Source organism: Chanodichthys erythropterus, chromosome 11 (assembly GCF_024489055.1).
Source record: "Chanodichthys erythropterus isolate Z2021 chromosome 11, ASM2448905v1, whole genome shotgun sequence".
NCBI lineage: Eukaryota > Metazoa > Chordata > Actinopteri > Cypriniformes > Xenocyprididae > Chanodichthys > Chanodichthys erythropterus.
In genome coordinates, this window is record NC_090231.1 from 1,221,570 (window position 1) to 1,288,879 (window position 67,310).

General features: G+C 38.5%; 4 protein-coding genes across 5 annotated transcripts in view; 2 read left to right on the forward strand and 2 right to left on the reverse strand.

Moving 5' to 3' along the window:
- The window catches only part of rela (v-rel avian reticuloendotheliosis viral oncogene homolog A), a 14,889-nt gene extending 1,940 nt beyond the window's left edge, over positions 1-12,949 (reverse strand). The window contains exons 1-12 of the mRNA XM_067400856.1: positions 12,810-12,949; positions 7,371-7,409; positions 7,124-7,260; positions 6,794-6,939; positions 4,908-4,999; positions 4,489-4,623; positions 4,289-4,393; positions 3,871-4,086; positions 3,344-3,421; positions 3,167-3,259; positions 2,212-2,678; positions 1-903 (exon numbers count right to left, since the gene is read on the reverse strand). The exon at positions 1-903 is cut by the window's left edge and continues 1,940 nt beyond it. Coding sequence (XP_067256957.1) covers positions 604-903; positions 2,212-2,678; positions 3,167-3,259; positions 3,344-3,421; positions 3,871-4,086; positions 4,289-4,393; positions 4,489-4,623; positions 4,908-4,999; positions 6,794-6,939; positions 7,124-7,260; positions 7,371-7,409; positions 12,810-12,816 — 1,815 coding nt within the window. The 5' untranslated portion in view covers positions 12,817-12,949 and the 3' untranslated portion in view covers positions 1-603. The remainder of the gene's footprint in view (positions 904-2,211; positions 2,679-3,166; positions 3,260-3,343; positions 3,422-3,870; positions 4,087-4,288; positions 4,394-4,488; positions 4,624-4,907; positions 5,000-6,793; positions 6,940-7,123; positions 7,261-7,370; positions 7,410-12,809) is intronic.
- A 1,672-nt stretch (positions 12,950-14,621) lies between these two features.
- si:cabz01076231.1 (calcium-binding protein 2) lies at positions 14,622-21,775 on the reverse strand. 2 transcript variants are annotated; one of them, XM_067400588.1, is made up of 8 exons: positions 21,723-21,775; positions 20,269-20,313; positions 19,899-20,043; positions 17,585-17,615; positions 17,372-17,515; positions 17,183-17,292; positions 16,562-16,709; positions 14,622-15,524 (listed from the first exon to the last, which is right to left on the reverse strand). In XM_067400588.1, the coding sequence occupies exons 2-8, from the start codon at positions 20,304-20,306 to the stop codon at positions 15,415-15,417; spliced, it is 726 nt and encodes a 241-aa protein (XP_067256689.1). In that variant the 5' UTR covers positions 20,307-20,313; positions 21,723-21,775; the 3' UTR covers positions 14,622-15,414. The 2 variants fall into 2 exon arrangements, with proteins under 2 accessions (XP_067256689.1, XP_067256691.1); XM_067400590.1 differs by lacking the exon at positions 14,622-15,524 and adding an exon at positions 16,088-16,483.
- A 9,353-nt stretch (positions 21,776-31,128) lies between these two features.
- On the forward strand, positions 31,129-37,004 carry LOC137030174 (butyrophilin-like protein 8). The gene is made up of 9 exons (XM_067400355.1): positions 31,129-31,352; positions 31,471-31,524; positions 32,920-33,282; positions 33,326-33,489; positions 34,388-34,619; positions 34,740-34,850; positions 34,946-34,966; positions 35,527-35,568; positions 35,674-37,004. Exons 2-9 carry the CDS (start codon positions 31,473-31,475, stop codon positions 36,297-36,299), a joined length of 1,611 nt encoding a protein of 536 aa, XP_067256456.1. The 5' UTR covers positions 31,129-31,352; positions 31,471-31,472; the 3' UTR covers positions 36,300-37,004.
- Positions 37,005-38,251: 1,247 nt separating this feature from the next.
- LOC137030517 (butyrophilin subfamily 2 member A2-like) lies at positions 38,252-58,839 on the forward strand. The gene is made up of 14 exons (XM_067400877.1): positions 38,252-38,414; positions 38,540-38,593; positions 43,008-43,370; positions 48,306-48,599; positions 50,781-50,879; positions 50,968-50,988; positions 51,136-51,168; positions 51,473-51,514; positions 52,483-52,521; positions 53,242-53,283; positions 53,410-55,387; positions 55,527-55,566; positions 55,684-55,737; positions 56,976-58,839. The coding sequence occupies exons 2-11, from the start codon at positions 38,542-38,544 to the stop codon at positions 54,078-54,080; spliced, it is 1,656 nt and encodes a 551-aa protein (XP_067256978.1). The 5' UTR covers positions 38,252-38,414; positions 38,540-38,541; the 3' UTR covers positions 54,081-55,387; positions 55,527-55,566; positions 55,684-55,737; positions 56,976-58,839.
- The last annotated feature ends 8,471 nt before the right edge of the window (positions 58,840-67,310 follow it).

Sequence of the window (67,310 nt, forward strand, 5' to 3'; positions counted from 1 at the left end):
AGGCCCTATGAAAACAAAGTTTTATTTTTTTAGAAAATCAGTTGTTATAATTTTTCCGGATTTATGATCCAATACAAATTTATCATAAAAAATTATGGTTTTACAATTAATTAACAAATGAATCTGGAAGTGTAACAAAGCTGCACAACAGGTTTACTGTTAAAACTAAAATGAAGATAATGTGTTTTTAAGCTATTATTACATTTCAGGAGTACATTCTACTGTACAATAGTAATATAATCATAGATTCTGTAAGGACTTGGTGACTAAAGCTCAGTGTTTCTAAGGGTGTAATTCTGCGCAGTGATTGGCTGAGCTGCTTGATAAGGCACTGTGTTTATAGAGACGAGGTTGATTCTCCTGAACCTGCTTCTACCTCAGAAAATATTTGACACATTGTACACAAGATGCACATCCGATTCAAAACCGCCACCCATTATAATCTCGTGTGTCTGAAAAGGTTCAGAGACGGCGAGTTTACATGTGTTTCAGCACCATATCAGGATTGACCGTTCATCTTCAAACCGATAATAAATCCTTCACCTCTGCATGAATAAGAGTTTTCGATCGACAGTCTTCCATCGTGTGGAAGAGAAGAAGCGTTTAGGTCGGGTTTCCTGACAGGAATCCGATCTGGTTGTTGCTGGTGAAGATGGACATGAAGCGGTCGTCGTCGATGGAGTTCAGCACGTCCAGGTCATCGAGAACAGCGGACGGCGGAGCCGGGGTCGACGAGCTTTCCATCATGTTCTCGTTCTGTAAGAGGTTGGCGATGCTGGGCGGGAAAGACATCCAGGTGGAGTTGCTGGCCGCGTGATCGGCGGGCTGCTCCTGGACGTCGCCGGCGTTTGTTGTAGTCATGTGACATACAGGCTTTCCCATCGATTCACCGCCTAACATGGCCTGGAACAGAGTTATTATCATTAACTGTTAAAAACAATTATGGTCATTGAAATAAATCTGAAAGAAAATATATTAGTTTGAAAAAAAAATAAATGAACAATTATTTCTGCCAGTGAACTAGAGCGATTCGTCTCTGTACATTAAAGCTTTGACAAGTACGATCACAGCGAACAATCAGATCTGTGTTCTGATCCAGAGAGAGCTGCTGTCATGATTCGATATGAAACAGATCCACAAAAACAGTGTCTATATTTCTGTGAAAATGGGACAAAAGTTCACAGTTCAGATATAAACACTGATGTCTACAGTAGCGATCAAAATAGAGCAAATCACCATTTAAAATTGATTTAAAGCTTTAAATAAAGATTGTAATAATTACATCATTACACCAGTAGGTGGCGACAAGTTACTGTTAAAAAAATGTGTCACTGAATCATTCATTCAAGAGATTCGTTAAAAAATTCTGATTCGTTCAGTAATGAAACAAGTGAAGTCTTTGAGTGAGTCATTGAATCAGTTGTACAAGAGATTTGTTCAAAAATGCTGATTCGTCCAGTAATGAAACAACTGAAGTCTTTATGAGTGAGTTATTGAATAATTCATTGAAGAGATTTGTTAAAAAATGCTGATTCATCTGGTAATGAAACAAGTGGAGTCCTTGAAAGAGTCATTGAATCATTCATCAAGAGATTTGTTCAAAAATGCTAATGTGTTCAGTAATTAAACAATTTAGTCCTTTTTGTGTGAGTCATTGAATCATCTGTACGAGAGATTTGTTGAAAAACGATGATTCATCCAGGAATGAAACAAGTCTTTATGAGTGAGTCATTGAATCATTCATTGAAAAGATTTGTTCAAAAATGCAGATTCATGCCGATTCATAATGAAACAAGTGACGTCTTTGTGAATGAGTCTTTGAATCAATTATTCAAACCGATTTTTAAAAAAACAATTCATTCAAATTAATTAAATATTTAAAATTACACTTTTTTTTTGTTGCCTGTTCAAAATCATTGGAGAATCGTGATCTTTTATTTTAATTAAAAATAATGTGATTCTCAATTTATCCAGAATCATTTAGCTCTACAACAAACTGAAAGTAAGTTCAAGTTGAAGGACTGAAATTATTAACTAGAAATAAATCAATACTTAAATAAAAATAAACAAAAATAGCAATATTTCTAAAAAAAAATAAAAACCTAAAATCTCAAAAGCACATAACAGAATGACTAAAAATGACTCTAAAATTGGAACATGGAGCTAAAAATATAAAAATAAAAGCTAATTCAGAATAATAATAAAACTGACCTGGAAGTCCTCGATGTTTATGTTGTCGACGTCAGAGTTTTGCACTTCGGAGAAGCTTGGGAACTCTGGAAGCTCGTCGTCGACTCTGAAGGCACCGCCGAGGGCGTTCTGCATGTCTTGGGAAACTCCTCCGGCGTTCCCGACGGCACCCGCCGTGTTGATCTGCTCCGGAGCGATGAAGTTGTTTAAGGTGAAGTCGTGCAGGTCCGACAGGTTGACGGTGGGGAAGTCCTGCGTGAGGCAGGCGGGAGCGACGCTTTGACTCGTGAAGCTGCTCACCGCCACCGCTTTGGGCTGACTGTCTACGGTCAAACTCTGCAGGAACTTCCACGTGTCGGCCACGGAGGTCGCTGGCTCCATTTTGAGCGAACTCTGAGCGGGTTGACTGAACAGCTGCCCCGGAGCAGAGCCGTAGAACGAGGACGTCTGGGGCTTCATGGAGGGACCTGCAGACGCCGCCGCCGCCGCTGGAAGACAACATTAAAACACTGAGATTACACAAAGATGAAGAAAGGGTTGCTTGCTTTCTCCCAAGGGTTTTCTCAGTTTCTGTCACCTGATGGTGTTTGGGTTTCTTGCCATTGACACTTCTGGGTTTAAAAGACACTTAATATTGAGCAATATTATCAGTTTGACTGCACTGACACTATCAGATAAGAGCAAAACACTGATCTGAACAATGACACTATAGAGCTGCTTCACAGCTGAATTTAAATATGTCTCTATTTGTTGAAGTTTTCATCTGTTATTTTCCTTCTCTGAAACAATCTGTTGTATAAAGTGCTGTAGAAATACAGCTGACTTGACGGCATGAGACATGACAGAATCTCTGATGAAAAAAAACAACAACAACAACAACAAAAAAATCAATAACAACTATAAAAATCCAGTATTTGTTATGAACGTAACGTCAGTTAATGTATGTTCAATGTGCAGCTGGTCGATCTCTAGTTACCTGGAGGGAGGCTGGTGGCGGCCAGCGGTTTGGAGACGGCTAGAGTTCGTTTCGCCGTAGTAAACGGCCGTCTGTCTGTCGGCACGGAGGATCCTGCGCATAAAACACATGCATTCACTACAGAACTGACCTCTGGCACCTTACAATGACATCATCTGACATCGTACAAACACACACCTGAAATGATGTTGCCGAGTTTGAGATTCTGCAGCATCCCTTCTGTCCTCTTGCGCTTCTCCATCAGTCTGTGCTCGTCTGCTCATTAAACCAAGCATAACCAAACAGCATGAGGGCGAGTCGACAATGAGAGGATTTTCATTTTGAGTGAACTATGCTTTTGAGAACGTAAATGCATAACGTAAAACAATGGAAGCTTGTTTCCGCCACAGAATAAAATATGAAAAAAAAAGGTATTTTATTTCTCGCAATTCTGACCTTTTTCCACAACTGCGAGTTTATATCTCAATTCTGACTTGTTTCCCAAGAACTGTGAGATCTAAACTCGGAAAAATAAAAAATTTTGTGAAAGGGTAATTGCAACTTTTTATCTCGCAATTCTGACCTTTTTTCTGGTGCAAAAAAAAGTCAGAACTGTAAGATAAGTAGCAATTACTTTTTATATTTTATACTGTGGCGGAAACAAGCTTCCACATGAAACACAACATGCAGAATGAAGCGCTAATGGCACAAACAAATCCTCTCACCCGGGTCAGCCGGCAGGTACTGGAAGTCCATGGGCTCGCTGACCTCACGGTCGGACGGCCGGCGGAGCTGCATTTTCACCCGCACCGGCTCCGTCAGGTTGGTGTCGCGGTACGGCGGCGTGCGAAACACGATAGCCACCTGCCGGTGAACATCAGCCTGCGAGAACGAGCCCTTACTTTCCCACGAGTCCCAGAAAAAACGCACCTCGATGTCCTCTGAAGGGAAGAACATGGAAAAAGCATTAGCATGATAAACTAACACCTGGACAGGGCCGTTTATGAGTAATAATCTGACTGAAGAACACATTATTATCATTAACTAAAACTATTACAAACATTTCTGTTAACCGAAACAAAGTGGAAATAAAATAAAAACTCAATATTAGTTGAATTAGCAGACACAGTTGCATACACGCACCCTTCTGCACTTTGTCACACAGCAAGAAGATCTCGTCTCCTCCGCGGCAGCTGCCCGAGTTTCTGTTGACGCGACAGATCTTGAGCTCGGCGGTGTTTGGAGCTCCTGAGGATGATGAGAGACAGAGGAACAGAACGCTCATGCTTACACAGCGCTTAACTCCATCACATTCACATGTGCGTTCAGCGGCGTCGACTCACTGTTGTCGTAGATGGGCTGAGACACGGCGGGCTCCAGCGGGAACAGCTCTCCGCTCGGCAGAGTGATGGACACCTGGAAACACAGACGCACTGCGTTCAGGTCGTACTCCTCCTCCCAGATCTTCGCTTCAGGAACTGGAAAAAAACATTCAACGGTTTTCAACACTGATTTCAGCGGATCATCATATCAGAATGATTTCTGAAGGATCATGTGACACTGAAGACTGGAGTAATGATGCTGAAAATTCACAGGAATAAATTACACTTTACTATATATTCACATAGAAAACAGCTGATTTACACTGGAATAATATTTCACTGTTTTACTGTATTTTTGATCAAATAAACGCAGCCGTGGTGAGCAGAAGAGACTTCTTTGGAACGAAGCTGTTGTGTGTGAGTGTTTATCAGTCACTTACTATTAAAGGGGTTGTTTTGTGTTTGCAGTCGACAGGAAACTGCATCTCCCACATCCTTCTTCTTTACGCACTGAATACCCAGATTCTGGAAACTGAAAGAGAGAAATGAGTCGGCAGAGCGTTATGACAAACGGATGAAAGACGCGGCAACAGACGCTTGGAAAACCTGCCGGAAACCTTTCAGCCACGAGATGGAGCTTCCTATGAAAAGCATCTCTGAACTGAAACAGGAAGCACAAACTGTGCCAGACTCTAAATTTAGAGCTGACCAAAAATAAAACACACTGGTCATGGCATCTGCAGGGTTCAGAACATCACATCTGAGGCCTGTTGAGACTTTAAGGTCAAAATAACATGAATACAAATAAAATAAACACGGTATGAGTGAGGGCGATGATGACATACTGAACCATAAAACGATTCGAGCTACTTCACAGGTCAAATAATACAGGTTTGACAAAAACTAAACGATTTATAAAATGATAAACCTCACACACTTTTACACACACACTTTCAAACAGATGCACAAACACTAACACACACTTACTCACACACACATACACACACTCTTGCACACTCGCACACACTCTCACTCTGTTTGGGTAAGTAACTTGAGTAATGTAATCAGATTAATTTTTCAAGTAACTAGTAAAGTAATGCATTACTTTTCAATTTACAACAAAATAATGAAGTTACTTTTCCACATGTATTGACTGACAGCTCTCCTGTCCTCATGTTGAGAGGAATAAAGGTCAGAGCAGTGTGTCGCTGTGTGAACATAAGCTTATTGTAGTTCTAGACTAAATATGAACGCATTTACTCATCTCACTTGCACAAAAACATTCAATATTCCTAAAAATGAATAAAACCATATGTCAGATTTATATGCAAACCTGTAATAATTAACTATGTTAAATTGCACAAATACACTTTATGTATTTAATCTCACTTTATCAAACAGTGTCTTTGCTGCCGACCCTCAATGATCTAATTCAACCATACTAATAAACAAACATTGACTGTGTCTGAAGTCGCCCCCATACCCTTAAATGGGGCACTATTTGAGGAAACAGCCATTTGTAGTAGTGGTGTCCGAAACCATAGTGGACGTTGTCGAGTGCACTCATTTAATCCCACAATGCACCGCAGTAACAAGTGTACAACCAGTACACGCTCAACGGCTGGAGAATACCCATGATGCACCGTGGTTTCACACCGCACAAGTCAGCAGAGCGTAAAAGCAGCACATATTTTTTTAGGGCTGCACAATGATTAATCGTTTGCAAAATAAAAGTCTGTGTCTATGTAATATACGTGTGTGTTCTGTGTATAATAATCATGCATATATAAATATATATTCATTACTAGTACTGGAGCTGCTAGTTTGCAAATTTTTAAATGATTATTAAACAACCAGCCCTCCCGAGTGTCCGAATTCACCCACTCGTTTTCATTCACTTCTTCAAGTGACTATATTAATGAGGGTATAGGGGCGATTTCGGACACTGACTTTAGATAGGATTTAGAAATAAGAGTGTTGAACTTTCTTCTCCTGTATCTATTCTTCTTTAATCCAGAACGGCAGCACAGCTGAAAGGTTTGAGCGGCGCCATCTACTGTACAGGAGTAAATATGAATTTCCTTCAGAATGAAGATTATTCATTTCACTTTTGGTGTGAAAGAGTCTTAACATTTGCCAAAAACAGACTTTTTTTGTTGCTATTAAAAAACAAGCAAGCCCAGCCCAGGGGAGAAAAAGTAACGCAAAAGTAATGTAATTAAAAGTAATGTAAAGTAATGCAATTAGTAACTTTTTTAGGGAGTAATACAATATTGTAATGCATTACTTTTAAAAGTAACTTTCCCCGTCACACTCACACACTCACCTGTGTATCCGCCGCTCCTGTAGATCGGCCTCGTAATATCCGTGTTTGCAGTCTTTGCCCACCAGCTCGTGTGGGTGTGGCTTGTACGGCTGGTTCTTGGTTACCAAGGAGATCCGCACTCTCAGGGGTCCGCTGTAGTTGTGAACCTATGAAAAGAGCCGCACAGAGTCATGTGACCCGTATCCATGCGGTGTCACATATCAGGAACTGCACACACTCACAAAGTGCAACATTTAATTTGTATATGACAGTACAACTACAGACGCTGTCTCAGGAGTCAGGTGACCCGTTTCAGGAGCAGATCTCCTCTGTGAAGGCAGTGTGTCTCACCTTGATGGCCGGGTGTGTTTTTGTGGTGTCGTTGCTCTTCTCTCCGGGGATGCTGCCGGCGGATCGGCCCTCGCATTTGTAGCGGAAGCGCATTCCTCGTGCTTTGGGCTGCTCCATTATCTCCACGTACGGAGGGCCTTCAGAGAAACACAGCTATGATTACAACTGATGAATGTGTGAGAGACTGAGGTTAAATCACAAGCTCAGGCTCAGCGTGCGTGACGTGACATAAAAACACTTTTCCTACCTTGGGACACCGGGGACGGTCCCCACTGGTGAAACAGTCCTGAAGGAACAAACGAAAGACACAAAGCAGTTTATACAACAGAAAGACAAACTCTCTCTTGAGAGAGAGAGATATCAAACCCGGCAAAAACACGCCTAAACGAGACAATGAATCTGAGAGAATAGTGCTGAAGAGCATCAAACAGCTGTGCTTCTGTCTTCTGATTGGTCAATCCGGGTTTGCAGTGGTGATACAGAAACAGCTACTTTGTATCGCCAGCTATAAACCTTCGCTTACATTAGGGTTTTAATGAAAATGTAACAATAGAGCTATATGATTCTTGATAAATTCAGAATCACAATTTTTGTTGTTTCAAATAGAGATCACGATTGTCCCACAATTCTGAAAGTGCAAAAGTGAAAGATAAATAATAATAATATTAAAAAACAATAATAAGCTAAAGCTAAATAATAATGTTATAATAACATAACACAATGTTAATTGCTGCAGTAAATTTAAGAATGTTTAATTAATCTAAATTAATTATTTTAAAAAACAGTTTGAGTGAATGATTCAACGACTCACTCATAAAGACTTCACTTATTTCAGTACTGGATGAATCAGTGTTTTTGAACAAATCTTTTGAATGAATGATTCAATGACAAATACATTTAACAATCACCTGTCGCCACCTACTGGCATAACGATGTAATTGATTACAATGTTATCGTTGGATTGGCGGCAGTGCAATCGCAGATCTGAATGTTCTAGTGTGATTTTGTTTAGGTTTAATAGACAGGTGAATCTTTATCGTTTAGGAATAATATTGCATGGATGTTTGAAACGAGATTGTGATTTTTTTTTAACAATTAATCATGCAGCTCAACTATTAAGCTTGTCATAATTTTGAATTGTGTACTGACGATTAATTTTCATACAAATTATAGCGATTTTATTCTGTCTTGTTCATGCCATTTACAATTTAAGCCTTTTTTTATCTGGAATCACAATATACAAAAATAAAATTTATAATAAAAACAGGCCCATATGATTTACTTTCATGCTGTGAAAATTAATAAAATTTAGATTATTTATAATATAATATTATAAAATTCAAATGTAATTTCCTTTATTTGAATGGCGAAACGTAATTTAAACATTACAATTGACCCTTCGCAAAGACCCGCCCCCCCTTAGTTACTGTTGCTTTGTCCGACAAGCCGTGGCGTGACAGCGAAAACACAGTGAAAAATACATCGCGGCGCAAAGAGGACACTGACAACAGACAGAGCAGGTTACTTATGATATTAAACAAAGTCCCAGCTTTCAAACTGTGTAATTTTTAAAGAAATTTGGACAATAAAAGCGTTTTGTGGCTCTTTAATGTGTCGTGACAGATCGCTGTAGCGCCTCAGCTCAAGCGGCTCGTGAACCGATCATCTCTTCCTACTAGTTCATTTATAGCATCAAATAAACATAATTGAACATCAGAAGGAATGTTGTTTCAAATGCGGAAAGTTTTTCAAGTTCAAGTCCACCGAGGTCAATCTTCTAAATCCTGACTACTTTGTCGGACAAAATGGCGGATTCGGCGTTATGGCTGGTTAGATCGCTTGTCAAGCGAAGGGTCAATTATTGAGGCTATGTCAAATAATTGTGATTAGATTGAATAACCACAATCAGATGATTAATAAATAATTGCGACAAGCCTAAAATACTATGACTGATATGATCTGGTCTCAATAAACAGTCTAATGGCAAATCTGGCATAACATTTTGTCCTTGCTTTAATTGAGGTTGTTATTTTGATGATCGTTTAATTGAGGATTATTTTGCTTTCTAAAAAGAAGAATTGTTTCTCTCCTAGTTAGTGGGAAAACATTAAATATGAAGGAATATTGCTCTCTAGTAAGGCATGTTCATGTTTGTACTTGTGTCTGACCGATGGACTGAACAGAAGAAATGAACCGGAGAAGAAACAATCTCCAAATGAATGTCATCTTGGTCTGATTTTGTTTGAAATTACGTCACACCAGTTCATTCTTCGATTTCACTTTAATGGAAAATGTCCTCTGCAGAAAATTACTAGTACAGTGTCCTGATTTTTTCTTACAGTGTGCTATTATACCGTATGAGACAATAGGAGAGAATACTGAAAGTAAGACAAAGGGAGGGATGAAGAGGAAAATCCAGAAAGGGAGGGATCCAGTGAGCACACTCTGACCTACTTAACCCTGGAGCGGACAGGGATGATGACTAACCCGTCTGCGCTCCAGATCTCTGACTCCGCATGTAAACAGTCTGCCATGACAATGCATTTCAAAACAACACAAAGTGTGTTCATAACAAACTTCACTTCAGTAACGTCACGTTTTTACAAGAGAAACAAACATCAGGAACTGACGTGATGAAAACGGTGCGATGACATCAGCTGAAATCACTTTGAATCTGAAGTGAGAATCATTTACTGATTCAGACTGATAAAGTGTGGGTCACACCTGACACACTGAATACACCATAAATCATAAATCTGACCGCGTGATTCAGGCCAGACTTCAGGACAGCAATGCATGCACACATTAGAACTAATTAACCCATAAAAACATTTGCAGGAAAGCGAATGTCGCCCTGCTTCATCACTCTTATTGCCAGCGGGTCAAGGTTAGGCCGGTAAGCGTCACTGCTGGCAGAACCACATGATTATTATGGTGGGAAAGGAAAAAGCATCATTCGGCAGTTCAAATGTTTCTGTTAAAACACATTTTGTTAAGCAACATATGAATCTCAACAGGTTTTGGATCCGTGTTCAGCACTGTCACGTTTCAAATGGATTATTAAAACAGCTGTTAATATAGTGAATAAACGGGCCCAAACTTTTGTCTAAAGCTTTAATAATTTGTTCCATTTTCTTTTATTATTTGATATGAAAGACAGCTTAAGTCGAGTGTGTTGAAGAGGTGAGGATGAGGACAGGAGAAACACACACATGGATAAGATAAGACTATACCGAACAGAAGGTCAGAATTGCTACAGATTTTGAGAGAATTGATTTGTGTCTTGGACTGTGATGGGTCATGTGACAGACGGGTACTCTCAGATACAGTGAAAACAGATTAAACCTTGTTAGTGTACTTCCACATGTAGTGTTTGTGGGGCAGAACAGGGCCCAGTGATATAATAACCATAATGACATCTACATTACTAATATATCACAGCCTGTACACACACAGTCACACTTATTTAAAGCGGTGGTTGATTAAGATTTGACTTTTTTAACTTCAGTTAGTGTGTAATGTTGCTGTTCGATCATAAACAACATCTGCAAAGACACTCAAAGTTCAATGCAAAGGAGATATTTTCTTTTACAGAAATCACTCTTTAAGTGGCTGGTAGGGACTACAACGAGCTTCTTCCTGGGTTAGTGACATCACAAACCCTAAAATTTGCATAAACATAGCCATGTTGTGCTGCTTTAGAGAAGAGGAAGAGTTGTTTTTGTAAATGCCGTCATTTTACGCCGGACTGCTTCACAAACGAGGGTCAATTCAACACAAAAGATGAACATGACGGCACATGCTAGTGGATGAGTTGAATCAACTCCACAGCAACTACATCAATTTATCCACTAACCATTCAGAAACGTCTAAAAGTTGTAACTTCTTCCTGAGTCTCTCCATCAGTGTCGACTCCGGTTTGAACAATGTAAGGATGAACACTTTCCTCATTTTGGCTGCGTGAGATTCTCCAGCTTTGTTGTTGTTGAGCTGTTAAAGCTCCGCCCTCTTCTGGAGCAGCAGCTCATTTGCATTTAAAGGGACACACACAAAAACGCCGTGTTTTTGCTCACACCCAAATAGGGGCAAATTTGACAAGCTCTAATAAATGATCTGTGGGGGATTTTGAGCTGAAACTTCACACACACATTCTGGAGACACCAGAGACTGATATTACATCTTGAGAAAGGGGCATAATTGGTTTAAATTTAAATATGTAAATGATAAATGTATGGTAAATACCATAGACCAGGGGCTTTTGAACTTGAAAATCAATAAACAAATAAACGTTTCTCTGATGGCATGTTTTCAGCGTGTATTTTGTGACACACCATGGATAAAGTACAACAGTTCAACATGTCAGCTGTGTGACACTAGCTCTTGATCAACTATATTCATTTCTCGATTGTAATCAGCAATGATATGGTTCCTTTAATCTAAAATCTCTTAGTCACTGCTGTTCTCTGTTGATGCGTGAACAAAACTGCACTATACATTATCTGTAGCTCGCCTGTCATCCAATAATTCTCACTTTTAATATGGAGCAAAGTCTCAACTTTAAAATTCTGTCAATTTTATAATGAAATTCAAACAAATGTGGTTTCGGCGCTCTTTAATACAGCGTGAGAGCGACTCAGGTCATCTATTCCTCTTTACTATCAGTAACAGCAGCAGATAAACATGAATGAACATCAGAAGGTACAGAACAACCACTGAAATGAATCATGCCTCATGTAATCCATCAATCAGTGTTTCCACCGCAGAAACATGTCAATAAATCAGCTTAACATCACATTTACCTCAGAATAACCATTCAATCACCATAAACTAGTCCGAAAAATAAGCATATTGCTAAATATACAGATTGCATTACATATTCATTCTATTTTTATGATGTCTTCATACATGTCAGTTATGAAAACAATTTATTACAGTTTATTGTCATTTAAATGATTGTATTTCACCAACAAAATGGAGTAGAAACAATTGTGTTATTAAAATTTGATATAAAAACTATTAAATACATGTGATGAATTGGTTTTCAGCCCAGAATTTTCATGTGTGTGTGTGTGTGTGTGTGTGTGATTGAAAAAATATTGGGAATCCTTGCTTGTTATAAAATAAAATAAAAATACAAAATAAATACATATTTACACTAAACAAATAGCCTAAAAGAAAACTTTTATATTGATGACCCACTGAGGGCGTCTCAGGTTTAGTTTCACTATTAATTTTGAAGCAATGTTTTTAATTAGGTGATGATGTTTACTGGTCCAAACCCCCCTTCACCTGCACTGACCAGATCAAACATCAGAACCATGAGTTACCAAAGCACGATTTTATTCTGATGTGGCGGAAATGATGTTTCATGTATGTGACGACAAAACATCTGTCCTAACTTTGTGTGTGTGTGTGTGTGTGTGTGTATAAACACACACACCTGTAGGCCATAATGCGTCAAAACTACAGTCGTGTGGACGCGCGTTGCCGCGTCGCGATTATTTGTGTGTCGGATCCTCTCAAGCGTCCCGAAGCACCGGAGACTCGCGGAGGAACCGATCGCCCGTTTCTCTCAGGCGAAACCGAGAGCAAAACTTTACATTCGGGACTTTCCCTTCCGCGCGACACCACAACACCCCGTTCCCGCCGTTCAGATGAACAAACACGACATTATAACACGACTTACCGTCCATGTCGCGCGTCACTGCCGCTCGGGTCACACTCTGTCGTTTTTTGACGTTTCCGGGCTGTAGTGAAGAGTGAACGACACACACCAACAACACTTTCTCTTCCGCGCGCCGCCGCGGCTCTACAGTCACAGAGTGCGCGCGCGCTTGTGCGTGGAAAAACCCGGATGACGCGTTTACGTCGCCAACACAACACAGACGAAACTACTCAAAACACACACTTAACACTTTACAAGCATAAAAAACATTAAAGCGCAGAATAATTTTACTAAAACATCTTAACGCGATCTTCAATTTCTCTCATGTTTAATAATAAAATCTCTCAGCAGATGTTTGATAATAAAATCGAGTGTAATTCTTCAGAGGATCATCAGGCTTCACGAGCAGAGGCCGCAGAAACTACACTAAATACACACGGCACAAGATCTGATTTAATGTTGGAGATTCAAATCTATATCAAATATAAGATTGATGTAACAAATGCATAAGCATAAAGCTAAAATCTATCTATCTATCTATCTATCTATCTATCTATCTATCTATCTATCTATCTATCTATCTATCTATCTATCTATCTATCTATCTATCTATCTATCATTCATCATCTAATGTGTCTGTCTGTATTTAATGTTGTGGGATGGAGAATAAAGTGAAAATCTGTAAATCTTTTCAGATATGACTGCACTTCTGTTGATGTTAAAGCAATAATAATATAATATAGCTGCGAGCAACAATTATCGGGGTTCAATCTCTTTAAGGCCTTTAAGCAAATGCGTAAAAAGGTATTATGTTTTAATTAGCAAGCCTGTAACCATCGTGATTATAGATGGAAAAGACCATTTACAGCAAATACAGGCAATTTACAATAGGAAATATATGGTTTATAAAGCTTTATAACAGTCCAAAAATCTAGGACTAGTTCGCCAGAGTTGGTTTTTGAAATACTCTCCAATATTTAGCGAATGGTTCGATGGACAGCAGCGGTCCTAGAGGCAAAGCTGCTCAGAATGAGGAGTTCTGCCATGTGGGACGAATGTCGTGGGCGTGTGCGAAAAATCATGTGATACACGATCCTTTACACACTTTAAAAAACGCAAAGGCGCCCTCTGGTGATCGATTTTCTTTTGAATTTCAGTCAAAGTTTCGTTCTGATCGGCCTCCGTTAACCTTGTCTGATAGCTGCTCAAAATTCATTGGTTTTTGAGATACACCATAAGTCCTCATAGACAGTCGTTGCACCTCGGACAATGACACTGGATGCCAATTTTCAAGTCAGTCGGAATAACTGTGAAGTGGTTATAGCCATTTTCAGTTTTTTTTTCCTATTATAGCGCCACCAAGTGGCCAGTTGCCGCGTCCCACAGTAGGAGCTCTTACACTGGTGTGCTGAGTGTAATGAAAATATCTCATTCCGTTCACGAGTTATACAGTGTGTCCCAATTCGCGTACTTGTGCACTATTCTATGATGTTTTTAAGTATAAACAGTGCAAGTAGTGGCTCCGCCCACTTCAAACGTTTTGGCAGCCATTTTGGGGTGAAGCCATTTTTGGGGCAGCAGTCCACAACTTTCCATGGCAAAATCAGCTACTTTGTTTAAAAATGATTTTTGTTTAAAGCTGAAATCCAACACATCACTAGTGATCATCAAATCCTTTTTACAGTTTATTTTACAGATTTTTTCTCACAAAACATTTGCTCTCTAGAAACCCAGTCAGTTTGGGTTAAAATTCTTTGAAGTTCAAGTATTAGCATTATAAACACTGAATTTTTACCAACATATGAAATTAAATTAAGTACATGCATCAGAAAAATTGGGAAAGTTGGACAATAAATATATATCAGAATATAACAGCTTGACAGAAAGTGTTTTTGCAGTGTTGTCTTACATTAATGTCCGTTAAAGCAAGACTATGTCAACTAAAAACAGCCACTGTGTCCAAAAGTGGGAATTATGGGATAACAGACACAGCAATGCATATATTTCAGACCTAGAGGAGTAATTTACTATATCACTAGGTCTGAAATATTGTATGTTTTAATCCTCTGGATCACGCTACAAACGTGATGATCTCAACTTTATTAATTATTAATTTATTAATTTACTATTAATAGTAAGTTGCATAAATTGAAATACTCAGTAAAGTAGGTAACCTATGTTACCTCAGATGTGTAATGGTTGGATTCCACAACTGATAGACAATACAACATTTACTGAAGGTGTCAGCAGATTTACTGAAGTTGAGAAATTGCGCTTCTGATTTGGCAGTGAGATTCGCCGATTTGATTCTGTTGTCCATTTTCACCCCATAATGTCTGCCGCGCTACCGGAGCGCCTCCTAGTGGCTGTTGCCCAAAAGCATCAGAGTTTCTCCTCTCGGGTTCTAGACTACAGTGTCAAACGCCTGTGATCTGGTACTTTTGAGCGCTGTAGCGCCCCCGTCAGGCCGAGTCTACCAGCACTCTTCCTGCTGTAGAGGCATGAACAAATCACACTTTTAACTAATTGTAACTGTGATGAGTTACTGATCCAGCAGTATGTCAGGCAGTCCAGAGCTCTTATTATAACACTGCAGTAAAGGTGTTTGGTTCATCAGTGGTCAGGTTTATCTGTCGGTCACTGACGTCAGTTCAGCTGTATCTGACCCGTCTCTGCTGCGTTTCCTGGTACAGGTCATCAGCTTTATTAAGACTCTTTCCATTACACCGTCTCTTTCTGCAGGAATGAATCAGAAGAAACAGCCAAAGTGATGATCTGATCATTCCAGCTGACAAAAATATGTTCTAGGAACGTTTGAACAACGTTCCCATTAAGTTATAATTATATTATTTCTGAATGTTCTTTGAACGTTCAAAACATTCCAGTATTGTTAAATGTTTTTTCTCTTGGTTGTTTGAACGTTAAGAGAACATTCTGTTATTGTACCATTCAAACGTTATGTGAACGTTACTTCTGAATGTTCTCTGAACGTTCTGTATCAAGTAACATTTAAAAAACATTAGATGAACGTCCAACTCAAAAAACCTTCCATGAACGACGTGTAAATAATATTTTTGTGCAAATGTTTTGAGAACATTATTAAAGACTTACTGGAAGAACGTTCAGAGAACCTTGACAGAATATAGTTGTGATTTCTTCATGTCTTCAGCTCATTTAAAATAAATTTATGTCCACAGAAAAAGTGTTTTTATAAAGTTTATATAAATATAAATCCAGACTTTTTATCAGAGTTTTACTGTTTATTAACAAAACTGAAAAAATACATATTTTGACACTATGCAGAAAAATATCTCTATACAAACACGTCTGCTTCAGAGACATACAGAACATTACAGTGATCGTCTACATATCGCAGAACTAAATATCAAAAAATATTCTTGTTGTTTTCCCTAATGAATATCATTCCTTTTACAGAAATTACTTGGCGATTTCTCATCTTCAGAATTTATAGATTTCAACAGTTATTAGTCACTCATCTATCCATGAAATCAGAGAAATGTGTTTTCATTACAGAAATAACCATGATGAGCTTTCATGATTTATGAATTTTGTTTTTCAAGCCACTTTTTAAATCACACTTTTAAAAATCCCTGATGTTTGTGTGCGTGTGTGTGTCTGAACCCGTATCATCCGCTGCTGACGGTGTCATCGTATCGACAGCATCATCACAAACTCTGGAGGAACACAGGAGAAAATCATGTTCAGCAGCATGTGTGTGTGTGTGTGTGTGTGTGAGACGTTGATCTCCTCACCATCGAAATCCACGGTTCCGTCTCCGTTGAGGTCCAGCTCCTTCAGGATCTCCTCCAGTTCTCCCTTCTTGAGTTTCTCTCCTAGCAGAGTCTTCACGGCCTCCTTCATCTCATCCAGAGTGATCTTCCCGTCTCCATCAGTGTCGAACTGACCACAGACAGACAGTTCATTCAGTGCTCAAACTAAAATACTTTCATTAAATTCAATTACAAACTATTTTAGCACATCTGTGTAACGTGTATATTGTGTTTTCTATGTGAATATATAGTAAAGTGTAATTTATTCCTGTGATTTTCAGCATCATTACTCCAGTCTTCAGTGTCACATGATCCTTCAGAAATCATTCTGATTTGATGCTCAAGAAACAGTATTTTAGTGGAAACTGATACATTTTATGTTTCAGGATTCTTTGATGAACAGAAAGTTCAAAAGAACAGCATTTATTTGAAACAATTGTAACATTATAAATGACTTTACTGTCACTTTTGATGAGTTTAATGTGTCCTTGATGAATTTCTTACTGACCCCAGACTTTTGAACTGTAGTGTATAATATATAATGTTAAATAACACCCTATATTATATATATGCGCTATAACAGGACAGATGTGAATGTCTGACCTGACAGAAGGAGCTCTTGATCTCTTTGAGTCCGAGCATATCCGCCGTCTCCACCATCATCCTGGGGCCCATTAACTCACAGAAGTCATCGAAATCCATCAGACCGCCAACTGAACACACACACACACACACCATGTGAACACACTAGACCATACACACACACACACGTGCGTTCAGGCTCAAACTCACGCCTCATCTTGATCTGTTGGATGATCTCCAGCAGCTCCATCTCTGTGGGCATGTATCCCATCGTCCTCATGCACTCGGCCAGATCCTTGTAGTTCAGATAGCCGTCCTGATCGTAGTCGAACTCCTTGAACGCCTCGGCCAGCTCTGGAAAACCAGGACTCGTGTCACGCTGGTGTGTTGTTTAGATCTGCGATGTGATGTTCTGATACTCACCATCCAGCTCCGGCTGAGACAGCTCTCTCTCCTGACGGAACACAGACACAGACGGATCACGTCACACATCGAAAATTATGTGATCTTTATGACACACATTTATAATTTATATTCATTTGTATACATGTTTATTAGCTGAAATTAAATACAATATAAATACTAGATGAAAAAAGATGATGAAAATTAGAAATGTATTAGCAACAGCTGAAAGTTGAAGCATTAAAATCACTAAATGGAACTGCATAAAAACTAAAACTGAAATAAAAAGTAAATTAATTAAATTTTGAATAAAATTAAGAAAAATTAAAATAAGATTAAAATGAAAACAAAATAAAAGCTCATTTTAAATATTAATAAAAACTAAAAGTGCTGAAATAACAGTGATTTCTTCCGCTGAAGACGAGCTGACGGAGGAAAGAGTCAGTGGGATTAAAAAATTCACTGTTTCCTTTCATGTTTCTCTTAAGAAGAGGTTCTGATCTTCATCTGTGTTCACACACGGCTGTGTCAGCTGAACCTCGAAAATAGCTGAACTACGACATCATCACGATGCAAATTATTATATGTGCAAATTAAAGTTTTAGTTTTTTAGTTTTCTCTATATTTGTTGTTTTTCATTTACATTTTTAATCTTCGCATGTTGTAATTCAAATGATTCATTATTAGATTTGCAAATTAAATTAATAAACAATCTTGGGGAAAAAGTTTCCTATTTAGTTTTTCATTGTGTATTTTTACCCAGTTTGATTCAGTTACGTCGCTAGCACACATTTCTCAATACTTTCTCAAAATTCTCCTAACTTTCAGCTTCACAGCAGTTCATTTCACATTCAAAATGCAGTAAAACTACCAAAACACTTCATTCAGTCTCAAATCCACTCGTTCTTCCAGAGCGTTCACCCAACAAACACACTTATTAGACAGTGTTTTCTTTTCTAAAATGTCTTTACAGAACAAGAATGCATGTTTACATTACTGTACAGAATTATTCTTTGTATAGATGAAGATGAAACTGTAAGATGGATATCTGTGCTGGAGTTCAGATAAATCTAATTGTTTTGATCGGATTTTTTTTTGTTGTTGTTGTTTTTTTTGATGGTGTTACTGTATAAATGTTGCAAATATCTGTCTTATTCAGTTTTGTATTATGCAAGATTTTGAACAGTTTTGAAAAAACTGGCCTGTATATATTATGTAAAGTTTTAGTGTGTGTGTGTGTGTGTGTGTGTGAGAAAAGAACTGATGGAAACTGAAAGATGTCGTCACTGAATGTATTTTGTGAGCGATGATAAATGATCCTCAGACTGATGCTGTGATCACTGTGTGAAGAGTTTTGAAAAAGTGAACAATTTTTCAAAAAACATTTATGATTACCCACATAACCCTGGTTCCCAGAGATAGCGGTTCACTCGCATTGCGTCAGGTTTGCTGACTCTTATGGGGAACTTAATTCAAGAGCAGAACTGAAGCTGATCTTCGAGTCGACAGCTTGTGGACGCTCGATTCGAGACTCTTTCGATCAGCTGCATGAAGAGAGGCTCAGATCACATCAGAGCTGGAGATTATCCAGGAAGAGAGGGATCTGTGGACGCACAGCCCCTGTTTCGACTGGGCTATCAGCAGTTAATCGTCGAGGTACTTGAGTATGTGGATTCCCATCTGTCTCAGAGACGCGTCTACACGCCTCAAACGTACACGGACAGTCTGAATGGAAGGACTGTATATTGGTACGCCACACCTTCAAACGTGAATCTCAAGATCATGTGATGGGGCTATCTGGATATGAAATAAGTGTCTTTCAGATCCACTGATGCAAACCAATCGTTGTGTGTGTGTGCCTGAGTGAAGTCATGAATCAAACCTCAGCAGGGCGACTTTCCTCTGGTGTCCGTCCTTCACTAATCCTCGTTAAAGCTCGTTAGAGTAAATGAAGAGTGACACTGAACCCCGTCACGGGCTATTATTACGAGCGTCTGAGTGGGATTACGCAGAGATAACGTGTGTTTAAGAGACGTGCGACACACACATGACGCTCTGACCCTGAACACACACAGCACAAGTCAATCCGCTCACACACACACACACACACACACACGCTCTGTGCTCATGATGATGAGCTTCTGCAATATCCCACAGCACCGAACATGTGAATTCAGGATGTTTTTTAACTGTTACTTGTTTCAGATACAATAACAGAATGTTTCTTTAACGTTCACACAACCACGAGAACATGTTTTATTTTGTTAACATTAATGTTTTTGTGTTTGAACATCAGGACCGGTTCTCTCCGGAGATGCAGGGGTGTGAGAGATACCTGTCCGAACACGCTGCTCAGCAGGTTGGTGTACACCTTGTTCATGGCGTCCTCGTTCGATTTCTTGCCTTTCTTCTTTTTGTTGTCGTCGATGGTCACCGTCTTGCGGAGGGCTGGTTTGGGGGCGGAGCCTTCAGCTGATTGGCTGGATTTTCAGAAGAAGAAAATGCAGATGTGTGAGAAACTCAGTAACTGTGAAAATGGACATTTCTATTTAATGTAACACTGACTAAAAACAATTATTAATAATAAACTATAATAAAGCTTTTATGGTTTGGTCAAGCTGTAAATCTGGGATTATTCTTGTCTTTTTTTTGTGGTTTAACAACAGTTCAGGTCATTCCCAACATCAATGATCATGTTCCTGCACCTGTCTGTAGAGGGCGCTCTCTCCGCTTTCTCAGCCATCCTGTAGCTGTCAATAAGAGACACAATCAGTGCTGTGAATGTATGTATAGCTGACAGAGAACGTTCTGGTAACACTTTAGTTTAGAGTTCAATTCTCAGCATTAACTAGCTGTTTATGATCATGCGTATTACTATGATATTGGCTGTTTATTAGTAATTATCAAGCAGATATTAATGCTTTATTCGGCATGATCATATTCAACATCCCATTTCCAACACCTAAACTTAACTATACCTTACCAACTATTATTAAGCAGTAAATTAGGAGTTTATTGAGGCAAAAGTCTTAGTTAATAGTGAGAACTGGACCCTAAACTAAAGTGTGACCGGCTCTCTAAGTAACGTTAATAGAACGTTTGCTCAAAGTTACCTAGTCTTTAATTACATTATCAAAACATTATTCATACATCGTTCGTGGAATGTTTTTCTGAAACATTTTAGTTGTCTGTTCATCTAATGTTTTTTAAACATTACTACTCATAACGTCTGCAAAATGTTCTGAGAACATTCAGAAATAACACTTTCATCAATTAAAACGTTCTTAGAGCATATTTGTGTTATGGGTGAATGTGATGTTTATGTGATTCTCTTTAGAAAAGCATCAGCTGTAAAATGTGCAATGAATAACTAGATTCGCAAACACACTTTATGAGTATTAATCAAGAGTGTTTTATTAAAGTACTTCCATTTTATATTTCACACTTTTCATTGCCTTTTATTCCCATCACAAGATTCAAGATTCATCCTGTGAAAACTCGTCTGACATTGCATTACCACAGAAACAGTACTTTAAAACCTTTTAGCGGCTCGATTTTTGTGCGATTTCAACTTCAAATTTGGAACATACATTGGTTATACATATAGCTCTGATTTTATAGCAATTTAGACTCCAAATAATAATAAGACTGACAAAAACTTAAACTTCTACAATGCAAAAAGTGCTTTTCTTACTTAGTATTTTTGTTTTGTTTCCAGTCTAAATATCTAAAAATTTACTAGATAAAATGACATAAGATATTTTTTCTTGTTTTCTGTCTTGTTTTCAAGACAGAAACAAGAATTCAAACAGAAACACGATTATTTTTCTTACCCCTTTGGCAGATAATTTAGCTTGTTTTAAGCAAAAAGTCACTTCATTTAGATTTTTTCCCCAGAAAACAAGAAAAAATGTCTGATGTCATTTTACTAATCTAGTAAAAGCATCCGGATTTAAGAATATTTAGATAATTAGACTGCAAACAAGACAAAATACTAAATAAAAAAGCACTTTTTTGCAGTGTATACTCTTTTTTACATTTTCATTTTTTGTGTTTCTTCAGAAAGAGACGTTCATGACCTATAACCACTCTGAGCATGTTCATGAAGCCCCATGTAAAACTCAGTTTACTGTGAAAGGACAGAAGTGTTGACTCTTACCGTGAGCAGACACAAGCTCCTCCAGCAGATCAACCTCCTTCTCTCTGCGTCTGAAGATCTTAAAGGTGATTAAATGGCTGAAGGTGCCCAGATTAAAACAGGAAACATGTGGGTGTGGCCAGAGAACCAGAGGAACCTCCTATAGACCTCCTATACACCTGTTCTGATGGAATGACACAAAGAGAGAGAGAGAGAGAGAAATATATTTATTAATTGTGATTTAATATTTACTGCCAGATTGTCTTAGCTACACGATATTCTATATATTCTATATTCTATATGTCTTTTTTATGCAGTAGCCTACATAATTCAAATGTGTATTTAAATGTCTGAAACCTTAAATAAATCTGATGAGGTTAAAACACTGAATAGTTGTGACACATGACAAGCGCAGAGCGCGTCTGTCTCTGGATCAGCACTAAAGCACCTTTGAATTTAGTAGTGAATTTTTTTATTTTATTCTTTGCCATAATCCTAATCGAACACTGGGTGTATTACATCTTCAGAATTATATTGGTATTGACTGTCAACAGTGATAAGGTAAAGCTAAGAGTGCTCCAGACCAACCTTACGAAAGTATGACTCTTAGCGTATACTCAGAGCGTTTCGGGAAGCACGTATTAACATTAAGGTACAGCTTAAGGTATAATTTAAGAATGACGTGGATTTAAGAAGGTTTCTGGAAATCCAGCTGAAGACTTTATTTTGCAAACATGTTTCTGCACACAGGCCTTCATCAGGGCTAAAAGTGTGTGTAGGTTCCTTTAAGTACAAACAGAGATAAAATTCAAACTTGCAATGAACCAATGAAAAAAATGCATAAAATAGCATCCACCAATCACAAAAATGATCATGCATCAACCAGTGGTTATCAACAACAACAACAAAAAGTGTACAATGCACACCTTTATACCAAACTGTACAAACGTTTCTATAAAAAATCTTTTATGACCAAGATTAAATTTAGATAATTTAATAACAGTGATGCAATCATCCAGTTCGGTTCACATACAATAGTTTCAATGCAGGCAGATCAAAACACTGTTGAATATCAAATGTCAAGTGTCCCCAACTAACAAGCCAAAGGCGACAGCGGCAACACACTTAAAACTCCTGGGTCAAAAATAACCCATTATGGGTTATTTTTGACCCAAATCCTTGGTTAAAAAGGGACCAACTAATTTCTGGGTTATTTCAACCCAGAAAAATGGGTTATTCTTTTTGACCCAACTTCTGGGTCAAATACCTGACCCAAATTTTGGGTTAAAATAACCCAAAATTGTAGTTAATATAACCCAACTTCTGGGTCAAAAGAACAACCCCAATATCTGGGTTGAAATAACCCAGAAATGAGTAGGTCCCTTTTTAACCAAAGGTCAAAGGTCAAAAATAACCTCACTTGGGTTACTATGCCAGTATTTCAGAAAATAAAACTTCAGGCACTTACACACTTCAAGCACTTTTACATTTTTATTGCATTAAATTAAATTAAACTCTACATAAACTCTACACACTTGGACCTATTTATCTTAGGTCACACTGTAATAACATTAGACATTAGAAAAAATAGAAAAATAAACAACTCATTCTCTCTCAAACATTTGACAACATTCAATAACTGGATTGAACTTGAGGGACAAGAGTTTTGATAGTGTCCTCATCTAAGAGAAGAAATGCCTCCTCATCTCTGTCTTCACCTGAAAATGTGATGTTTATCTGATGTTTATCAGGGCATCCAAGATGTAGGTGACTTTGTTTCTTCAGTCAAACACAAATGATGATTTTTAACTCCAACTGTTGCCGTCTGTCAGTCTTATAATGCGAATGAATGCTAACACAATTTATAAGAGTCAAAAAATATGCTTAGACAAATCCAACCTGAACCCTGCGGCGCGTGACAACACATTGATGTCCTAAGACACGTTTGTGCGAGAAACCGAAAATTATTTATATAATTTTTTACTTCTAAAACACCACTATGTCCAACTGCATTTAGCAATCGCTTAGGTTTCTCGCACAAACGTGTCTTAGGACATCAATGTGTTGTCACGCGCCGCAGGGTTCAGGTTGGATTTGTCTAAGCATATTTTTTGACTCTTATAAATTGTGTTAGCATTCATTCGCATTATAAGACTGACAGACGGCAACAGTTGGAGTTAAAAATCATCATTTGTGTTCGACTGAAGAAACAAAGTCACCTACATCTTGGATGCGCTGGGGGTAAGCAGATAAACATCACATTTTCATTTTTGGGTGAACTATCCCTTATGCATGAAATCACGGCATGAAATCGCCACTAGCTGCACTGTACTTATCGTATTATTACCAGTATTATAACAATGATATAAGTACAGCACAGTTTATGAAAAACAGAATTTAAAAATTTAAATTCAGTAATTTTCTTCTAAACACATTAAATAGGTCATACTCTTCTCAACGATGTGTAAAAAGCATTTCAACCATTTTGACACCTAATTTCATGAACTTATCGTTATTTTTAATCATTCAAATTTGGCTGGGTGGTTAATAACTCTTTCTTATTTAGTCTGACAAACTCAAAACACATATTTTGATTTTACACAGACTTTAAACTAGTTAGATGTTGTCGCGATATCCGCAGGCGGCTACATGCTACATACGGGGCCGTTTCCAGATGAGACCGAGGACCGGTGCCTTGACACGACCACAACGCAGCCCTGAATCAGCAGAGATCGAGTCGACTAGATCATCCATTGTGAAGACATCATCAACACGACAGCCAGTGCCACAGTTTCCTCAAAATTATAATCACGATTATCAATCATGTTTATTCTATCAAAAGAGTAATGAAACTATGGCTATTTTGCAAATTCTTTACCAACCTACACTTCACCCAAAAGGCCTGTAGGTGGCACAAAGACTTAAATTTAACCAACTATGATAACTTCGTTAGATGGTAAATCAATACAAAACACGGTTTTGGTGAGCGCTTTGTAATATGTATTCACAACACAATTCGTTTGCAATAAGACAAACCAGATTCAAATTGCCCGGCAAATTCGAAAACTGGTAAAACCTTTAGGAACTTCAAAAGATAAAACAGGGAAATTCCTAATATTACTTCCAATATTTCCAAATTATGTTCACTTTCATAGAGCGGGCCAATATCGTGACGATTATTTAAAATCAATCGAGAGAAGCAGATATCGTTATCATGATAAAATACGATTAATCATGCAGCCCTTATTTAATTTAATTTGACTTGACATTTGATATTCAACAGTATCCTTGACATTTATTCAACAGTGATTTTGATCTGCCTGCATTGACACTATTCTTTAAAAGGAAAAATTATATACTAATTATCAATGTAAAGCTGCTTTGACACAATCTGCATTGTAAAAAGCGCTATATAAATAAAGACTTGACTTGACGTGCTCTCCAACTTCGCCTCACCGCCAGGCGCAAATCAAACACGCGGAAACGATACAGGTGCCGAATGAGCTTCAGCAGAACAGCAGTGAACAGCGAACAATATAAATATCTATAGCTTACGTAAATGTTTCTCAGCTGGTGGGTTGCAAGACCGCGCGCACATTTCAATCACGCGCGAATATGACGTACTCACTATAAATGCAACGTCGTAGTTCTGTCATCTATTAATTCATGAAATAACCAAAAAAGGCGATTAAAGCTGCGTTAAAACTGCATGCATGTAGGCCTATATATGCGTCACATGTCTCTGGACTAAAATATCCTGATATGTGAGATCACAATATAAGGCACAAGCTTATATTTAATTTTTTAATGCATAAATAAATGTGAGAATTGTGCATTTGTAATAGAAGATGCTAATTGTGCGTTAATTTATAAAGTACGAATAAAAATGTATCACATTTAAATGCATAATTAATTTTACATTCTGGCATTTATGTGCTGTTGACTTCCACATCAGCAAATGGGAATTCAGAAGAGAAGACTTTTTTTTTTTTTTGTATGAGTTTAATTTAGGTATGATAGAACTGTTGAAATTATTTATTTTGACAATATAGAAAGTTAAACATTTAGTGTTTACTTTTTTTGGTTATTTTTTGAAACAGACAAACTCAGAATTGTTGAACTTCATTGATTATACATAAAATTCAATAAGGTTGAATAATCTTTGAACTACAGTATGTAGTTATCTGCATGTCTCATCCATGGAGATGCAACAATGGAGAACAAGCTATTGGGGGTTCTGAGAACCAGAACTGACTGAACAAGTTGAAATTTAGCTATAGTATGAGCCCCTTTATTAATATGCCTGCAAGTGAGGAATGATTAAAAAAAAAACAAGAAGAAGAAGAAAAATGGTCAGATTCACTCAGCATTCCATGATCTCATTTACAATTAAGTAGGCTAAAAACGAACCATATTCAGTTGTGTTGTAAGCACAGTCCAGTAGCTACATTATAATCAGACAAATTTTTATGTTTAAATAATGAAGATTTCTGTGCCACCCCAGACTGGTTGCTGGCCCCCTATGAAAAAATCCTGGCTCCGCCACTGTTTTTTTCCCCAAATAAAATTCCTCCAGGAAATTTTAAATGTGGTAATTGCATCAATTGCCAATACACCAGGAAGTGTTTGATTTGAACATCCTGTTTATAAAAACGATATACATATTAAAAGTTTTATCACGTATAACGCTAAAAATCCAGTGTCCTTGTAAAAAAGTATATGTTGGAGAAACATCTCTTCATTGAAGGGATCATAGTTACTGACCCTTAATAATTAAAGGACTTTCAAAGAATGATTTCTGAAAACATTCATAAAACACCAATGATAATATGTGATTTCATGAACATTGTTTTGAAAGTGTTTAATTCTAACACTTGCATAACATTTACATAAATTTAAGAGATAAGTTAGGAACAATAACTATAGGAAAACCTTCCCTTGTTCCTTTAAAACAGCACACACAACCTTATTCATTTGAAGATAGTTGTCTAATTCTAATGTTTAAAGGATGTTCCAAGAATGTTGTTCTAAGAACATTTTTCTCCCAACACTGACAACACTTAAAAACTTCCAAAAACGATGTATAAATAACGTTTTTGTGCTAAACGTTTGCAAACATTATTGAATAACAGATAACATTGAACAAACATTCTATTAACATTAGTAGAAGAAAGTTTTTCATAACTTTGAGAGAACCTTGCCAGAATGTTAGCTAAAATGATGAAAATGTTTCCTATTAGTTGGGATCCAGTCATTCCAGTAGGAATCAGCGCGATTGGAAATTTCGATTGAGGACGAAAAAAGTTCTGGAAGCAGATTTCACTCATATTCAGTTTGGTCAAACAGAAGGTCAGACAGGCAAACAGAAAGCTGCTTGGTTTGAACATGACTTCTGAGAGCTGTGCTTCACTACATTATTGACAATATAGCCTACAATAAACCCTTTTTTTGCATGGAAATTCTCGCTGAAATATCACTAACATTAAATCTTAATTATTTCCATAAAAATATGCTGCAGATTTAGAACCACTGCTATCAGTAAATAAATACAGTGTAGAATAAAGTCTACCCCATAGTATATTTAATTCTTTGTGTCTTCTGTGTCTCACAGTGTCGTTCACTGTTGTGGTTCCTCGTGATCAGATAGTGGCTCATGTCGGGTCCACAGTCACTCTGCCCTGCTGGATCTCTCCTCCTGAGAACGCTGAAGCTCTGGAGATCCGCTGGTACCGTCATGACCAGTTCAGCAACCCTGTCCTCTTCTATCAGCATGGGAAGATCCAGGACGAGCAGGATAAATCCTACAGGAACCGAACCTCACTGACTCGGTGGTCAGATCAGTCTGGTGGACTGAAGGATGGAGACGTCTCTCTACAGCTGGAGAAACTCAGAGTTCAGGATGAAGGTTCATTTCACTGCTATGTGAGTGATGATACTGCATATGACAGCAGTAAAGTGGGTCTCAAAATCACTGGTGAGTCAAAATGTGTTTATGGATCTACACCTCATTATAGGAATAGTTCACCAATAGAAATAACTAAATCATCAAATTAAATGTGAATGGGATTTTTAATGTAATTATTATAATTGATTCATATATTTTGCTCCAGAGTTGAGTTCTTCCTCAGATCCACCAGTTTCATCAGATCCATGGAAGACTGCTTTCTTCACTCTTCTCATTTGTGTTCTTCTGGGTTTGGTTATTGGGCTGATCCTGTACAAATACAGACACAAACTAACAGGTAAACTGGGAGAAAACTCTTTCTCATTTCTTATTTTGCTTTAGAGTTTAAAATAGAAACCTTTGCATTTTATGAATATTTACATATATCTTTGTACAATAATGTTGTTTCAATCAACAAATACAATGATACCAGTATTTAAAATGGTAAATGTTGTGGTTTTGCACAAAATTAATGATGCAGATGTAGTTAAGATTGTCACCACTTTGTATACAAACGCACAAAGATGAAGATTAAGATTCCAAAAGTCTTCAATTAAACACACAGGCAACTTGAACACAAGGTAGCTTTCACGTAACACTGACGAGACCGGACAAACTGAACTGAAACAGAGAGAACTTCAGTACATGGTGCAAACAAGGTGATAAAGTGGCAACACCGATGAATGAAATGACAAATCAAATCTGTAAGCATGATGACAAACACAAGCAGGGAAATGGTGCAAAACTAAGTCTAGACCAGAGATGGACAACTCCGGTCCTGGAGGGCCAGTATCCAGCAGAGTTTAGCTCCAACCCTAATCAAACACACCTGAACCAGCTAATCAAGGTCTTTAGGATTAGTAGAAAGTTATAGGCAAGTGAGTTTTTATCAGGGATGGAGATAAACTCTGCAGGACAGGGTCGTTCTCAAAACTGGCCACTTCAAAGAGCTCTTCTGAATGAAAGATTTCGAAGGGTACGACTGATGGACACTTCAGGCCCCCGTAATCCTTTGCACAGGGAAGTTGTTTGACGTCACAGAATGGGTACAGGAGGTTAGGAGTTCGATTTTAACTATAAATGTATGTATAGTATTTCTATACTACTGTAATATTTATACGAGTTAGATCATTATTATGGTCAAAATGACATTGTACTTCAACAAAAATACTTTACAGCTCCCTTTATCAGTCCATTCAAATGTTTCAAATACATACAATATACATTATGGTGCGATAAACCAAAAATAAATAAATAAATAAACTAACGTTAAACAAAGGGCGCAGCTTGCACAATCTACTCTTCCTTGATTGTCTTGTTGAGATGACACAGAAGTGCGTTCCAAAAGAAGAGTTTTTTTGACCCCTACACCCTTCATCCCTTCGAAGCTCTCACTCTGTAGGGTAAACCCTTTAGGGATTAGGGCATAGGGACACTGTGACAGTACGCCCCCTCCTGGAAAGGCACGACCTCGCACCGGCAGATTGAATGGAGGAGGAGGCTCAGGTGGAGCCGATGGTCACTGCTGGAGTCAAGGAGGGAAGAAGAGGAGGCGGAGCAGGACGAGATCTGAGGCCGGAGTGAGCGTGAAGGGATCCCCGTGCCTACAGGAGGAGCTGGCTCACAGCAGGCCCAATTAACTTGTGCGTACAATAAGCTGTTTAAAACATGCATTCATCCGAGCATCCAGATGGTATAATCAAACATATCTTGTGGAGTGCTCTTGGAGTATGCTTTTATTTGTCATTACCTGCTGGATACGGAACGCCAATGTGGAATTAAAATATTTCTTATCCTGCTGCGCCCTCTATTGGCCATGATCAGCCACTAGTCAACATCACACTTAATGTATATGAGATGATATTTACACTTGTATGCATTTATAACTGAGATGATGTCATACCTGCATGTTTCCTCAGTTCTTCTATATTCACGTCTCCCACAGCTAGAATAAAAATCAAATAATTTCAGGTCTTAGCAAAGGAAGACTACAGCTGTAATTAACAACTTTCATGAATTGTGAATTTTCCATATTGAAGTCTGTTGATATGAGCCACACTCTGCTTCATTAGGAAATGCAACTTTTCTAGGCTACTTGAACCTCTTCTGCTTATAAAGAATAATAATGACAACACAACTGAAACTTAAAAGGAAAAAAAAAAACATTTATTGAAATAAGTGATTTATAAAGAATCAATAATAACAGCACAACTTTGATTTGAAGATAAACAGAAGTAAGCTGTTTATGAGGTACAGCTATCATAAAGAGATACCTTGGAGGAAGAAACATGTTCAATGACATGTTTGTGTGTAAACAAGTGTAAAGAAGTTAGCTGTTTATGAAGTACAGCTGTAATGAGAGATATATAAATAACTTGTTTATGGGTAAACAGTGAAACAATTGAAAGTGATAACTTTTGTATAAAAACAAACTGTTGATAAATTGAAAAGTAATGTGTGGAAAAAGGAAAAGAAACCCCAACAACAGATGATTGTATTAAAGAATGACAGTCAACCTTTCTCAAATCCTTATTTATCTCTCAAAAGTAAGTATTTACATCAATGAACATATCAGTGCCATCAGAATGACAAGTCCTTGTGTCAGTGTTCACAAACAAGATGTTTAGTCATGTTATCAATATAACAGTGTACTCTGAGAGTATTTTAAGATATAAACTATTATTATGATTTCGATGACAATGACTGAAAATACACAAGACTGCACTTTATCTGAATGGCATATATACATTTCAACAGTACAAATTGACACATTACTGTATGTGGGATATTGATTTCAAGAGACTGGATAGGATTCAGAGTAAAGCTTTTACTGCTGGTCTGTGAACAAATTACAGTACAATGCCATTGTGATATATAAAAGAAAGACAAGACTATATATACATACACTGTATTTATATGTGTTTGTGTGATATAGTCTGTATAAAGTGAATTTACTAGGCTATATACTGTAAAGTTAGTATAGTTAGTACAGTACAGCCTTCTATACTGTATGAAGCAGTGAACAGAACACACTCTTGTATAGGTCATATTGTTTTTGCAGGGCTGATAAGAAACAAAAGGTATTTGGTCACAATCAGCTACAAAACTGAAAAGTTCAAAATAAAAGAAACCTTGCATAATGGATTTGTTCCTTCGTCTGGTAACACTTTAGGGTCCAATTCTCACTATGAACTATTTGTTTATTATCATGCATATTACTAGGATATTGACTGTTTATTAGAACTTATAAGCAGATATTAATGCCTTTTCTGCATAACCATATTCCACATCCCATAATCCTACCTTAACAACTACCTTACTAACTATTAATAAGCAGTGATTAGGAGTCAAACTCATTTATCTTACAGTTCAACAGTAAACACACACTGCTCTTTCTGAATCCAACAGAAAAAATATTAACATGCCCTTTAAATCTGTGTGAGTTTAGCAGATTCAGTCACACACATACTGTATGTTCTGATGACGTCTGTGTTTTATTGAAGGTCATTAATCTGACGTTAAAGTGAAAGTAAACAGGAGGAAAATCAGGAGTATGTTTGATTCTCACTGAAGTTGGTCTGTTTTCATTAATGATATTTAAGCATTTCTATGGTCTCTTTTTGAATGGTATAGGGTTAAATATTACTGTGTTGAATGAGTCTAACAGCTCGTATTCTTCATAACTAACGGACGAGTCTTTGTCTCCGGTGAGTTTCTGTTTCCTCATTGAATATGAAAGCCTGATTTATTATATCTCTCATATTATTTGTGTGTTTCTGGAAAAATCCTTCAGAGTTTGTTTTATTTGAGTCTGTATTTTCACAGGAATGTTGTGGATTATTATCACTTTACTGCTGAATCTCCTCATAGAGACTTCTGGTAAGAACACGACAAACACGTTTGGATTTCATTCAGTTTTATGGCTTATATATTTCACACAAGCCAGATTAAATAAAAAATGTTCATATTTATCGAGTAATTCATATATGTGAACACTTTCTATGGGTTATTATTGCACTAGATTAAACATTACACAGACATGTGAGATTATTTACAACAGGTTCTTTGAGACACGATCTGTCTTATCTCTAACTCCACTTTACAATATTCAGTCTAAAGTTCAAAAATAACCCTGTTTAAACATTCACTATCTTTACATGTATTTCTAATGTGAGTAAAACTGCTGCAGAACCACTATAACTAGTAAATATAATAAATAAATACAGTATATAGGCCTACATTTGAGTCAGAAATGAGCTTTTCCAAAAATGTTTGCATAATGTTATGAGATTAATGTAATTTTAAATCATCTACATAAAATTAGGCCTATTTAAATTATAAAATTAAAAAAAAATTATTACAATGGGGATGCAATATTGTTATTGATTATTGTCCTTAATATTGTAATAATGTCGATTAACAGAATAAAGTACAAACATTTTGTGTGTGGAGAAACAGCACATATTTAGGGTGTACTCACACACGGTTGTCTTGTCCCATGCCCTGGCACGATTGTCCGACACTACACGCCTCTTCCAATCGGGCCAGTTACGGTTGAACGAACCGCACCCGGGCATGATATGGAGTGATCACACTCGTCAAACAAACCAGACTTTGGGGGTCAAACACAGTCGGGCACGGTTCAGATCGTCCAGTGTGAGTACACCCTGAGTCTACACAGGCAAAACAAGCCAGAGCCATTTATGAATAAGTTTATTAGTGTTTATTATCAGTGTGTGTCCGGTCTCATTTGAGTTAGTGTTTGCATGTATTACCTGTTGAACTGCTATTAAACTCTGCATTTGAACTTTATTCCTATTACTCCCTCATCCTCACATCACCATACCTTCGCCGCCTCCTCGTCCATCTTCTCAGCCTCCTCCTGCCCCTCTCCACGCCGCAAGGTTGCGCTTCCCAGAAGGGGGCGTTCTGTTATGCTTATTTAGTTTGTTCTTATTTTTGTTTTCATGGATGTTTAGTTTGTTTTCTGACATGTGTTCCTTTGTTTGAGTTTCCCTTCACATTAGTTTTTGTGGAAACTAATCTTTATCACAGCTGTTCAACATTTAGTTTATGTGTATTTAAGGTCCTCACCTTTACTTCATGTTTGCCTGGTCTCATTTGAGTCAGCGTTTGTATGCATTATCTGTTGGATTTTCATTAAACTCTGCATTTGAACTTTATCATCATATGCACCTTGCTTACAATTAAATAAATACAGTATATACATAGATTAAATACTAACAGATAGTATATTTACTTTGTGTCTCACAGTGTCGTTCACTGTTGTGGTTCCTCGTGATCAGATAGTGGCTCATGTCGGGTCCACAGTCACTCTGCCCTGCTGGATCTCTCCTCCTGAGAACGCTGAAGCTCTGGAGATCCGCTGGTACCGTCATGACCAGTTCAGCAACCCTGTTCTCTTCTATCAGCATGGGAAGATCCAGGACCTCCAGGAGGAATCCTACAGGAATCGAACCTCACTGACTCAGTGGTCAGATCAGTCTGGAGGACTGAAGGATGGAGACGTCTCTCTACGGCTGGAGAAACTCACAGTTCAGGATGAAGGTTCATTTCACTGTTATGTGAGTGGAGAAAGTGCATATGACAGTGGAGAAGTGGTTCTCAAAATCACTGGTGAGTCAAAAACTAAAATTCATGTTTTTATGGATCATTAAAGTGCCAAAGACCTCAGTAACCAGTACCTCCTTTCTTAGACTGAGAGAACTGAGAAAAGCCATTGATGAGGAGTGTAGAGCTACTCACAATATACAGCCCAACTCTACTCTGCCCATGATACCACCTTCTGTATTGCCACCTGTCCCACCAACAGAAAATTATCAGGTATGGAGGCAAATGAGAGAATCTGATGCATTGCAGTTTTGCCAAAATAACTCTCATTAACCAGGCTCTATACTCCAATTAAATCACTGGGGAGCTTAGGCTGTATCTTATGCCGACAATAAGATAATGGGCTCGCACCCTGATTTAGTAAAGGCACTCTCCAGAGCCCGGTTAGCCCAGTAATCTATTGAAAGCACTCATCCCGAGGGGAGCAAATATCCCTACTTCAAAACTCCACAATAGTTGCAGAGGGAGGTAAACAAAATATTGGGATGCTTTTTATAATACAGATTTTTTCAAAGCAGCTTAACAGTGATAACAGGAAAATAATCCAAAGTTTGTTTTGGCTGTACAGCAGCTCTAGAAGAAAATATTGTCATTGTCCATCTTAAGTGAGTTAAGTGAAATGTAACCATGTGCAAAACCTTAGTGAGCTGACAGTTACATTAATATTAACCAAACAAACTACACATTCATTTGCAAGAAGAAGAAAAAAAAAAAAAAAATCCACACTGCTCTTTGAAAACTGCGTTTGTTTTTACTGCAAACTGACTTTATTAGATTTTATGGCCAATTCCAATTTTTTGGGAGCAAATTTGATATGGTTGCCAGTTTTTGTAGCAAATTTATTTATTGTTTATGTGTTCTATAACAGGCCAAACGGGACATAAACAAAAAAATTGGCTCACAGGGAAGGGATGATCATGACCCATCAGAATTCGCACATCCAGTCTGCCATGAGCGACTTTTTGTTTCTCACATGACCAGGTTGAATCCAACCTGGCGGGAATTACATCCAAAAATTCCTCGTAACCGGGGTTGATGGGAAGTGAGGGCTCGACAAACTCACTTTCTTTGCCCCATTCTACCATGTCAAGCTCCTCAGAGCTTAGTTTAGTTTTCACACGCTGCAAACAAACGGCTCCTGAAGACAAGAAAGCTGATGACATGTGACTCAGGCACCCTTTTATACGCCCGACTCTCCGTGTGCGATGTCATGTACTGCTGTCTGCCAAAAATAGGCTTGTGTCTACACATGCTCATGATGAAGGTGTTCCCCATAATGTCAACACCAAGATGCAGTGTTGAACTTCCACTTCGAAAGGGAACTTTGTTTGACATCAAGCCTGGTGTGAACACATAAATTGAACATGAGCACAAATCTGAATGACATTTCATTTTTTACAATTATTGATTTATATATTTTGCTCCAGAGTTGATTTTAAATTCATATGGACTTTCTTCCTCAGATCCACCAGATTCATCAGATCCATGGAAGGCTCTTTTCTTCACTCTTCTCATTTGTGCTCTTCTGGGTTTGGTTGGGCTGATCCTGTACAAATACAGACACAAACTAACAGGTAAAATCTGGTAGAAAGATTTAAAAAGAGTTAGTCTTCGGGAGGTTTTGTGTTTTATGCATCTCTTGTGTTGATATTTTTTATCTGTTCTGCAGGGAAGAAACCAGAAGATAAAAGTAAGTAACATGAACTCACATCATTAACATCTAAACAAAATCCCTTTCAGGAGTTACTGGGAGAAAACTACTCATCTTTTCTGAAAAGACTTTCTGATACAGATAAATTAGTCTTTTTTAATGCCAGTCAATGCCGGAGATAGTTAAATGTGTAATTTAATGTGGTATGAAAAGTCTGGAGAAATGATAATTGATAAAACAGATAAATAATTAATCCCTCCAATGACATGTTCTGTAATTTTAGTTTTTGAGGATAGGCCTGTGGAGAAACTGACAAAAGAAGGTACTTCAATAAGGTGTTCTTTGATATATTTTTATAAAAACAATAACTGCTAATTGTTAAATAAACATTTACATGCATGTTGTAGCAGAAGAAAACATGAACATGTTTTGGTGGAAAATAGAATAGAAATAGAAGTTTTCTTCAGTGAAAATGAAAGTGACATGTGAAGGCCAAATATGGTTAACCACACTCAGAATTTGTCCTCTGCATTTAACCCATCCAGTGCACACACATTAGGAGTGAGTAGAGGTCTCAAATTGCTTATTTTTCATTTCAGATGAGGGAGAGATAAATATAGAAGAACTGAGGAAACATGCAGGTTTGACAATCTCATTTACATACATTTCATACATGCATACAAGTGAATTTGATCTCACACATGAGTTCGAGGATCATTAATTGTTGCTTTGTTTTCTCCTCCCAGCTCAGATCACTATTCACCAACATTATGTATCTGCAGATTTGATAGTTTCTAAGGACCGTAATATGGTGTGGACTAATAAAGAATATAAACACACTGGAAAGGGATTTCCCTACAAATTATGTGCATTTGGAGCCCAAAAATTTACATCTAGACGTCACTATTGGGAGGTTTCACTGGCACGTCCACCTAATCCTCCTAAAAACTACTGGTTAATTGGTGTGGCGAAAGATGAAAGTTTTCGTTCAAAAGACAAATCTGTAACTCCATCAAACGGTTTCTGGTTTCTGTGTTCAGACGGTCCTAATGGCTTTTACACCAGCTCTGATCCTCCAGTTAAACTCTCACTGACGCCGAGACCTGAACGACTGGGAGTTCTGTTCGATTATGATGACGGTCAGCTGTCATTTTACAATGTCAAAGAGAAGAAACATCTCCTGACCATGAGCACCAGATTCACTGGATCAGTCGTTCCTCTGTTTAATCCAGGTGCAGGAGATCTGAGTCCCCTTAAAATTCTAGATTGTCCAAAACCTGTAGAATCACCTGAAGAGTCCAGTCAACTTTTAATGAATAACTCTGAGTCTACATCGGACACAAGTGGTGAGAAACGTGTCAAAAGCAAATAGAAACCATTATAATCGGTGGTGCTGTCTACACTGGATGCTGAACAACACAGTATGATGACAGAACTGATGCCTGCTCTATTTCTGATGTACTCCACACACACTGAAGCTGCCGTCACATTAGTGATATTTCAGCAATCACAGCTGTGGTACCTTACGGTCGGGACTACAGTCACTGTTCACCTGTAAGACCTTCTTTCTTCAGTCAAACACAGGAGGAGATGTTCAGAGATTTAAAATAATAAAAGGCACCATAAAAGTATCATAAAAGTAGTTCACATGACTCGTGTGCTTTATTCTGTTCTGAGCTTATATGATCTTTTATGAATTTTGTGTGATGAACAGAACAAAAGATCTTCAGTCTGAACAGAAACTCCAAACAGGACAGCAGGAAAGACTGACACCTGATCTGATGTTTGAGATACCTGTCCAAAGTCAGAAGGACAAAACTGAGAAACTCATGAACTGAAAATGGACGTTCGTAGTTTCTAAGAACATCATGTGCCTGTTTATGCTTCTGTATCTCTGTCTAGCCATTACATCATGCTTAGAGAAAATGTTACTTTTCTTAGAATTGTGTACAACCCCTACTGATTGTATTAATGCTGAGTTGCCATTTCCACTTCCTATATTTTCAATATATAATTGGCTCTCTGACTGAATAAACTTTGTATCTTGGTTGAACTGCACTCTCTGTGTCTGAGTCTTCCATTTGATACCCTGGTACCAGCTTTTCTGTGCTGGATTGCTCAACCCGAATAGATCTTTTTGAATTGTATTATTAAGTTGAATTATTAGATTCTAACAAAGTTTCTGTTGCATGTTTCCTTAACAGAACTGATGTGATCTGTTTCAAGATAAAAAAAAATAAAAAAAAATAAGTGAATGTCAAGATGCTTGTCATGATTGTTAAGGACAAAACATTACAGTGTTGTGAACAATAATCTAACATAGAGATAAAATCAGATTCTCACAATGTGACACAATCAGAGTTAGTGAATATCAACATAACATCACTGATGTCGTCACTAGTGCTGCTCTTCTTCTGCTTCACTTTCCTCACTTTAAGCTTCACTATTGCCATCAGGCAGAACTTATATAACACACACTATCGGTCAAGAGTTTTTGGATGTTAAGATGTTTTAATGTTTTTAAAGAAGTCTCTTCTGCTCACCAAAGCTTCATTTATTTGATCAAAAATACAGTAAAACAGTGAAATATTATTCCAGGGTAATCAGCTGTTTTCTATGTGAATATATAGTAAAGTGTAATTTAGTGTAATATTACTCCAGTCTTCAGTGTCACATGATCCTTCAGAAATCATTATGATATGATGATTTGAAACAACTTCTATTATTATCAATGTTGAAAACAGATGTGCACATTTTTTTTTCAGGATTCCTTTATAAATATAAAGTTGAAAAGATCTGAATTTATCTGAAATATAAAGCTTTTGCAATATTATAAATATCTATAGCTACTGTCACTTTTGATCAATTTAATGATCGAGATAAATGCTGCTCTTTTGAACTTTCTATTCATCAAATAATCCTGAACAAATTGTACACAACTGTTTTCAACATTGATTATAATAATTAATACATTTATTTTCAGTTAGAAAACATGCATGATTATATGATCATCATCATCCTCTACACGCTAAACAAACATGTGTTCATCATCGACTCATATTGATCTATAATATCTTTCTGCACCCTTAATTTGCTCTCGCCCTCTTGATGATATTTTTCCTCCAGTCGATCCAGTGGGAAAAAATCCTTATCCTTCACTTCAAATTCGATTTTCTATTATATTCAATCGCCAAACAGAAACAGAAAACACATTTGCATGTTCAGAAAATATTCTACAAAAACATCTAATTATACACTGAATATGAAGCGTTGTTCATTATATGCTGACTGACGTCTGTTTTATTGGGATCACGTTATGTTTAGAAAGTGGAAGTAAAGAGCAGGAAAACGGGAGGAAAGTCAGGTGCTCTTTTGATAGTTTCTGATTTTCGTCCAATTTATCATTTATATTTGACTCTTATATATGATACGCTTCTATCAGCTCATATTCATCTAAACAAACCAGATTTAACAGAGTCTTTTGTCGGTGAGTTTGTTTCCTCACTGAATGCGACACTATGATTTATTATTATATCTTTCATATTATTCGTGTGTTTCTGGAAATTAATCCTTCAGAGTTTGTTTTATTGGAGTCTGTGTGTATTTTCACAGGAATGTTGTCGATTTTTATAGCTTTACTGGTGAATCTCTTCATAGAGACTTCTGGTAAGAAAAGTTTGGATTTCATTCAGTTTTATGGCAAACACGTCATTCCTGATATATCAACAAATGTTCATATTTATAATAAGCCTGATTCATATATGTGAACACGTTCTATAGGATATAAGTTTTGTGAATTTAGTATTTTTTTATGTCATTACATTGTTTAGAGCATATGAAAAAAAGGAAAAATTACAATTTTGAAAAATTTTATTTTATTCATATGTTATGCTATGTCCTCTGTAGTGGATACCAAAAAAAAAAAAAAAAAAAAAAATGATATGAATAGACATGAAAAGGTAAAAACAATGGGATGTTTAGGTTTCAGAATTTTTTTATATCTATTATATATAATTTGTTTAAAGATTATTGTTATGAAAGATACAACAGAATGATTTAAAATACCATTTTGCTTTATACAATGTGTGTAAAATGGCCATAAATGTTTGTTTTTTCCCCCCATTATATACAATGTATCTACACACTGTATGTAATTTGCATATTAATGTTTTCTTGGAGTAACATGTAATGATATTAATTTGTTGTTTCTCCCAAAATGCCTGATAAACATGATTTCAGTCCTGTTGCTCTCTACAGTGGACATGTATTTCTGTTTCGTAACAGAAAGTCTTTACTGGACATCCAAACTTGATCTTGTCTTGACTCACTTTTCTGTCAAAAATACTAGAAAATGCAGTTTCATCACAACTATGTTCCTTTTTAGAAAGAAATAGTATCTGTGAGGATTTCCAGTCAGGATTTAGACCGTACCATAGTACTGAGACTGCTCTCATTAGAGTTACTAATGATTTACTCTTATCATCAGATCGTGGTTGTATCTCTCTATTAGTGTTACTGGATCTTAGTGCTGCATTTGACACTATCGATCACAATATTCTCTTAAATAGACTCGAAAACTATGTTGGCATTAGTGGAATTGCATTGTTATGGTTCAAATCATACTTATCTGACCGTTATCAGTTTGTAGTAGTAAACGAAGAGATGTCGTATATGTCACATGTCGTTCTGTTCTTGCACCATGTCCTGGTTGTCACATGTCAAGTCACCTTTATTTATACAGCACTTTTTACAATGAAGATTGTGTCAAAGCAGCTTTACATTGATAACTGGTACATAATTTTGGCTGCACAGCAGCTCTTAAAGAATAGTGTCAATGCAGGCAGATCAAAGCACTGTTGAATATCAAATGTCAAGTCAAATGTCAAGTGTCCCAACTAAGCAAGCCAAAGGCGACAGCGGCAAGGAACCCAAACTCCATCAGGTGACATCAGGTGGCAAACAGGTGGCAAATAGGTGTTAAAATGGAGGAGAAAAAAAATCCTTGGGAGAAACCAGGCTTAGTCGGGGGGCCAGTTCTCCTCTGGTGAACAGTGCTTTGTTACGATTCAGGTTGCTATCATAGGTCTGATCGGATCGCAACAATCAAAGTATTTATTTCAGTTCCATCCAGTTGAGGATCGTATTCATCATGCCGGTATGGACGGTTTGTTGAGGAGCTGTGGCACTGGCTGTCGTGTTAATGATGTCTTCACAATGGATGATCTAGTTGACTCGATCTCTGCTGATACTTCAGGGCTGCGTTGTGGTCGTGTCAGGGCGCCAGTCCTTGGTCTCAGCTGGATACGGCCTGGATTGACTACGGTAAACCTCGGGATAAACAGAAAGACTAGTATTAGCGGAGATGCCATTCTTCTTCTGATGTAACGAGTACATCTGGTGTTATAGGAAGTGTTCCTGGTTCCAGCTGACCTGATTTATGCAGCCTAATAATCCTTTAACGGATTTGAAAATATAAATTGATATATTGAAGATGAAGGACCTGCATCTAGACATGATGATAACGCAGCCCTGAAGTGTCAGCTAAACTATCCCCTGCAAAGGCCCATTTCCCTTTCCTTTCCCTATGTATAGATAAAATGTTTTCAAAATTATTCCAGTTCGCATGGATCCGCAGAAACGACTAATAATTCTGTATGAAGTGGGCCGGACGAGTAATTTGGTAATGTCACTTTGTAAAAAAGACTAAGCGTCTGCATACATTCACATTCAAAAACTCATACCTATAGACATGAAAATTAATGGCAAGAACGCATTAAAATTCTTCCGTTTTAAGTTAAAAAGGTGGCATTTAAGCGGCCACTAAGATAATAATTAACTATTTTTTACAACAGAATTCAATCAAAAACTCGATAATAGCTTTTTCCTAGAGCTGCTGTAAAGCCAAAATAATCCATGTCCATTAATTTGCACTGGGTTACAATGCTTAGACATGGAAGCTTATCAGGGCAATGTGACACCAATCCAGCTAACACACGTTTGTCCTAAAAAACATTCTGTTTTGGTTATGGAACAGTTCAAATGTAAGGAACAGTTTTGTCCAAAGGAATGTTAGAGGAATGTTTATTTATTAGTTCATTTTTGATATATAACTCAAAATTCTAGGAATGTTGATTTGTAACATTCCAAGAACATAAAAATGTCCAGTTTCCTTAACGTTAATAGAATGTCATTTAAAGGTCTGAAACATTTGAACACCTGCTGTTAACAAGCAGAATCACAGAAGGAAAGAGAATCAACAAGAACAGAAACTACAACTGACTTCCATCAGAATTAACAGAGGTTTAGATGTTGATATTGTATTGAAAATGTTTTGATTAATTGCAAAACAATTTTGCATTGATAAAGAGATTGATGAAAGGTAGATAAACATGTCTGTTTTAATGGCAGTCAAATTACTGCATTAAAGTGGTTTAAACAACTGCTTTTTCTGTAGTTTCATGATTGAACTATATAATTATTATAGAAGTTTATTACTGATTTCTGTGAGAGTCTAAATAATACTGTAGTTAATAACTTCCTGCACATTGACTATGTGATGTTATTGTGAAAATCAGATTTTCTGAAAAATGATAATACACAATATTTAAAAGAATCAATAACGAAACACTCTTCTAATGATTGACTAGACTTCAGATGTGAGTCAGACCACTTCATGATGATGTCACCATTATCTGATGTTACTTTGTCTCAAATTCTTCTGACAGAGTAAAAGTGTTTTCTGAACACTAAGACAGCCAGAGAATAACTAATAAAACCATCAAGGACCAAGAGTCCAAGAGTCCACCTTAATAAACACTGATCACCACAATGGTGACTTCAAATGTTTGTTCCTCTTTCCTTCAGTGATTTTTCTTATTAACATAAGTTTCATCATTAATGGTCACACTGAGCGCTGTTAATGCAACAGGGGATTTTGCTGTCTAACATCCAACCTTAAGGCAATGTTTAAGCCAGAAGGTTAATGATCCTTAATATTTAAAGGACATTTGAAGAATAATGTTCAAATAATATTTTCTTTCAAAATTATTAGAACATTAATCAAATAATAATGACAATATGTGATTTCATGAATACTGTTTTGAAAATGTTATTCTAAGAACATTTTCACCCAACATTATGAAAACCTTAATATGTATAAATAGCATTTAAATAACTGTAATAGACACGCCAGGCTCCAACACTGCCAAATCACAGCGCACTCCCTCACACACACCTGCACCTCATCAGCACTCCAGTCAACGGGCACATACAAGACAATCACACACACACGGTCACCGTCCGGTCTCGTTTGCATTAAGAACTATGCTCCATGCTTACCTCAAGGACTTCCAGTGTTATACTTACCTGTCTCCAGCGTTTCCAAGATACCTCCTGTGTTCCTTGTGTGTGTGTGTCGTCAGTCTCCAGCGTCTCCATTCAGCTACCAGCTCAAGGATTTTCACTCTGCATTCATTCTTCAGCCACATTACCAACGTCTGTTTTACTCACCTGTGTGCCATATCTGCTCCGCTTGTGTCAATAAACAACCTTACCTGTGATCTTCCGTCTCTGACCAGTCTACACTGTAACGATAACACAACATACAAGATATTTAATACAGTGCAAAAGTTAGAATGCCAGCTGTTAATTTGTATAATTGTATTTTACTGTCAATTAGTTGTTCAGTAATATCTAAAGATGTTAATGAATATTACCATTGCTCTGAGAAATTTCGCAGTGAAATTCTGTCATTCCAACAGGAATCGCACATCAGGAGTTTCACATGAGGGTGAAAAAGATCCGCAAGAAGATTTCTCTCATATTGAAGTGTTGCATTTGAATTCTCTGTGATGACCAACAGAAAAAGCTGCTTGGTTTGAAAGTGTTTTCTGTGTGAGCTGTGCTTCATACATCGCTATGAACTTTTTGCATGCAAAATTTCCCTAAAATATAAAAAAAACATATGTTACAGATTCACTGTGAATAAATAGTAAATAAATAAATAGATTCACTGTAAATAGCAGATAAATACGGTATATAATGCATATGTTTAATTCAGTGTGTCTTCTGTGTCTCACAGTGTCGTTCACTGTTGTGGTTCCTCGTGATCAGATAGTGGCTCATGTCGGGTCCACAGTCACTCTGCCCTGCTGGATCTCTCCTCCTGAGAACGCTGAAGCTCTGGAGATCCGCTGGTACCGTCATGACCAGTTCAGCAACCCTGTCCTCTTCTATAAGCATGGGAAGATCCAGGACCTCCAGGAGGAATCCTACAGGAACAGAACCTCACTGACTCGGTGCTCAGGTCAGTCTGGAGGACTGAAGGATGGAGACGTCTCTCTACAGCTGGAGAAACTCACAGTTCAGGATGAAGGTTCATTTCACTGTTATGTGAGTGGAGAAAGCACATATGGCAGTCAAGAGATGGTTCTCAAAATCACTGGTGAGTCAAAAACTACAATTCATTATGTTTTTATGGATCTACACCTCATTAAAGGAATAGTTCACCTAATTTTTAATTAATTTATTTATTTATTTGCACGAGAAGGTTTTCTCCAGATTTCTACTACTCTAACTCTGTAACCAATGGAATATCAAACCCATTTTGAACAAAATGCTGCCATAATTTTCCAAAGAAATGGTCAACTCAGCTAACAGGGAACATTCTCATAAGTTTGGCAAGGTTCTCTCATGATGATGGCATGCTTCAGTCATGAGCGACTATGCAGGTGACAATAAGCCATAGACATTTATTGGATAGCATAGATCATGTTTGTAAGTTGTATTTCAGGCGATGATCTTTTAGCTGCTGGAGGTTGTTAGCATGGTCCTGAGACTTTCCTTTGTATAGATGGGTCCAGGAGTTGGTTGGTATGCTGAAATCTATCAGATCTCTTTCAGTGTATCTTTATACTTCAGTCTGTGTCAAAGGAGCCTGGAAAACCTAGAGGCGAAAGGAGTTCGAGAATGATTTATTGGAGTTCCCAAAAAACAAACAGAAACAGTCTGCCAGATGTGGAGAAACAGGCACGTTGCAGCTGGTGATCAACAGAATAAACAGCGGTCTCCCGAGCCACAGGTCCGCGTCTGTAGTCCCACTGAAGTGAAGTGCGAGCAGCAGGTAAAGTGCCGTACTGACAGATAGCAACGTAACCGCCAGACGACAGGCTCACAGTTCAACAGAACGGCGGCAGGAATCCAGTACGGGGTCTGGGCAGCGACTGGGACGGGAAATCAGACTCAGTTTACAGACTGCTAGGACACACACGAACAAAGATTTAGCGAGGTAAGGAGCAAGTGACACTCACAGACATCAATTCCCGGACACAGACAAGGACAAAGAACAGAGAAATAAGCAGCGCAATTAGCGCAAAGACGCAGAACAGGTGCGTGCACAAGATCGCGCGTCAGAGGTAAGGGGAAACAGCTGAGACCAATGAAAGATGAAAGAGAGAAGGAAAAGATACCCAAAACAAGAGTAATCAAACCTGACTCATGACAGTCTCTGTCTTTCAGCGGTATGAACCCCCTTCTTGAGCACACTGTGCAGTATTGTGTTAGGGAATATTGAAGGGGCACATTCTGGTAACATTACCAGGCCATCTGAGACTAATGAATTTTAAGCATTTTTTAAGCATTTTTAAAGAGGGAGTGGGAGCTTTTAAAAGCAGGTGTCTGTCATCTTTGAGATGATTGAATTTTTGGTGGGAGGAAAGTGGTTCACATTTTGTCACTTTAAACAGATTTTTGACTTGATTTTTAATAACGTTTTTGTTGACTGTTTGTGACTTCTTCACAAAATTCAAATTTTCTGTTTCCTACTGTCCTGGAACCAAGAATTACAAAGCAGATGCTTTGTCCTACCTTTATCAGCCCAATCCTGAGAACTCCAATCCTTAACCCATTCTCCCTCCAGCCATGATTGTCAGCCCCATCCAGTGGGCCATCAACCAACGCATTTCCCAAGCTAACCAAGCTGAACCAGCTCTGCCGGGAGGTCCTGAGGGGCTTCTCTATGTTCCACCGGCCCACCATCAGCCACTAATGGACGTAGCTCACACCTCTCCGGGCTCTGGACACCCAGGTAGTTCACCTACCCTCTTGCTCCTGCGGCAACACAACTGGTTGCCCTCCATAACTCAGGATATCTCCAGTTACATCAAGGGATGCTCAGTCTGTTGCTAACACTCCTAGGAGGCTCCCGGAGGGCAAGTTGGTTCCCTTACCCATACCTCGTTGACTGTGGACACACCTGGGAATTGACTTCATGAACGACTTACCACCATCTAACAACTTCATCTGTGTGCTGGTAATCGTGGATCAATTCTCCAAAGCCTGCAAACTCATACCCCTCTAGAGCCTTCCTACTGCGTTTGAAGCAATTTCCACAACGTATTCCGAAATTTCGGCATTCCTGAAGACATTGTCTCCGACCGTGGACCCCAGTTCATATCTCGAGTGTGGCAAGCCTTCTTTAAGCTCCTAGGAGTGTCAGTCAGCCTGTCGTCTGGATACCACCCACAGACCAATGGCCAGACTGGATCTAAGATCCAGGAGATCGGGAGATTCCTGAAGTTATACTGCCACCCGCTGGACAGCTGGAGCTAGTTCCTCCCATGGGCGGAGTATGCCCAGAACTCCCTCCGGCAGACCACCACAGGGCTCACCCCATTCCATTGTATCCTGGGCTACCAACCACCTCTCTTCCCCTGGTCGGGTGAGCCCTCGAAGGTTCCAGCTGTCAACCACTGTTTCCAGCAGAGTGAGAGAGTGTGGGACTCAGCGCATGTCCATGTCCAGCAGGCAGTTTGGAGACACAAGAGGCACGCTGATGCCAGAAGAGGCCTCACTCCTCGTTACCAGCCTGGCCAAAAAGTGTGGCTCTCGACGCGGGACATCCGTCTCTGACTGCTCTGCTGTAATGGTTGGGTGGTACTGTCACGGAGTCACAGCCAACACCCACCAACACTAACGCATCATCACCGGATCATCACGCTCCACCCACTCCTTCACAATCCGGCTTCATTGAGGGCACTATAAAGACACTCACTCCCTTCACTTTATTGTCTGGTCTCGTCTCACGTACATGGACTTCTTACCTGCTACTTACCTAAGTTCCCGTGTCTCCATTCCTGTTGTCATCCGTCTCCTTTTCTCCATTCCATGCTCTTCCCATCACCTGCAACAATACACATTGTTAACCATCAGCTAAGTGACTGTTCAGAAGTGCTTGATCATATTGACTCACCTGCTTCCACTGTTTACCTGTGTTCGTGCCTCTGTCAAATAAACTGCATCTGTGTTCACTTACCTTTCTGCCTCTGTCTGTGTCCTGACAGCAGGAACAAGGACACAGCATTGTTTTACACCTCAATTTATAGGAAATTCGTGGCCTTGCATTCAATAATGAAAGCATTTAATAAGTGATAAAGGGTGGGTGGGCGGACAGCCTTTTGCAGGACTATAAAAATAGCTTCTCTGTCGATTGAGTCAAAAGCTTTAGTCAGATAAACAAAAGCAAGGTAGAGCAAATTATTCTGTTCTCTTGATTTTTCTTGTAACTATCTCACACCAAAAATCATGTCTGTTGTAGAGTGTTTGGGTTAGAAGCCACATTAAGACTCAGGACTTAATGATCCAGGACTTTCCCTATAACACACAGCAGTGATATTCCTTAGTAATCATCACAGTCTCCTTGATCCCATTTGTTCTTATAGAGGGTGGTGATCTTGGATCTTTGAAAACTTGGGGAACATGCTTAGAGTGCCAGCACTACAGAATAAGATGGCAGGATAGAGGTTCTATTCTAGCTTGGAGAAGCTCACCTGGTATTTCATCAGTCCCAGCGGCTTGCCCTCTGCCTAGCCCTTGAACTACCTCATCTAGATCTACTTTTGCATCTAAGAAATTTGAAGTGGATAGTCTTGTTGGTAAGTTTCATATGTAATGGTGCTTTTTGAACTGTTTAACTCATTAAGTGCTCTATCCACCGCGCAAGCTTTTCTAATTTGGAACCATCTTTCTTCTTAAGTACACCACAAGTCTGGGTGGAAGGTCCTACTGCAGTTGATATTTTGAGAATTTCTTGCAGTTTCCATATTGGCGCAAAGCATCTCCCAGTAGTCTTGGGAACAATAGCTTGGGCTGCAGATTTAGCATCAGTCGCTAGAGCATCTCTTGAGATTAGAGGAGTGAGGTTTACTCTCACAGCAACTACTAGCTGGCCTCCGTTACACTTGACTTGTGGGTCTTGATTTGAGGGAGACTAGAGCTTGACACGTTTCCTAAAGAACTGAATAATTTATAAGGAGGCATTATACCAGTCTGGGTTCCAATTTTCTTTCCAAAAGTTTTTTACTCCTCCATTCAGACAGGGGCAACCAGAACTTAGTGATTCAGGAAGATTTTATTTATTTATTTATTGGTTAGAGCTGTCTGGTTGGAAGAGTTGAGGGAATTGGGAAGTGAGACAGTGGGTTTACACACTGAGATGTGAGTTTAAGACACCAGGTCCAGACGCAGGCTGGTGTAGCACTGGAATCCAACAGAGGTAGAAGGTGTGGGGATACTCCACTCCATGAAGGGGTAGGAAAGACACCAGTAAGCTGGGTTGCTACTAGTGTGTCTCATGAACCCAAGCTCTCTGACTCTATTCAGACAAGGGCACCTCAAACTTGATTCAAAGTGATTCAGGCAGTTAGAGATAGAGATTGTTTTAGGCAGTCTTTAGTTAAATATGATTGTTATTTTTATTTCCCATGAATGATATTTTTATTTCTTATGTATTTGTTGTGATTACTTTATGATTATCTTAACTCCTTTTCTATGTAAAACACTTTGAAGTACCACTGTGTATGAAAAGTGCTATATAAATAAACTTGCATTGCCTTGACTTCAAATGAAACATTCAATAAAACAAACATAAAAAACTTAATTCTCAATAAGACCTTCTGTAGATGTATGACAGAAATACAGTCAACCTTTAATCCATTAATATCTAGTTAACGTCAGGTGCTTCAGTGTTACTTTTACACTCTCTAGATTTAGACCCATATATACATTAAGTACGTTAAGTTCATGTAACACTGAAGATTTTGCTGTGAAGAATGTTGAGTTGTTAATAAAAATTAAGTTGAATGGATGTTTCAGGAACCTCATAGGCTAGTAACTGTAAAAAAATAAAAAAAGTTGTGCTAACATTACAAAAACTGGGCATTTTAAGGTTTCCGTAACCTAAACAGAATGTTTGGAAAACATTCCTAGAATAAAAATGTAATAGCTGGGAAGCAGTTTACATTGGAGCACTAGACATTATAAATAAGTTAACTAAATAAGTAAAAAATTAGTGTTGGGAAAACATCTGTCTCTCCTCTTCCAGCTTTAGGATCCGCTCCTGTCCTGTTTCCACAGCCTCTGTATGATGGACGTGTGAACATCAGCTGTAGGTCCAGCGGCTGGTATCCAGAGCCGAACATCATGTGGAGGTCAGATGAGCGAACGGCTCTTCGTCCTGGAGGAGCTTCTCGCAGACATGGAGCAGATAAGATGTTCTCAGTCCACAGCTGGACAGTCGTCTCTCACTCGGACACTCAACTGGTCTCATGTTCAATGTCTCTCAAGACTGGAGAGTTTAGAGAAGGAAGATTGAACATACAAGCCATCATCTCTTCAGGTCAGAGAACATCTTAGAACAAAGTTTTTTTTTTATCCGAACAAAAGCTATGATCACTGTCAGTTTTTGGGATTGACAACCACATTTACTTACACGTGTGAGTCTCAAAATGTCCTGTTAACACAGCGACTTGCAGTAACATCTCAATACTGTCTGTATGAAAGTGCAACAGGAGTCAATCCCGTATTCTCTTACCAGTAACCATAGCAACCTAAGAAATATCCAAGATGGTGGTGTCCATAAAACTGTGTTGTTTTATTGTTTTATAATGTTTCCTGGGGTGCACTTATAATGTAAGTATGCTTTTTACATCCAAAATTGTCATAATTTATAAATTATTTCCTACCCTGATTTTATCCTCTGGTTTGAACGCTCTGTTTTAAGGGGCGTGTCTGTGTGAGACTTCAGTGTAAACGCCCACTGCTGTGATTGGCTGACATCTTTCCATCACATGATTTATATAATTTAATCACCATTAAATAACAGATTATTTTCATCCTACTCGGAGAAACAAAACAAGTTGACGTTTAGTCACTGGTTTGATTTACTGACACACAGACAAAGATCATCTGACTGTACATGAATCACTAATATCAGATCAGGCATTAGAATGAACACAGTTACTGACATGTTGCATTACTGTCGAATCGAGGCATTGCACAATATTTTGTAATCTTCAGTGGCATGTTTATTGCTTGGTAGCTCGATCTGGTTTAGCCCCAAATAGGCCTATGTTACTTAGGCTACCTCTTCCATTAATTTATATTTTGTGCAAATACAGTATTATTTTATGACAGTATTACAGTATTAATTTATAATCTACTAATTTATTTAATATAGCTGCAAACAGCAATTAACAGGGTTTCAAGTGCTTTAAGCACATGCATAAAAATGTACTATATTTTATTTAGAAAGCCTGTAACAACCTAGATCATTGTTGGAAAAGATCATTTATAGCCAATACAGGCAATTTATTAAGGAAATATATGTTTAAAGCTTTTTAACAGTTATTGAGGTTGAGCCAAGAACCTAGGACTAGTTAGCGAAAGTAGTTTTTGCAATGATGAATTCCAATACTAAATGATCGATTTGATTGACAGTGGTGGTCCTAAAGGTAAAGTTGCTCAGAATGAGAGGTATGAATGACGTTGGTGTGTGAGAAAAATCGTGTGATATACAATCCTTTATGCACATGAAATCTGCGAAGGCGCCCCCTGGTGTCTGTTAACTGTTGTGACAGCTGCTCGAACTTTATTGGCCAACGGCGGCTGTGTTTTTCAGATACACGAATGTCCTCGTAGACGGTCACAGCACCTTGGACAAAGACACTGCATGCCAATATTCAAGTCAATCGGACTGACTGTTGTGTATCTATAGCTGTTTTCCTGTTTTTTTCATTCTATAGCGCCATCAAATGGCCAGTCGCTGCGTCCTTATTATTACAACCACAGACCGAGCCCGTACAAAGGTGTACTGAATCTGGTGGAATGATCTCATTCAGTTCAAGAGGAATAGTCATTTTAATAAAAGTGGCCATACCCATTCTGATTGTTTTTGGGTCCAGTTGTGGACATGAATCAAAATTTTGACTTTTTTTTATAATTATTGACACTCAGACTCACTGGTTTGGTGGTGATCGGGCGAAAAAACTAAGACTACTTTGCAAAAATAGGTTTATTAGGTTTATTTTAAAAGTAGGCTTATTTTTTAACGGTTTTCTTAAACCCCTATTGAATGAGCAATTCTAGCAGGGGCCAGTTGACTTCATGTTAAGACTGTGTCTTAAGATCTACTAGCAGTTAGTTAGGGGTAATCATTCTTACTTTTCGGTATCAAATTAGACTAATATACGTTTTTATTGTAACTGACTTTAAAAAGTTATTAACAGTCTTAAAGAAAAGAAAAAAAAGAAAAGATAACTAACTTCATGCAACCGGCCACAGCTGGTCTTTCTTTGATGTCCTTAATCCTTCCAATCTAATAATAATAATAATAATAATAATAATAAAATTAAATCAAATCCCATCCTACATTTTGTTGTTGATCCTGTTTCAAAAGAAAAATGGATTCCGAATGCAATTTTTATGTTCACAAAGTTTCAACAATATTTTTCTACTTGATTGTTGTAATTGATTTATATATTTTGAAGATGTTTAGATTGATCTGGTTTCTCTTTCTCAGGTTCATCAGATCCATGGATGGCTCTTTTCTTTATCATTCTCATTATTGCTCTGGGTTTGGTTGGGCTGATCCTGTACAAATACAGACACAAACTAACAGGTAAACAAGATTTCAATTATTTTATCTTCAAAAGATTTTTATGCAGGTATTTTATGCTTATGTGTCATTTTTTCCATCTTTCTTTCAGGGAAGAAAACAGCTAAAAAAGGTAATTAAACTACACATCTTTCATTTTAAGATCCAAAACACATATGAATCAGCTTAACAGCAACATTTTGTTTGTGGTTTACAAATTCTGGAGTATTTGTGGAAACAATAATTACATTTTTAATAATTAAATTTTCCCTTATTTTAGTTTGTGAGGATGAATCTATGGCGGGACTGACAGGTATCTGAAGAAGTTTAATCACTGCAATATCAGCAATAATATCTGAAGCGATCCACTAAACATATAAATGCTCATGTTGTAGCAGAAATCTTGAACCAGAACATAATGTGAATACAATCCAAAGTATAACATTAATCTGGAAAATTGACAGTGTAGAATTAAAGCAGAATCATAGACACTCCTACCATCACATTAAATAATGTTTGTTAAAACATATTTCCAGCAAATAGTAACTGTATTTGTCCACAATTACAGCTGCAGTTTTCTTTCTCTAAAACCTTAAATTATTTGTTCTTCGATTAAGCTGTGAAAGACACAAATACAGAAGAACTGGAGAAAGATAAAGGTGGGTTATGACATATATGCATTTATACGCATACACTGTACAGGATTTGTAAAGCTTGTTGTTTCATCCTGTCGCCCTTTCTCTCCCACTTCACTCCGCTCTCAGACTGATTAAACATGAGTAACAGTAAACAAACAAACAAATAAATTAATATAATAACAGTGCTGCCCAATCCTGTTCCTGAAGATCTTCCTGCAGAGTTCATCTCCACCCCTGATCAAACACTCCTTCATGAACTCTTGATGATCACAGACGCTGTTGGAGGAGGCTGAACTGAACACTAATGTTCAGCTTTTCTTTTTAACAGTCGACTGACTTATTTTCAGCAGTCATCAAGCTTGTATGCATTGGTCACTGTCAAGCCTGTCAGCTGGAGTGCCGATGTGCCGCAGTTCATAACAGATCATTTCACCAAGCTGATTATTCACTAAAACCCTCCAGTCATCATGTTTTCAGATTTTGATTTTACTTTTAATTAGTCTTCCCATTAATGCCACAATGTTGTTCCTTCAGACCGATTTGTGAACGTGAACAAAAAACAAGAGACAGGATTTTCTTGCACGAACCAATCATATCCAATCATAGCACGATGGAGGCACTGATTCCTCTCATTCATTCTCAATTACCCCCATCAAACCCACCACACACTTTAGGTTTCTGTTTAAACTCTGGGAGGAAAGAGAGACACGGCCTCACATGACTTTATCTGCGGGTGTCGCTGTTGGACAGTGCTACTTTATGAAAATCAGTGACTTTTTAATGTCACATTTTGTAATTTTGCATTGTTTTATTTTTGTAATATCAATAATTGTTCAGTTTTTTTGAGGAGACGCTGCCTCTCTTGCCTCCTCAGAGGAAACGCCCCTGTCTGAAAGGCTTAAAAGCGTAATTTATTGTGGTTTACTGTGTCTGGAGAATCTGTAGAAACTGATAATTAATCCCGCCAATGAAATTTTCTCTCATTTTAGTTTGTGAGGATGAACCTATGGAGAAACTGACAAAGGAAGGTACTTGAATAAGTTGTTTGTTCTTTGATTTAATTTCATAAAACTGCTGAAGTGACCCGCTAATCTTTAAATAAACATCTACATACATGTTGAAGTGAAGAAAACATGACAGGGTGACTCACAAAACATTCAGTTTGGGGCTGAACTATCCACACACACACACACACACACACACACACACACACACACACACACACACACACACACACACACACACACACATATTAAGAAATAAACTAGCATTTTTGTTTTGTGCATTTCTTATACCAGGATTGCAACTGTCTTGTAGAAATTACACATTATATATAGTGAAATATTTATGCACCAGCTTAATTCACACAGTGACATCCAGAAGTCTGAGAGCAGCAGTGACAATGCTTTATTGTGTTTTTAACATTTTCCATGAATTATTTTATAAGCATGAAGAGCATTTTGTGCTTCAGTGGAAAAAGATCTTACTGTCTTCACAAAGATTATTTATGTCCTAGTCTTTTAGTTTTAGTTTTTTTTGTTGTTGTTGTTGTTGTTGTTTGTTTGTTTGTTTGTTTTTTTGCAGATTGTCAGTGTCTCAGACTTTTGGACTGTATATTTTACAAAGTGTTGCAGACACAATACATGTAGAATCAAATCATTCCTGTTATATACTGATCATAAATCTAGATGTTCCCAATTACAGTCTAGATTTCTTTCTCTAAAATCTCAAATCATTTTTCATTTCAGTTGTGGGAGACGTAAATATAGAAGAACTGAGGAAACATGCGGGTATGACATCACCTCATTTTTATATATGCATTTCATCATCTTTAGTCATATATGCACATATTTCTGAATTTGATCTCACACACAAGTTAAGGTGTATTAATAATTGTTGCATTATTTTCTACACAGATCAGATCTCTATTGTCCGTGAGAAATTAAATCAACATCTGATAGTTACTGAGGACTGCAAAACAGTGAGAAACAATCCAGATTTTAAACACAATATAAAGGGATTTTCATATCATTTATGTGCGTTTGGAGCTCAAAGATTTACATCTGGTCGTCACTATTGGGAGGTTTCATTGGCACAAGAAGATACAGATCCTAAAAACTACTGGTTAATTGGTGTGATGAGACACGGACGTGTTCGTATGAACAAATCTGTAACTCCATCAAACGGTTTCTGGTTTCTGTGTTCAGACGGTCCTAATGGCTTTAACACCAGCTCTGATCCTCCAGTTAAACTCTCACTGACGCCGAGACCTGAACGACTGGGAGTTCTGTTCGATTATGATGACGGTCAGCTGTCATTTTACAATGTCAAAGAGAAGAAACATCTCCTGACCATGAGCACCAGATTCACTGGATCAGTCGTTCCTCTGTTTAATCCAGGTGTAGGAGATCAGAGTACACTTAAGATTCTAGATTGTCCAAAACCTGTAGAATCACCTGAAGAGTCCAGTCAACCTTTACTGATTAACAGCTCAAATCCTGAAGAATCACCTGTTGAAATACCTGCTTCTGTAGAATCACCTGTAGAGTCCAGTCAACCTTTACTGAATAACATCACAGACGCTTGACTGACCAATCCAGTGTGTTCAAACAGAAAGAACAGATACTTACACTGATGTCTTTTCCTCTGACTCCAAAGAGTCCAGATGTAAGTCAAACTCTTCTTTCCCACATTCATCTGGTGTCTGAGAACAGAGATGAAGTGTTTTACAGTCCTTTACAGTCTTTCTTCATCCTCTCTGTCACTAACACACAACCAGAAAATCACAAAATATGAAGCTCAAAAATATTTGTATTTCTTTAACTGTATATTGAAGGAGAAACATGATGTGTAAAATGTTTGATGAAAAATTCCAAAGGTGCGTTTTGATATTTAACAGATGATCGTTGCACTTTGTGGTCTTACTTTTCTTTTATAAAACACTGTAACTGATCATTGATTGATGTTTGTGTTGATTTAATAAATTCACAATGATCTGAAATGTAACGTCTCATACAGATGAGGGTGATTCCACACAACAAGATTGAGGAGTAAATGAAACACACATGGAGGAAATAATTTCATGACAGCATCAATAGAAAAATGTTTGTAGTTGTAAATATTCTCAGAATCAAAACACAAAAGAGCTCTGATTTCCTGTTTAACATTGGACTGAATGTTCCCTTACCTGCCCATAGGTGGCGCTCTCTGTTTTCTGTGCCAGTCTGTAGCTGTAAATAAGAGACACAATCAGATTGATGTTACAGATTTTCAGTTGATCTGGTACAAATTAACACATTACTGTATATGGGATACTGATTGCACGTCACAGGAAAGGACTATTTCACAGTATAATGTCATTGTGATATATAAAAGAAAGAGATGACTGTATATACATACACAGTATTTATACATGTGTTTGTGTGATATAGTCTGTATAAAGTGTATTTACTAGGCTATATACTGTAAAATGCAAGTGTAATATGAGCAGAAGAAGAAGAAGACAACTTGAGCGCTTGAAAACAAAGTCCACTAGAAAGAGCACACTAAGTATAGGATGGTTGGTCTTAAGCTTTGAATGTTTGAATATAGTTTAAGTGGAGCAAATTGTAACACTCCTAATGCAAGTTTTATTTCTCATTTTTCTATTTATTTTGCACTTTTATAACACAAGATGAACAGACAGTAGTGCAAATCAGTTTGTTCCACCTAGCAGCATTTTGTCCTCTAGTCAGTACAGTACAGCCTCCTATAGTGTATGAAGCAGTGAACAGTGAACAGGACACACTCTTGCATTGGTCATCTGTGTGAATTTAGCAGATTCAGTCACACACATACTGTATTTCTGATGACGTCTGTGTGTTTTATTGAAGGTCACTGAACTGACATTAAAATGTAAGGAGTATGTTTGATTCTCACTGAAGTTGGTCTGGTTTTATTATTGATATTTAAGCATTCCTAAGGTCTCTTTTTGAATGATATTTGTATTACAGTGGAATAGGTTAAATATTACTGTGTTGAATGTGTCTAACAGCTCGTATTCTTCATAACTAACGGACGAGTCTTTGTCTCCGGTGAGTTTCTGTTTCCTCATTGAATATGAAAGCCTGATTTATTATATCTCTCATATTATTTGTGTGTTTCTGGAAAATCCCTGAGAGTTTGTTTTATTTGAGTCTGTATTTTCACAGGAATGTTGTGGATTATTATCACTTTACTGCTGAATCTCCTCATAGAGACTTCTGGTAAGAACACGACAAACACGTTTGGATTTCATTCAACAACAAATGTTCATATTTATCGAGTAATTCATATATGTGAACACTTTCTATGGGTTATTATTGCACTAGATTAAACATTACACAGACATGTGAGATTGTTTACAACAGGTTCTTTGAGACACGATCTGTCTTATCTCTAACTCCACTTTACAATATTCAGTCTAAAGTTCAAAAATAACCCTGTTTAAACATTCACTATCTTTACATGTATTTCTAATGTGAGTAAAACGGCTGCAGATTTAGAACCACTATAACTAGTAAAATATAATACATAAATACAGTATATAGACTACATTTGAGTCAGAAATGAGCTTTTCCAAAAACGTTTGCATAATGTTATGAGATTAATGTAATTTTAAATCATCTACATAAAAGTAGGCGTATATAAATTATAAAATTAAAAAACAGGAACTCATTACAATAGGGCTGCAATTGATTATTGTCCTTAATATTGTAATAATAATGTCGATTAACAGAATAAAGTACAAACTCTCATTGTCTCATGCCCTGGCACGGTTGAACGAACCGCACCCGGGCATGATATGGAGTGATCACACTCGTCAAACAAACCAGACTTTGGGGGTCAAACACAGTCGGGCACGGTTCAGATCGTCCAGTGTGAGTACACCCTGAGTCTACACAGGCAAAACAAGCCAGAGCCATTTATGAATAAGTTTATTAGTGTTTATTATCAGTGTGTGTCCGGTCTCATTTGAGTTAGCGTTTACATGTTGGATTGTCATTAAACCCTGCATTTGAGCTGTATTCCTGCTCATCATTGTCTGCTCTGCACCTCGCTAACAACAGCATAAATATTCTTTTATTTACATCGTATCTACACTTTGTTGTTCATGATGGCACGTCCTGATATTGCTGAGTAGGATGTGTTCCTGGGTCAACATATTTTGTTGATCCTGAAACAACATTCCAGTCTGAAAATTTAGTCTTAACCCTATTCCTACCCCTAAACCTAACCCTACCCATAAGTTATCCCAAAAATCAGAGGGAAATGATAGATGAATAACACTGATGTAGAAGCACCCATTTTTGCCCCATATCTTAAATATTAGGCATTTTATGTGAACTTTGGTGGCATTTTTGCCCCAAGCCCCTGAAATTTCATCCCTGAAAATAAAACTTATCTATAGTATATAGTATATCTATAGTATATTTCATTCAGTGTTTCTCTCTGTGTTTTTCAGTAGAATTTAAATAAACATTAAAGGTGAGGTCACATTAAATCACCGTTCACTGTTGTGGTTCCTCGTGATCAGATAGTGGTTCATGTCGGGTCCACAGTCACTCTGCCCTGCTGGATCTCTCTTCCTGAGAACGCTGAAGCTCTGGAGATCCGCTGGTACCGTCATGACCAGTTCAGCAACCCTGTTCTCTTCTATCAGCATGGGAAGATCCAGGACCTCCAGGAGGAATCCTACAGGAACCGAACCTCACTGACTCAGTGGTCAGATCAGTCTGGAGGACTGAAGGATGGAGACGTCTCTCTACAGCTGGAGAAACTCACAGTTCAGGATGAAGATTTATTTCACTGTTATGTGAGTGGAGAAAGTGCATATGACAGTGGAGAGGTGGTTCTCAAAATCATTGGTGAGTCAAAAACTAAAATTCATGTTTTTATAGATCATTAAAGTGCTAAAGACCTCAGTAACCAGTACTGAGAAAAGCCGTAGCTGAGGAGTGTAGAGCTACTCACCATGATACAGTCCAACTCTACTCTGCCCATGATACAACCTTCAGTACTGCCACCTGTCCCTCCATCAGAACATTATCAGGGATGGGTGCAAATGAGAGAATGGGATGCAATGCAATTTTCCCAAAATAACTCTGATTAACCAAGCTCTATACCCCAATGAAATCGCAGAGAAGCTTAGGCTGTATCTTATGCCGATAATAAGATAATGGGACTCTTATGCGATCAAACCATAAATCTCATTTCTCATGCTTGCTTCCTGATTTAGTAAAGGCATTCTCCTGAGCCCTGTTATGTCCAGCAATTTATTGAAAGCACCCAACCCAAGTGAAGCATATATCCCTACTTCAAAACTCCACAATAGTTGGAGGGAGGTAAACGACATAGAGGGATGCTACTGCGGACCGCTCACCATAATTCAGTTTACCGTGCATCAACCCTAAAGGTGATGATACAAGGGGCATCTTTTTGAGCAATGTTGCTGAGCGATGCTCCTTCACTTTCCCATTGAGAATAGGCCAAAAATTTATATCTGGATATTTTAGATCGAAATTTGTTGCCCATTCTCAATGGGAAAGTGCCCAAGCAACATTGCTCAAAAAGTTGGCCCATGTATCACCTTAAGGAAATATGTGTCTAGAGGGAAGAGTGTAGCCCTACTTAAAACTCTGAATTAAATAATTTGTGAGGGCAGTAATCAGATCATGGGATGCATTGTATTCTGCACATCACGACCCTCATTTACCAATATACATATTGATAGCAACCCATACATTGTTACGTGCTGGTGTTGTAGAGATGAGGCGTTCACGGACTTCCACAGTAAATGGGTATTTATTAACATAAAGGAGCTAGAAACAACATCCAACACATCAAATAAAATTTAGAACAGACAAGGAGTGAAGGGAGAGTGTCCATTATAAAGGGAGTGCTGATGAGAGAGTCCAGGTGCAGGTGATCCGTGATGATGAGGAGAAGACGAGGGAAGTGAGTGCAGGTGTGGAGAACAGGAGGATCATGGGAAATGGAGTCCGGGGAACATGGGAACTGTGACAGTACCTCCCCCTCCCGGTAGGCGGATCCATGAGCCATGGCGGGTCAGGAGCAGGGGACAGCCACGGCGGGTCAGGAGCAGTGGGCAGCCACGGCGGGTCAGGAGCCTTGGGCGGCCATGGTAAAGACCCACCCACATGTGTGTCCCTCACATGTCCCATTCGGCTGGAGCGGAGGGCTCGGCGGCTGAGACTGGAGCGGAGGGCTCGGCGGCGGCAGCTGGAGCGGAGGGCTCGGCGGCGGCAGCTGGAGCGGAGGGCGCGGCGGCTGAGACTGGAGCGGAGGGCTCGGCGGCGGCGGCTGGAGCGGAGGGCTCGGCGGCGGCAGCTGGAGCGGAGGGCTCGGCGGCGGCAGCTGGAGCGGAGGGCGCGGCGGCTGAGACTGGAGCGGAGGGCTCGGCGGCGGCGGCTGGAGCGGAGGGCTCGGCGGCGGCAGCTGGAGCGGCGGGCTCCGCGGCGGCGGCTGGAGCGGAGGGCGCGGCGGCGGCTGCTGGAGCGGAGGGCTCGGCGGCGGCAGCTGGAGCGGAGGGCGCGGCGGCTGAGACTGGAGCGGAGGGCTCGGCGGCGGCGGCTGGAGCGGAGGGCTCGGCGGCGGCTGGAGCGGAGGGCTCGGCGGCGGCAGCTGGAGCGGAGGGCTCGGCGGCGGCAGCTGGAGCGGAGGGCGCGGCGGCTGAGACTGGAGCGGAGGGCTCGGCGGCGGCGGCTGGAGCGGAGGGCTCGGCGGCGGCAGCTGGAGCGGAGGGCTCGGCGGCTGAGCCTGGCGCGGAGGGCTCGGCGGCTGAGACTGGAGCGGAGGGCTCGGCGGCTGAGACTGGAGCGGAGGGCTCGGCGGCTGAGACTGGAGCGGACGGCTCGGCGGCGCCGGCAGGATCTCAGGCCTCGGCGGCGGCGGCTGGAGCGGAGGGCTCGGCGGCGGCAGCTGGAGCGGAGGGCTCGGCGGCGGCAGCTGGAGCGGAGGCGCGGCGGCTGAGACTGGAGCGGAGGGCTCGGCGGCGGCTGGAGCGGAGGGCTCGGCGGCGGATCCTGGAGCGGAGGGCTCGGCGGCGGCAGCTGGAGCGGAGGGCGCGGCGGCGGCAGCTGGAGCGGAGGCGCGGCGGCTGAGACTGGAGCGGAGGGCTCGGCGGCGGCGGCTGGAGCGGAGGGCTCGGCGGCGGCTGGAGCGGAGGGCGCGGCGGCGGCAGCTGGAGCGGAGGGCTCGGCGGCGGCAGCTGGAGCGGAGGGCGCGGCGGCTGAGACTGGAGCGGAGGGCTCGGCGGCGGCGGCTGGAGCGGAGGGCTCGGCGGCGGCAGCTGGAGCGGAGGGCTCGGCGGCTGAGACTGGAGCGGAGGGCTCGGCGGCTGAGACTGGAGCGGAGGGCTCGGCGGCTGAGACTGGAGCGGAGGGCTCGGCGGCTGAGACTGGAGCGGAGGGCTCGGCGGCTGAGACTGGAGCGGAGGGCTCGGCGGCTGAGAGGTGCAGGTGATCCGTGATGATGAGGAGAAGACGAGGGAAGTGAGTGCAGGTGTGGAGAACAGGAGGATCATGGGAAATGGAGTCCGGGGAACACGGGAACTGTGACATACATAGGGGACCCTAATCAAATAAGTGGATATCACCCTGGGCAACAGGTGCTTTCTAGGAATCCAAGAAATGACCTACTTCTACTGTGTCAGTCCTCCATGTGCAGGGGCAGGTAAAAGGAGCAGGATATCCTTAGACATTCAATATCTTTGCTGAATACAAGAATGCACCAGCATACATAATATGATCAAGCACTGCTCTCAGCATGCAATAAGAAGCAAGTCAACAGAGAGAAAGATTTCTCTTCTTTCTTTATTTTTTTTAAACCTACTCAATCTCTGTGCCTAATATTCTGGAAATGGTTACTTTGCTACCATGAGTCAACAAGGGAGTGTAAATATCGTCAAAAACCTACGGTGGCCGAGAGAGCTCAACGCGCTGCAAATGAGAAAACATCTTCATCAGTTTGACAACACATGCGCTGCAAACTCCACAACACTTACAAATAGTGAAACGCGCTGCAAATAAAGAAAACATCTTCATCAGTTTGACAACACATGCGCTGCAAACTCCACAACACTTACAAAAAGAAAAACGCGCTGCAAATAAAGAAAACATCTTCATCAGTTTGACAACACATATGCGCTGCAAACTCCACAACACTTACAAATGGTGAAACGCGCTGCAAATAAAGAAAACATCTTCATCAGTTTGACAACACATGCGCTGCAAACTCCACAACACTTACAAAAAGAAAAACGCGCTGCAAATAAAGAAAACATCTTCATCAGTTTGACAACACACGCGCTGCAAACTCCACATGTTTTCTTTATTTGCAGCGCGTTTCACTATTTGTAAGTGTTGTGGAGTTTGCAGCGCATGTGTTGTCAAACTGATGAAGATGTTTTCTTTATTTGCAGCGCGTTTCACCATTTGTAAGTGTTGTGGAGTTTGCAGCGCATATGTGTTGTCAAACTGATGAAGATGTTTTCTTTATTTGCAGCGCGTTTTTCTTTTTGTAAGTGTTGTGGAGTTTGCAGCGCGTGTGTTGTCAAACTGATGAAGATGTTTTCTTTATTTGCAGCGCGTTTTTCTTTTTGTAAGTGTTGTGGAGTTTGCAGCGCATGTGTTGTCAAACTGATGAAGATGTTTTCTTTATTTGCAGCGCGTTTCACTATTTCTAAGTGTTGTGGAGTTTGCAGCGCATATGTGTTGTCAAACTGATGAAGATGTTTTCTTTATTTGCAGCGCGTTGAGCTCTCTCGGCCACCGTAAAAACCTCCCTCAAGAGGGGGCCATGAACGACAATGTAGGGTCTGAAAAGCAAGATCCCTTACATTACATTAGTCCGCCCATCCTGTCAGATTTTTCTGTATTTGGCTGAGCAGTCTTTTGGGGTGGCTCGCCAATGTATTAGATTTCTCTAATACATAAAATAAGTAAGCTTGACCAGAGTTCTTGTGGGGAGAATAATTTATTGAAGGACAGTTCTTCAGCATCAATGTCAGCCTTCAAAAGATCTTAACCCAAAGTTCTGTCTGTTGGACAGAACTTTATACACGAAGACAAAATTGCTACAAACAATAGAAAACCTCCCACAGGAGATCGATCTACCCTGCAAACTACTCTGAGCAATGCTGTTTCTTTGTCATTCACACCCATCAGTCATTCACTTCCATCTCAACAGTGTTGCCGAAGAATCCAGAGGAGATCAGAGCATCAAGTAGGATTTTTTCTTTTTTTGTATCCTTGAAGTCTAAAAGATTTAACCACAAATGGCTCTCCTTAACCAGATCAGCCTGAAATGCCTGCAAAACAGTCAATCAAGTCAAGTCACCTTAATTTATTCAATACAGATTGTTTCAAAGCAGCTTTACAGTGATAACAGGAAAATAATGCAACAAAGTTTGTTTTAGCTGTACAGCAGCTCTAGAAGAAAATAGTGTCATTGTCCAGCTTAAGTAAGTTCAGTTTTGATTAATATCTGTTGTAAAAAAGATGAACACCTATCCTTATCAATGGATCAGGTGAGACAAAGATTGAAGAGGATTAAGCTGGTGAAAGCGGCTGGTCCGGATGGGATTAGTCCCAGAATTCTCAAGGAATGTGCTGATCAGCTATGTAAAGTTATTCAGTTTATTTTTAATTTGAGTTTGCGTTTGGAAAGAGTGCTGGAATTATGGAAAACATCTTGTGTGGTACCTGTACCCAAGATCCCTAAAGAACTTAATCATTATAGGCCTGTTGCATTAACATCTCACCTAATGAAAACATTGAAGAAGTTGGTCCTTGACCATCTCCAACCCCTGGTGTGCTCTAGTGTGGATCCATTACAGTTTGCCTATAAACAAGGTATTGGAGTTGAGGATGCAGTGATTTTTCTCTTGCATCAAGCACTCTCTCACTTGGAGAAAGCCGGAAATATAGTCAGGATGATCTTTTTTGATTTTTCAAGTGCTTTTAATACTATTAAGCCTTCAGTACTCAAGAACAGGATGGAGAGAGCTGGAGTGTTTCCTAGTTTAGTTAACTGGACTACTGACTACCTCACAAATAGACCCCAGTATGTGAGGTTGCAGGACTGTGTGTCTGATGTTGTGAGATGTAGTACAGGGGTTCCACAAGGGACGGTTCTAGCTCCATTTTTATTTACTTTATATACATCTGATTTTTGGTTTAATTCGGCTAGTTGTCATCTTCAGAATGTTCTGATGACACTGCACTTGTTGGGTGTATAACTGATAATAATGAAGGTAACACTTTACAATAACAGTACATGAATAACCATGAACTAATACCTGAGTTAATAGTTACTTCAACATGAACTCATGATTAGTTGAGATATGAACTAATGAAGAGTGATCCTTAACTACGACAGGAGTCATAGGGATTCATGCATGAAAACAGCAGCCTTAACTATGCGTTAATACATGTTTGATAATTAATGCATTAATTAACATTTAGGGTAAACTAAATCAAACAGTCTCTATAAGAAGGAATAATACATATTTGGACTTTGAAATAAATTTAAACAATTTATTCTTGTCAGAATTTAAACTACTGACATCAGCAGCTTCATTATAAACATCACTGAAAGGCACAGGATTAGTTTGTAATTATTTTCACTGACCCTCCCTATCAAACATATAAAATACTAAATACACTATTTATCTTAAAAGGTCTTAACATTTTTTGTGATATTCTTTCCTATCAAACTAAACTACTGTGACTTACATCAGTTCCTGAGGAATCGGTTCCAAAAAAATAACCAAACAGGAAACATGAACTAAGGTCAGGGAGCGTTTGCTGGGATCAGATTCAGAAGTTCACTCTCCATCCAGACGCAGGCCGTGATCATACTGTACCTCCATTCTCTGACTTTTTGAAAAGTCACACAACATCACTTAACTGGGCTGAATACTTATATAGTTGTGTTAGTACAAGTGTATTTGATAGTAAGTTAATGATAATCATGAGCTGAATTTGGTAAGTAGTTAACAGTGAATTAATTATGATTGTGCCCCCTCAAATAAAGTCATGACATAAGTATACATTAACAAACCATTAGTTGATGTTAGTATATGCTTAGTTAATAATGAGTTAATTATGATTGTGCCCCCTCAAGTAAAGTCATGACATGATGCACATATCACACATCATTAACTAATACATGAATAAACACTATAGAGTGCCATCCTTATTCCTTTACACCCCGGTACAAAAAAACTAAAATAAAAAGTATTTGTACCCCAATAAAACATACATGTAAATATGTCTTTAATTATTAATTCGGCTTACCAAAGCAGTCAACATTTATTAGTTAAAAATGCCAGCAACACAACAAACGCGCCAAGAGAACACCTAGCGTGCGCCACTAATGAGTGTCCCGCCAGAAACAAACCCTTCATACTTTAGTTCCGGGAATAAACTATGACTATTTAGCTATATGACTTAATATAAATGAACTGTAAAAATCAGAAAACAGTTTAGATCAAATTAAATTTATTAGTGGTAGTTAGTCTATTTTCCACATTTGATTAGACAGATCTATGTAATTAATGGCTAAATAATCATGTGCCATTGCAATTATTTGTCACAAAGCTGCAGATGGCAGATTATGATATTACAGTGTAAATTATGACAGTATTAAATCACGTTTAATTCAAATTCAGAGTACTTCTTGTTTACTCTTATAGAGGCTGATTTATTTAGTTTACCCCTAAATGTTAATTAATGCATTAATTATCAAACATGTATTAACACATAGTTAAGGCTGCTGTTTTCATGCATGAATCCCTATGACTCCTGTCGTAGTTAAGGATCACTCTTCATTAGTTCATATCTCAACTAATCATGAGTTCATGTTGAAGTAGCTATTAATTTAGGTATTAGTTCATGGTTATTCATGTACTGTTATTGTAAAGTTTTACCATAATGAAGATGAATATAGAGAATTGATTATGAATTATGTTGATTGGTGCAAGCTAAATTGTCTTGAGCTTAATGCAAGTAAAACCAAAGAAATTATAATAGATTTCCGAAAGAACACACAGTCTGTGAATACTGAAGGAGTGGATATTGAAATTGTGAAATCTTACAAATATCTGGGAATCTATTTAAATAACAAATTGGATTGGTGTGACCACATTAATTACTTGTACAAAAAGTGCCAGAGTCATATTCACTTGTTTAGACAGTGGAGATCTTTTGGGGTGTGTCAAATTTAGTTAAGGACTTTTTATGATACTGTAGTAGCTTCTGTTATTTTTATGCTGTGGTTTGCTGGGGTGGGGGGATTTCTGTGAAGGACAAAAACAGACTTGACAAACTGATTAGGAAGTCAAGCTCAGTTATAGAGTGCTCTTTGCCCTCAGTGGATGAACTTGTGCAAACAAGGATGGTAGGGAAATTGTCTTCCATCATGAAGTGTATATCTCACCCCCTGCATGATACAGTGCAGTTTATCTAGTAACAGATTCATCTATCCACGTTGCTCTAAGGAGCGTTATAGAAGGTCTTTTCTCCCGACTGCTGTGAGATTATTTAATCAATTGTGATCATGAATTGAGTTTGATATGTTGTGCTTGGTATGGTTTTTAAGCTTTTTATTTTTATTTCTTATTTTACATAATGTATCTACTGTATTTATTGTAGTATGTTGTGCTGCTGTGACTATTGAATTTCCCCTTTGCCCTGTGGGGATTAATGAAGTAATCAATCAATCAATCAATCAATACGCTATAAGAGCGTAGCGATATATGAAACACAGCTCACACACAGACGACACTTTCAAACCAAGCAGCTTCAGTTTGTCAGCTCAGTGAAAAAACAGCAAAAATGAGCAAAATCCAGCAGAGCAAATGTGAAATTACATCTGATGTTGTAAGATATTTTCAACAGATGGACACTTTGGGGACTTTATAATACATGTATTTTACTGTAAATGATATTGAAGTACATTTTGATTGATGTTTTGGATTTTAACAATAAATAATTAATCAAAATATATCAAAGGGTTTTTCTTTATAAATGATTTGTGTTCACTGCTGTGAACCTCTTAAATGTGGAAAAAATTTAAAAGTCCCACAATCACAGCTGTGGTACCTTACGGTCAGGACTACAGTCACTGTTCACCTGTAAGACCTTCTTTCTTCAGTCAAACACAGGAGGAGATGCTTGTAACTTGTAATGATTGTGGCTGATAAGGACAAAACATTACAGTGTTGTGAACAATAATCTAACAGAGATAAAATCAGATTCTCACAATGTGACACAATCAGAGTTAGTGAATATCAACATAACATCACTGATGTCGTCACTAGTGCTGCTCTTCTTCTGCTTCACTTTCCTCACTTTAAGCTTCACTATTGCCATCAGGCAGAACTTATATAACACACACTATTGCTCAAAAGTTTTTGGATGTTAAGATGTTTTAATGTTTTTAAAGACGTCTTTTCTGCTCACCAAAGCTTCATTTATTTGATCAAAAATACAGTAAAACAGTGAAATATTATTCCAGTGTAAATCAGCTGTTTTCTATGTGAATATATAGTAAAGTGTAATTTATTCCTGTGATCAAAGCTGAATTTTCAGCATCATTACTCCAGTCTTCAGTGTCACATGATCCTTCAGAAATCATTCTGATATGATGATTTGAAACATTTATGATTTTTATCAATGTTGAAAATAGTTTTTTTTCAGGTCTCTTTGATCAATAGAAAGTTTAAAAGAACCTTATCTGTCGTCTTTATCATCGGTTCATATTGATAATATCGCAAACTGCAGCCTTTGCCCTCTTGATAATATTTTTCCTTTAGTCGATCCCAGCGGGAAAAATCCTTAGCCTACACTTCAATGTCGAGATCTGTGTGGATTTTCCATTTGCCATATTCAAACAGAAAACACACATATGCATGCTCATTCATTATTACACTCATCTATGAGAATTATAAACAGAATATTAAGTGTTGTTTGTTATATGCTGACGTCTGTTTTATTGGGATCACGATATAGAACACGTGTATCATCTCATATTCATCGAAACAAACCAAACGGTACTAGGACCGTTGCTTTTCAGTCTGTATACATGCTACCCTTGGGAGATATCATTAGGAAGCATGGCGTTAGTTTTCATTGTTACGCTGATGATACTCAGCTCTATATTTCTTCACCTGATGAAACTTACCAATTCACAAAATAAACAGAATGTATAGTTGATATAAAAAACTGGATGACCAGTAATTTCCTACTACTAAATTCAGAAAAAAACAGAGATTCTAATTTTTGGACCGAAAACGTATTCACGTAATAACCTAGAATATTGTCTAACACTTGATGGCTGCAACAAACTACAACTGACTTCTATTAGAATTAGCAGAGGTTTAGTGTTGATGTTGTATTGACAATATTTTTCACCATCACGCGATCAGTGTTCGGTTTAATTGAGCTCTTGACCCTTCACTTTTGTTAGTTTATTTCTCTTTCAACAATTTTGCATTGATAAAGAGATTCATGAGAAGGTAGATCAACATGTCTGTTGACTGCATTAAAGTGGTTTAAACAACTCAGAGACTTAATAATACTGTAGTTAATAACTTCCTGCACATTGACCATGTGATGTTATTGTGAAACCAGATTTCTGTATACTGTTAAAACAGCCAGAGAATAACTAATAAAACCATCAAGGGTTGAGAGCCCAACTACAGGAACACCGATCATCACATTGGTGACTTTAAATGTTTGTTCCTCTTTTTTTAAGTGATTTTTCTTATTAACAT

Excerpts from the sequence above, each read along its gene's own strand:
- si:cabz01076231.1 (XM_067400588.1), bottom strand. The coding sequence starts at position 20,306 with ATGGCTGAGAAAGCGGAGAGAGCGCCCTCTACAGACAG. Across the intron at positions 17,616-19,898 it reads TGAGCAGCGTGTTCGGACAG|GAGAGAGAGCTGTCTCAGCC; the intron begins GTATCTCTCACA and ends GTGTTCCGTCAG. Across the intron at positions 17,516-17,584 it reads GTCTCAGCCGGAGCTGGATG|AGCTGGCCGAGGCGTTCAAG; the intron begins GTGAGTATCAGA and ends CTGGTTTTCCAG.
- LOC137030174 (XM_067400355.1), top strand. The coding sequence starts at position 31,473 with ATGTTGTGGATTATTATCACTTTACTGCTGAATCTCCTCATAGAGACT. Across the intron at positions 33,283-33,325 it reads AGTGGTTCTCAAAATCACTG|TGCCAAAGACCTCAGTAACC; the intron begins GTGAGTCAAAAA and ends GGATCATTAAAG. Across the intron at positions 34,851-34,945 it reads ATACAGACACAAACTAACAG|GGAAGAAACCAGAAGATAAA; the intron begins GTAAAATCTGGT and ends TCTGTTCTGCAG.
- LOC137030517 (XM_067400877.1), top strand. The coding sequence starts at position 38,542 with ATGTTGTCGATTTTTATAGCTTTACTGGTGAATCTCTTCATAGAGACT. Across the intron at positions 43,371-48,305 it reads GATGGTTCTCAAAATCACTG|CTTTAGGATCCGCTCCTGTC; the intron begins GTGAGTCAAAAA and ends CTCCTCTTCCAG. Across the intron at positions 50,989-51,135 it reads GAAGAAAACAGCTAAAAAAG|TTTGTGAGGATGAATCTATG; the intron begins GTAATTAAACTA and ends CCCTTATTTTAG.